Here is a 60,948-nt window from a genome sequence, read left to right on the forward strand (position 1 = left end):
CATTTCGTTCGTGAAGTGATTGAATCTGGAGATGTTCAAGTTCTAAAGATAAACACCAATGACAATCCGGCTGATATGTGTACTAAAGTGATAGAAACAAACAAGTTAGAGAAATGAAAAGAACTGGTTAATATAACCAGCTGTAGGCTGCCTTAAAACAAGAGGCAAGAGGAGGTACCTTCATGGATAACTTGGTTGCAAACAAGGTGGAAAATTGTGGAATGTCAGAAATACAAGGCAGCTATCCAAATGGACAGTTGGTGAATCAGTTAAGGCAGCTAACAAGTGGTTGGTTGGATAAGGATGAGTAGTTGAACAAATCAGTACTTGCCTTTGATCCCAGCTTATGGTCATGAAGTGGAATCCCTCGTGTGCGGGCAGACATAAATAGAAAGAGTCAAGTGGAAGGGATGAATGCAAGAAAGAGTTCTGAGATCATCTGTGAGAAGTGAAGAAGAGCAACAAGTCTTCTCCTCTGAAAATTTGAAAGCTTTTCTTTGTAATCCATAAAAGAGAAAAAAGTGAATTTAGAGACTACATTGCATTGTAAATTGTTCATTTTACGCTCATTCAATATAGTGAAAGCACCTTCCGTGGATGTAGATCGTTTTCTTGATCGAACAACGTAAATCTCGTGTGTTGAGTTTTCGTTTGTTTTTGTTGATTTTGCATTCAATTGTTCTCAAGTTCTGTACGCATCGAATAATCTAACTGGAAGCGGGAAACATGACTCAAGTTGATAAACCTTACAAGAATTATATTTACTAAATTGTCCTAATTATATTTGTAATTTTTTAAAAATATCAATTTATGATATGAACATGACCATATATTTATTAATTTATATAAGGGTCTTTCGAAAAGTTGTACCTTATTAATTTATAAATTATTAATTTAGAAAATTGGCTGAAGTCAATATTGGAAAAATATATTATTTTATAAAGATTATTAATTTATACAGATTTACATTAGTGTTTTAATTTTTAAATAATAAGTGGATAGAATTATTTTATATTTCATTTCAATAATAAATGGATGATGTCTTGTATTTTCTAATAGTAGTTAGTTTGAAATTATTTCATTTTGTGTTAAAGTGAAATGCATTATTAGTATTTTTTTTAGAAAAATATTCTTTTTTAGAATTGTCTTTTGGAAATACCGATAAGTTGAATTAAAATAAATATATCGTGTATGAAAATTTTAAAGCATAATGTTGGTTAAGCGTGTATAAGTGAGAGTAATATTGATATGAGTGATCTCTTGGGAAGTTCTCAAACGTCAAGCTGATGACGTTGCGTCCTTTAATCTGGTTGACTAAGTTGTCGTGAAGCCATATTTTAACGGGTAATAATGTTTTTTCTGGGGACATGATCGACAGTGGGGAAATGGTAAGACTAATATTTAAGAGATATGAGGCAATACTAACAAATAGACACGCACATCATCGGACTCATGGACCCATTAGCATCCAAGTATGTGTACTATGCGCTAACATAAGTATATGAAAATAAAGTTTCATCTTGACTAACAACTATAACTTTTGTCCTAGTGAGAAGCGCTTGATCCTAATAATTGATATCTAAGCAAGGCCACGAGTTCAAATCTCCCAATAAGCATATTTCTATACTTTTTGGGTGGAATGGAGGATGTTGATTAAACATGCATGAGTCAGAGTAGTACTGAGATGAGTGACCTTATGAAAAGTTTTCGTACGTCAAGTTGTTGACGTTGCGCCGCTTGATCTGGTTGGTTAGGTGGTCGTAAAAGAGTGACGTCAGATCTTAACGGGTAATACAGTCTCTACCGGGAACAGGACCGACGGTAGAGAAATTGTAAGACTGATCTCTACAGTATATGAGACGGTAGAGAAATGGTAAGACTGATATCTAAAGTATATGAGGTAGCACCAGTAAATAGATACGTACCTCTCCTGACTCATGGGCCTAATTGCCCGGCCTATTAACACCCAAGTAGGTGCATTCTGTGCTGCCATAAGTATAAGAAAATAAAGTTCTGCATTGACTAACAATTATAACTTTTGGTATAATGGCAAATGCTTAATCTTAACAAATAATATTTTTATCAGGTAGGTATATTTTATCTTACGTTTACCGTATGTTCCTAGAAAACATAAGACAACGTTATAATTTTTCAAACAATTTATTCTTATTTCCCCAAAATATTAATTACAGCTTAAAGTTTGTGGTGATAGTTTAATTAAAATCTTTTAAATCTCATCATAGCTTAAACATTATGTTTTAACTGCTCTTCTAGCCAAAAAAATTATTTATTGCCAACAATTATCTTCCAAATAATTAAACTACTTGTAATCCATGATGATCAAACACGTAATCTTGGCTTTGATAATAATTATTAGATCGAACGTTTGTCATTTTACCAAAATCTATAACTGATAGTAATGATTTACAACTCCAATCTTTTCAACCCGAAAACCAGTCCAAACACAAAGCTTGGTTAAAAAATATGCTTGTACTACACTTGCACATTTTCACATCCTGACACACACTACGAGAACATTTCTAACACGATCTTTAAATAATTCTCTTTCACTAGAAGTCTAAAACAATATCAAACAAACATCTTACCCACCAATTACATATATAGTCTCCAAAATATTTCTCCAAGCTTTTTCCAACACCAAAAATGAATCCACAGTGCATTGAAAAAGCACCAACGTTATAAGTACACAACCTGTACATATCAACCACAATTAAAATCACTATATGTAGGATCCGGTGAAGTATTTAGAATGGATTTGATAAACACTTAATACAATTTTACTTTTTTTGGTTAATTTAGCGGGTTGACAACTAAATATTATATATTCACGAGTGTCGATGTCAGTTGACCAAAAAATAAGTGCGGAAAAAGACCAAATTGACAGATTAGAACGAATCATAAAAGAAGTTGTCTAAATAAATTGAAAGTGAAAAATACACATGTATGTTTCTGGATGTTCAGAGATTCAAGCTCCTACGTCACCCTTTCTTCCATTTGGAAGGCTCACACTAGAAGACTTTGGATTATACAAGCAATTTGCAAGATCCTATTTTAGTTTGGACTTAAACACCGCCAAACTGAAACTCTTAGCATATCTCAGCTAATAATAGAGAGTATGCAAACTGCAATTCATATGTAATGAATTAGAATACTATCTTAGTACTTAATGATCCTTAAATAATCAGATACAGTATTTTTGAACGTGTGCTAGACTGATTAATTTTTGTTAAGATCAAAGCTTGATTATTCGATCTTTCTCAGTAGTTGCAAAACTTATATGTGTTCACCTAAATTTCTTCTCTATATATAGTTCCTAAAATAAGATCTTTTCTAAAGAAAAATGTCTGTTGGTTCATGTCTGTTGGCTTGTTTGTTAGTCCATGTCAACTGTTTCTGACAGTCGTACACTGTTACGATCAGCTTTGTATCGTACATTGTTGCGATCAGTTTTTTCTACTGGTGCAAATTGATTCTAGTAAACTGAAATGTAGAAAACTGATACGAAATATTCAATTGGGACTGTATTGGTTTTGTTCAACTGGACCAGTTCAGCTTAATTATTTCTTAACACCAAAACATAAAAAATTTTTATCCAACAATTTCTCTCTTTTTGGTGTTTGAGAAAATAAAGATAATCTTCCAGTGTAGGCTATTGAAACTGATGAGAAAATACATAAAATGATAAAAGCTCTAAATAGTAATTTTTCGAAACTGATAAGCGAGATCTGATAAACTGCTATCTATTTTCTTCATTCTGGAATTCAGTTTTCTTTGTTTTTCTAACAAAATAAAGATAATCGTCCATTGTAGGCTATTGAAACTGACGAGATACATACACTTATAAAGTGATAAGAACAATTTTCTGAAACCGATAAACTAGATCTGATAAGCTGCTATCTCCTGTCTTCATTCTGAGTTATGTTTCCTTTGCTTTTTCTTCTCTTTTTTTGTCAACACCAAGAACAACTACATATCGTTTGAGAATATGCAAAACCGAGACCATCTGAGCTGAAATAGTGTCAATCCTAGAAGAAAGCCGAATGTGAACTGAGTCAATCTTTGAGGTGAGAATGTCGTGAACTGTCCATTTTCTGAGAAAAAGCACCACGAGAACTGGATAGTTGGGACGTTGAAACTCAGTATTTTCTCACGGAGTCTATTTGAATAAACATGGAGTGAACATCTTTGGATACATTTTTTATATCCTTGACAACTTTGTCTTTGAGATCCTCAATATCAGTGTCAGTTAATTTTTGACATGTCCTTGTGAGTCCCGAGGCCAAAGAGGGCATGAGGTGATCACTGGTGCCATGAGGTTGCACGAACAATGAGCGGCTCCTGACAGTCTTCTAGGCAAAGGGAACATGAATGAACTGATCTCGCATCAGAATGAGAGAGATTCCAAAACTGTTCAGGTATGAGACTGTGCAGTTGAGGAAAGCTTAAAAGATTTGATATGTACTACTCATATCAAGAAGGTGCATCTTCTTTTCGGGAGCTTATCACATAAGAACTCTAAAGTTAAGCGTGCTTGCTTGGGGAAATTCTGGGATAGGTGAACCCCTGAAAAGTTTCCTAGGATACGTGCGAGTGAGGACATAAGCACACTAGAAAGACTCGTCTTGATACAGTGGGGACAGTCGTCGAATATAGGGCTTACAGTCCTGACCTGAGATAGAAGAGCGTTGATTCCAGTCAGATTGGAAAGGATGTTGTCCATTGGATAATCATCTCATATCTCCAGTTCCTGGTAATTCAGCAGTGACATGAGCTTTTGGACAAGAGAATATGATACATTGGTTACTTGGCTCAATAATGTCACCTGGTTCATCCACCGGAGCAGCTTCATTGTCAGTCGCTTGAGATTATATCTAGTCTGCTGTGGAAAATGAGTATTCAATGATTAAATAAGTCGGGCAAGATGACTTTTTAGAGTTTCAGTGATGAAGAATGTTTCTGTAATTATAACATCAGTAATTTGAGCTGATTTTTCTAGTGCCAAGTCTTCATTTTTCATCACAGTAGCATAAGATCTTCCAATGTTTGTGAAGCTGTCAACCATTGTATTCACAATTTGATCAACATCAATTAGTGGAGATCCCATGTTGTTGATCTTGAGTAAGCTCAGTCGAATTTTTGGATAATTTCTTACTCTTTGTATCAATTGAAATGAACAGCTGTTGGTCATTCTTCCAGAACTTCACTTGTATTTGCAGTGAGCTCAAATCTACATCCAATTGTGTGAATGTAACTCTATTATCGTTGGCAGTGGGAAATGTTGATCATAATTCTTTTTCAGCTCATCATAGATCAGAGTTTGTTTCTAAATATGAATTGAGATTGAAGAAGTATTCCCTCCTTTCTAATGCATGAGTTACTGACACAACTTTTACAGATTTCATTACCATGTTCTCAAGAGAAATAAACTTCAGTTTCCTTGCAAGGGTGACTATCTGAAATGGATACCATTAATTATATAATTCAACCTTGGTCTCAGCATATTCATTTACTTCGTCCATCAGGTAGATCTGGAAGCACATATGTTAATAAAAAATGCACTTACGAAATAAAAGTTTTTTATAAAAAAAGAACTTTGGAAAAAGAAGAATAAGATTAGGGGTAGCCAAATAAAAGAATGAAATACTATTCTTAGGCTAAAAAGTGATTGCATGGAGTAAAAGAATATCATATGCAAAATCTGATAGAGCATAATTTAATGTGATCAACGTACTTCTTTCTTGCACAAACATGTCGATTGAGTTATCTTGAAATTTTTAAGAATGAGTTTAATTGAAATGCATGCTATTATGAACAACATAGTACACACAGTTCAATGCAAAATATAGTGTGTAAAACTTAAAGGGATGTGCGATAATTTATATTGTGCTTTGATAGATGGGAAATATGTCAGAGATTCGCTGAGTTATGAATGAAATTAATGAAATCACCATTGAACTAGCTTATTTTTCGTTGTATCTTGTAACTTATTTTGCTCAAGGGCAAGCAAAATCCAATAATCTATTCAATAATAATGAAAGACATGAAATTTGTCATTTGTAGAATTTCTACCTAAATTTGTGAGACAATTTAAAACACCATCATATATAGTTCAAAAAGGGAGAAATACATTTTTGTCCTATGATTAATTTTTTAAATTTTTACTTTTGATCATGTTAAAAATAGATTTGCATTTAGTCTTGTAATTCTGATTTTTTTTTTAATTTTTGGTCTTGCTACGATGAATTTTCATTTTTATTCTTGTAACTTATACGTTATCTTCCTTTTTTTGTCATTTTTTAATCAGAATCTATCGTTATCTTCCTTTTTTTGTCATTTTTTAATCAGAATCTATCGTGTGAGGCGGTAAAAAAAAAATGGACACTTCATTGACTGACTACTCACAAAAGATATGAACTTCAAATGAAATCCGATTACCAAAGTTGCACGGCTTCTGCTACGTTCATTTAGTATGGACTATGAATCGCTCCAGCATCGAATCATGTGAGCCCCCTCATATTTTACAAGAAAGCCACACCTTATTTAAGAAACGAATGATTATGGACTTCGTTTTGACGAACTAATTTATATTATTTTGCCACAATGTATATAGTGGGAGAGCTGCGAACTGAATTCTGAAAATGTGGCTCAGCTAATAAAAGTTCCATTTATGGACTAATCCCAGATGCAATTTACCAGAATCTACTGATAGGTCTATATACAGCGTCAATGTACGTATTCTACAACCAATAATTTTGACAAAAGATATTGTTTCCGACAACACAAATGAGACAGAAATTTGAAATTTGCAAACGCACCTAGATTAACGTCACACATATGCTTAATAAGTTTCTGTCAAACTCTTCTTGCTTTGAACGATCACCTAAAATAAATATACTTGTAGCTAATAAAAAAAAAACAGCACATATGGCAACGGCTTGTTATTATATGTCCATTGCAGGACTTGATTCAAAATCGCCCCACCGGTTTTTTTGTCTTACTGTCTCTTCCTAGTTCCTGCTACACAAGGCTAGGGAAAAACTGTAACTGTACACATGAATTGCGGGTTGAAGAAGAGAGAGAAGTATCTCACATTTCATCTTCTTGATCTACATTTGTAACACTTCTTTGACATATGTTTCGGGAGCCTTGGCTCGGTTTACTCCAATATTCAACCTTGAAACTGACGTCTTACATTGGAAAGTGAGACAAAAGCACGACCAACATGCAGAAAGCCTACTGCCAAAACTCAGTACAAGGATTCCATAATAAATCTTTGGAGAATGTTGAGCCCGCAATGGAGAGATCTCACATAATCTCAATTTCCTAATCAAGTTCTAGAATTTATTACTTGTGAGTTCCACGGGTTAGACAATGCAGAGTACATATTTTTTGTCTATTAGTTGGACCAAAACCTCAATGCCACTGCGCCCAGTAGAGTATCCAGAAGGACATGCTTGCTTTCATCCACAAACCTGCACAATCCAGCGCATCGCAAAACTTCATCACCGACTGTATATGTAATAGTAAAGCAAGCGTTGGTGTCCTAACATATGATTTGTTCAAGTACATAATACACATAACCTTTTGCATCACTTACCCTTCATGTAAGACAAATTAACATACAAGTGTATGTGCAGATCGAACTGTTCTGCAATCCATCCGCAGTATCCCTCCAATGCCTTTTTCTATTCAGATCTGGGACAAACTGTAGGGAGAGACCTATTCATTGGGTGATTTTCGTGCTTAGGGATCTCATTTCATTCCTCGATACTACTTGAATGTTACCCATTTAAAAGCTCGTGAGTTAAGGAGTTGCTAAACCAATCAACCCAACCATCCTTGCCAGAGGAAGGGGTGGAGTAATCATTCGACAAATGTAAATGATTGTTGAAGGTCCGGTAAAGTGGGTAGCAGGCGTTTTCTTTGAATAAAGCTCTCAAAAACATCCACTCAGCCACTCAGGACCCACCTGCCATAAAAATAAACATCATCCTCAATGCTAAGAAATTTCTTGACCAGTGTGATGTGAAAAATAGAACATGTAAATGGGACCTCTTATACTGTGATCATAGAATCACAGGAATGCTAGTAGAACATACAACTGAAAGATGTGGCGCTGGTTGATTACAAATTTAATAAAACGAGAAAGAGACCTCAAAATAACTTGGAAAACAGTGAAAACAAGTATCCTTCTCCATAACAAAATTAGCATCTACTTCTTACTAAGACCACTAAAAGAGTGGTACGATTATCAGGTCAGCCCTTTTCCACAATTCTATTTCCATGCAATCGCAGTACAAAAATTTATACAACAAGAAAGTATTTCCTATATATATTCACTATACTGGCTCCTAAAAGAATAGCATAGACAGCTGCTTCAACAAAAAAGAGAGGTTATTTCTATAGCTTATCACTGAGTCTCACGATAAGAAATAAAATTCTTTAATGGATATTAAGAAACAAACTAACATTACTGTCAACAATAACGAGTAAATTGGCACTGATAGTATCGTGGAGAGTTTCATGGAGGGATATGAATAAGCTCACGTATCAATAACAACCACCTTGTTATAAAACACAATTACTCGTGATTTCTTTTGGATCAAACATTAATCTTGAAAATACACAGAAGTATCATATGTGTATTTCCCTTGGAGTGTAACTTAAAATATCATACCACCTAAAATGATCATTTTCAGCTCAACTGCGAATAACTTACCCATATTTTGGAAGGCTGTACGTCAGTACATTGATTTTCCAATCATGTTACATCATTTTTCCGGTGATCTCAGTTAATTCAAACCCTCTATTGACCATCTCTTCCATCCATATCCTTGCCTCTGCAGTCCGGCCAACTTTGGCTAAACCATGCACGATTATATCATAACTCCATTTATTTGGCTCATATCCTTTGTCAAATAATTTATCAAAAAATTTACAAGCATAATTCATTCCTTTCATGCTTAATCTTCTCAACAGCATATTGTTAGTATATATGTCAATAGGGAAACATTGCTCAATCAGTTTTTCCACATCTTCAAAATCATATCTTTCTTCAACACAACCAGAAAAAACACCAATCACATGCCCCAACATCCAACTCACAGGTGGTAAATTTTGTTTATGACTTGTGTAAGACCACGCGTCGTATAATTTCCTACCTTTCAATGCATGTAACAGAAAAACGTTGCCAATAAAGGATGATATTGGGCGACCAATTCGAATCATGTAATTTACTGTATCTACAGCTTTATCATAATTTCCTATTTCACAATATAACTTTACAAGTTCCTCGTAACATTCAATGGTTGGTCTTGACTTGTTTGCCATCATCTTGTCCAATATTTGTGATGCATGCTCAGGTCTTTTGGCTTTGCAAAGACCAATAATCATGGTGTGCCACAGTTTTCTCTTTTTCCTTCTCATGGACAAACCATGGAATAAATGGAAAGCGTGAGCAATGTTTCCGTTCCTTAGATAACTATTTAACAGCAGGATCTCAGACTTGAAGTCTGGTTTGAGACCAGTTCTAACCATCAATTCATATACTTGCATAGCAAATTCAGGCTTCTTGGCTTGCCCTGCTCCATAAATGAAGAAGTTGTAAATTCTAGAGCTGGATGATTCTCGATGAACCAAAAGCATCTCAAGTAGTCGGAAAAATTGCTTCTCTGGGTCATCCATTCGGCACAAGCAGCAAATGACATCTCTAACCAATTTTCTAGTTGGGCTATAACCTTTTTCTTGCATTTCAATAAGTAATCTAGCCGCAACATCTCCTCTACTTGAATTACTAAAGCCATTAATCAGGCTCTCGTAAGCACTCCTTTGAGATGGTTTATTTAATCTATTGAGCAGGCTGTGTATCAGGTATCCTTCTTCAACCCTCCTCACACTACAAAGAGCCGATATGAACTTGCCCACAAAATTATTGGGCATAATATCCTGGTCTAGTGCGAAAAGAACCAACTCCTTCATCTTATCAAGCTTCCCTTCTCTGCAAAGAGCATCACCAATAATGGATAAGGTCTTTAGCCCTGGAAAATAACCCTGTTCTACAGAATTTCTCAAAACAGGATAGGCTTCGTCAACACTTCCATCATCCAAGAGAGTATTGATAAGATAATTATACGTCATACAATTAACAGAGAGGCCAAACTCCTCCCTCGAATTGTACAAGCCCATCGCTATGTCCATCCTTCCCACCTTGCATAAAAAACACATGATAGCATTCATAGTGATATTATCTGGTGCAAATTCACTTTCTTTCATCTCCTCCAACAAATCATATATTTCCTCTAGCCTATTCTCCCTCAAAAGCCTACAAATGAGTATGTTATAACGAAAAACATCAGGAACATACCCCTCAACCGCATGTTTATCTTTCAAAAATTCTAGTGCGCCATCCAACTTCCCCACCCTGATAAGATTTACTACCCATGTGTCATTAGCTTGCTCCATCGATACGAAACCCATCCTCCGAAACTCCTCAACTATCAAAGCAGCCCTCTCAAATTGATGATCCTTGCACAAGGCATCTACATAGGTACTCACAGCATCCCCATTCAATTCTGCTCTATTATCTGCGGCAAGACAACGCAAATAAGCCTCGCCCTTCTCTAACTCATTCTGCTTACAGTAACTCTTAATCACGATAGAATGAGTGAACTCATTCTGATATCCTCGGGTTCTAATCTGGTTTGCCATCGTCTCCACAACATCAAAATAACCCTCCTCGACAAGCGAATTCATCAGCACATGGTACGCAAACCCATCCAAATCATAGCCTTGGAACCGCATTCTGCCAAACAACTGGAGGGCAGTCTCAGGTTTACCAGCTAAAGCATAACCAATCACCAACACATTAGCATACCTAACTTTATAAATGTATCTCTGTTTCATATAATTCTGTAAGAAGTCCAACAATACTGACATAAGCTTGGCCTTGGACAAAATCCGAAAGATAGCATTGAAAGTGGCTCTCGTATGGTGGAACCCCGGCTGCCGACCCGCCCAATCGAACAGTTTCAAGCAAGATAGAATGTCGTTCTTCTGGTAACTCAGCAAATCAAGAATCAGTTCCTCGGAAAGGCTTAAATTCAATCGAGAGAGGGCTGCATCAGTGGAGGTATCATCGTGGGTGCGGAGGATTTGGAATACACGATCGAAAGTGGGGTTCCTTCGGGACATGAACCAGTCACGGAACTGAGAGATGATGTCTTTGGGATGTATACTCAATGGGAATCCATCAGAACTGATGGGATTAGAAAGGTTGACGAGATATGATGCAGATGGTTGATTGGACTGCATTTGCGCCGCAGATAGGAGAGCTGCGGGGGTCCTCTTGAAGGAGTCGGGCGAAGGATAGTGGAGGAAGGCTCTGCGATGCAGGATGAGCATCGCCATAGCCGGCTTTTTTCTTTTGCTCAGCATGGCTTGCAGAGGGAAATGGGAACTGAGAGCTGGAGTGGGCTCTCAATTGGATCCGATTCCGTTCCGAACCGGGTCCAAGATTTGGGCCCAAAAAATTAAAACCCATCTTGTTAGGACGGGGTTCCGGCCTTTTTAAGTCCAAAAAAGCCTGTTGAGAATCCAATAAATTAAATCAAATTCACGAACATTGGTAAGACGAAGTTATGCCAAGATCAAATATCGTGTAGCGATAGGGGGAGGAACTTCTCGAAAGAAACCGAACAAAAGAGATGAGAGCATATTCCAATAATTGAGTAGGTCTCTTGTGAGACGGTCTCACGAATCTTTATCTGTGAGACGGGTCAATCCTAACGATATTCACAATAAAAAATAATACCATTAGCATAAAAAGTAATATTTTTTTATGGATGACCTAAATAAGAGCTCCGTCCCACAAAATATGATACGTGAGGTCGTCTCACTCAAATTTTTATCCCAATAATTTTAGTTCACTAGGGCTAGGTTATTTCCAATTAAATAGTTTAGTATTTCTTAGACTTAATCTAATTGTAAAAATGCATAATAACAGAATTTATCGTTTATGATTTTCTTTTCCTCGGTTTTCTTTATATTCTTAAATCTATTTTCTAGTTTTTCGACCATATCATCACATTTTGGCACATTTCAATGTTGGGCACGCTCGCATAAGATTTATTTTCAAACAAAATATAATTTTCTATTAAATGACTTTTGTACACATATATTTAAACAAATTTTTGTTCCATTTGGTTTTTTGTATGAGATTTTTTCTTACTTTTTCAAAATAAAAATAGCCAAACTCATTCTTGCACTTATTGTTATTATTATTATTATTATTATTAAATACGAGTTTTATAATTTTAGTTCGCAAAATATATGAAACTTCTTTAATCTTCTTAAATTACCCCTCTCAGAGATAAATTTATTTTTATGGAAAAAAAAATCAATTAATAAAAAAAAACTTCAAATATGACAAATATTGAGAGGAAAATCAATCTTATATAATTAAATTTTTATGGAAAAAAGTGATATATTTAACAGTTACTAGAAAAGTGCACGTGTGTTGCACGTGAACAACGAAACTGCTGAAAATATATGAATGAAATTTTGATAATATTTAAATGAATTAAAATATGGCTAGTAGCATTTATCAATTGAAACAAATCAAACCTAAAAAAAAAAATCATGACCATAGACGGTATATGAATCGAAAAAGTTATCTTATCCACATGACACATTTTTTAATATGCTTCTTGGTTGGTTTTGATAACTCAACAACTCTTGTCGAACTTTTTATAATATGCGTATAACCATTTTAATATACTCAACAAGTATATGATCATCTTTAATACTTATTATCTTATTTAGAATCCTCATCTGGGATCTGACATGCTTGTAGTTTGCTTTCCTATCACGAAATTTTTTCGATTTTCTACATTGTTTTTATCCGGTAATCATATATTTCGACTATTTGTTTTTTTTTTTTTTGTTGAATGATTTTTCAGTTTATGACAATCATCAACTGTAACTCCTAAGAAAAAATTCTTTTTGTCGTGATAGGTTTTACTTGTGAGTAAAAGTATGTATAACCTATATATCATTCTACAACATAACCAATGAATGATATAATTTTTCAAACATCGTGATATTTGTAATATCAATTTTATATATTCAATATCAATATTATTAACATATAGTGTAGGACTGAGTGCTTACCGCTTTACCAAAATTTATAGATGATGGTAATGATGCAACTCAAATCTTTTAAACCGCACAGCAGCTCAAGCACCATGGTTCGATCACTCTACTAAGCAAGGACAATTATTGCACTCAACAATCTCCCTCCCAATAATTGCACTCCTTACAATCAATGGGAATCGAACCAGTGACCTTGGCTCTGATACCAATTGTAGGACCGAGCGCTTGCCGCTTTACCAAGAGCTATAGCTGCTGGTAATTGTGCAACTCAAATCTTTTACACCGCACAGCAGCACAAGCAACATGGTTCGATCGCTCTACTAAGCAAGGACAATTATTGCACTCAACAATCTCCCTCCCAATAATTACACTCCTTGAAATCAATGGGAATCGAACCCGTGACCTTGGCTCTGATACCAATTGTAGGACCGAGTGCTTACCGCTTTACCAAAAACTATAGTTGGTGGTAATGGTGCAACTCAAATCTTTTAAACCGCACAACAGCGCAAGCACCATGGTTCGATCGCTCTACTAAACAAGGACAATTATTGCACCCAACATATAGCTATAAGGTTAATAAATTTTTAACAATTGTTTCTCAATCACTGTGAGAAATAATACTTGAAAATATGTTCAAATTACTATATATTATAACTGTGTCCTCGTTTAATTTGACGCAATTCAGGAAAGTCATCTCGTTAGTCATTTTTTTAGAAGCTTTGGAACAATGATTGTGTTCATCATATCATAAGAATAATATAATTTCAATCTCATTTGTTGTGTCTAGAACATAATATTATATTATTCATTGAAACAAAACTAATTTTCTTTTATCGAATTTATATTTTGTTTATAATATTTTATATCTTGTGGAACGATATACAAAATTAATTATTGCATTTTAAAAGTTTTGAGAAGAGACACGAATAATGTAATTAAGATATGCATATGAGATATCAAGATGATATTGGAGGAAATAAAGTGCAAATGGCTCAATGTTTCAATTTACTAAAAATTCACAAAATTGATCTATTGTGTCTACAAAACTTTAAAATTTTCTCATACCATTATAAATAGAATTAGAATTGTGTATACTTTGTTTTTCATGTATTTCTTTTTCTGGATGAACAATTCTTTCCTTTTAAAAAACGATTTTATTCTTTGAGAAATATTGATATTTTATATGACATCCATACAACATAATCAACACAAATGACATATAACAATAAAACATGTTAACGCTAGGGTAAAAAACTCATCTCATTGCAAGAACACTAAATGATCAAATGAAGCATATTATTTAGTAATATTTATTTAGCAGCATATATAAAAAATTGACCAAATAACTTAAAAACAGTGTTTGAAATCAGTTACATACAAACATTTTTCTCAATCACGTATCTCAGTTGACACAAAGAGTCTGAAAATATCTCTATTCTAAATGGGAGAAAGAAGTTTTATATGAACTTAATATTTATTAATAATTTATTTTTATTTCATCCGTCTCATCTTCCTTTGTCGTCCTATTATTATCTATCATTAATATGATAGAGATTTTCATGAATTTGACTGCAATGTATAAATTTAAGTAATTAAAATTAAATTAAAATAATAAGTAGTTTGATTGAGTTAAGTACACTATTAATGACCTTTTTAAACTAACATAAAAAATGACTTAAATAACATCATGAATATGACGAATTGGAAAAAAAAAAGTAAAATAGTAAGATCACAAATGAAAGTCATATATTTAATAGATATTATTAATAGATAATATATTATTTAAGGATATTTTTTTAGCATCATATATCGAAATTGACTAAATACTTAAATATTTGCATTGGAATCACTTACATATAAACATTTTCTCTCAATCATATATCTATGTTGATACATAGATAGTCTAAAAATCTATATTTTAAATGAGAAAAAGATGTTTTATATGATCTTAATATTTATTAATAATTTAATTTTATTCAACATCACTCATCCATATATTTAATAGATTTTAATTGATTATATATTAAGTAGGGATATTTTTTTAGCACCATATATCGAAATTGACTAAATGCTTAAATATTTGCATTGAAATCACTTATATACAAACATTTTCTCTCAATCATGTATCTATGTTGATACATAAGTAGTCTAAAAATATCTCTATTTTAAATGTAAAAAAAGATGTTTTATATGATCTTAATATTTATTAATAATTTAATTTTTTTCAATCTCACTCATCTTCATTGATATTCCCAATATTACCTTAATATTCGAAATATTAACAATTTTTTAATTTATAACATTATTATAATAATTTTCTATGAATTTGATGTCAATGTTTAAATAACGTAGAAAATAATTTAAAGAACCTCGTGAATATTACAAATTATAAAACAAACAAAATGATAAAATAGTAAGTTTATAAATGAAAATCATATATTTATAATAGTAAATAAATAAATATTAGTAATATTAGCTATTTTTTTAAATATATAATATTAAACTAAATGAAATTCAAAAGTAAAATTAAATTAATAATTATCTTGATGGTGAAATTCAAAAGTAAAATCAAATTAATAATTATTTTGATGGAATTAAGTATACTATTAATGATCATATTAAATTAACTTAGAAAATGACTTAAAGAACCTCATGAACATAACAAATTGTAAATAAATGAAAGGGTAAAATAATAAGCTTACAATTCAAACTCATATATTTATAATAATATTAGATTAGATTAGATATTAGATGCTTTACATGAGTATACACGTATCTTTAACTTTAAAAAATATGAGATTTAGATCCCAACACAACACCAAGTGTTACGCATGTTACGCACTTTTTATACAAGATGATGATCATCTCGTTTAATCTGACAATTTTTTAAATTTATCTCATATGATGTGATGTCCATAAAATGATCATGTGATCATCTTATGTAAAAAATGCACATCATCAAGTGAGGATCCAAATCCAAAATATGATATACATTTGACAATTTCGAAAATCTCTCTAATTTCCTCTATTTGTGAAGAAGAGCAAATCATGAAAACATGTTTTGAAACTTCGAAAACTTCAAAAATAACATCAACCTCAATTTAGAATATAAGGATATAAAAGCATAATTTCGAACATTATTCCTACACAAACTTTATCAATCCAAATATATTTAGTGACAAAGTAAGATGTGGTTTTCTGTTGCAAAAATTATAACAGAAAGCCATGCAAATTTCATACTGGAGGTTCCTTGGTGATATTACGTCGGTGCTCTTCAAGAATCTGAACTCCTGGCTTTTCTTTGTCGTTGCCAGATACGGCTATCTTGTGGATTCGTTCTTGGATCTTCGTCATGCCTTCATGCACAGGTTCGATGGCCTGATTTATGGTCAACACTACATCCTCGACAACCTGCGGTTCATAAATTATTCGCGAGAAAGTTTTAAGTAAACATCATTTTCTGTGTAAGTGTGAGCAGTAGAAGAGCCAGAAATTCAAGTCCAGGTGAAAATCATAGTTTTATATGTATGTGTACACAAAATCATTTGAATCAACTGGAAATCTAGGAGACAGTGTACGTGTTCCTCGTATTTTAGCAATTGAAGGGTGATGGGGTATCTGACCTTTTGCCCTCCTTCGACAACGATGTCCTGAACGCTCTCTTTCACACTTGTTCCTGGGGCCTTAACCTCGATTTCTTTCTTCTCAACAAGTGCTGGCTTTTCCTCGTCTCCTTTTACCTTAAGAACAGTTTTTGTTTCTTGTGTGGTAACCTTTCCATAGTTGGATGGATGCACGATATGATATGGTTTTGCGGAGAAGACAAAGATGTGAGCAATAGCTGCGATAGCCATCTGACCCCAGGACAAATAATGTTTTAGTCATGCCGAACAAATGTATAAAATAGCTAATATGTATTCACTTGAATGTTAAATTAAATAGACATATAATGTTGTCTTAATTTCCATAGCTAGTACCTCTATGCATATTAGAAAATCTTGCATTCCGGTTTTGAATTTTCCCTCGTTGGGCAAAAGTCTGAAATTGCATAGCAAGACAATGCCCACACCTTGCCACCATGTTGCAAATACAATAGCCTTGAAGCTAATGAACTTCGCAAGTGGTCGGATCGGCTCTAGTTTTTCATGCGCTACGTTATAAAATTGAACAAGGCAATACAAAGCCCACATCTGACTGAAATTCAATACGACTGTTATATATGGATACCTGCAAGAATGGGGAAGCGTTTAGTCCTGTAAACAAGGCAAAAATAACAAAAAGTTTTTTTTTTAAAAAAAAGGAGAAAAGAAGTGCCCCCACAATTCCTCACAAACGAGCTAAAAACATCAAACGGCAAGATGTTAACATACCCATAGTACCACTTAAATTGTCCATCACCATACACTCCACATAGCTCGAGAACAATAGTCAAGAATGCACACACAGTCTTCAAAATCATCTGTACAAGTTCGGAAAAATACATAATTTTGTCATCAACAAGGGGAAAAAATGAGAGTATGGATTGAGAGTATGGTAGGACGTTTACATATTGTACAAGACCAAATTTTATGATTGTGAATAGGTCTTTCCCAAGCACATGTGGATGGCAGACAAAGTTGCAATAAGTTCTCTGTTGTAGTCGAGCACCCTTTTTTCCCTCCAGCAACGGCCTGCTGATTTGTTTCTTTGCTTCATCCTCAAGAAAATCAAGGACCCTCAGTTCACCACCTGTTGCATGTATTTTTATGGTGAACAATTAAAATATAAAGCTTTTCAAAGCACAGCTCAACAGAGATTGATACATTATAGCATAACTGAACATAATTTTAGAAATTCATTTAAATTCACAAGGTTATGCGGGTAAGTTATTTGCTAAATTCAAAGAAACATAAAACACTAGCGTCAAAGTCATAGAAATCCAAGAATTTATGGCTAGAATAAAATCGCGGAAATCTATCAACTGCGAAAAAGGTAAGTATATTATTCCTCATTTTTGCAGAACTGAAAACCGGTAGAACTATGCCATACTTACCAAGGCATTCAATCAAGTAGCTTCCAAAAGCATAAAGGGCAAATGCTTCATAGCAGCTCCTCAATATGTCACAAGCAAGAGATAACTTTGGATTCCACAATGATAACATCTAGAAAATACAGGTTATAGACTGCATAACATAATTAATCAACAAAATATGTGATTAAGCTGATAAATGCGCAAAAAATAGAAGAATTCAGCTAAACAGAAATTCCATTCAAATTGTGGAATTTGGCCCCAGGTTTCCATTTTTATTTGTAGTTACTTTTGGATTGATTTTTTTTTTTTGGGATTAAAATTTAATAGATCAGACTAAAAATAGGAACATGACAAGGTTTGGCCAATTGGGTTTCCAATCTGTATCATTCCTAGTTCAATAAATATGACAAGTTTCTGATATTTGTATAATTAAGAGTTGGCTAAGACATTGCTTTTCAAAGGTAAAAATAGAAAATGAATACATTGATCATTTATGTAAACATGAGGTAAGCCTGACTTGAGAAGATTTGGTAACTATTGACACAATCTCACTATGAGACAATCCTACATTACAAGTTGCATGAATATTTTGTTTAATTAATTTTATTTATGGAGTATAAAGAATATTTTATACTAAAAATTCGAAATCTCGTACTAGATGAGCATTTTCTGATTGTTAAATTTTGCATATTAATGATTCTGAAATTATTTTCTTCTAACATTTAATTTTTTAGGGATAATTGCATTAGCCACCCCTGAGGTTTGTCATATTTATGGAAAAATACGATTATATTTAAATATTATATATGCCTCATTGAGTTTGGCGAAAAATAACAAACAAATCCAATAATTTCTAAAATTACGAACATCCTCATTAGATTTGTATTCATATTACATTTTACACTCTTAGGTTTGTATTCATGTAAGATAAATGCAAACCAGATGGGGTGTACATAATGTTGAGAAATATATGGATTTATTTGATACTTTTCATAAATAACAATGTAAATGTAATATTTAAAAATAGTTGGATTTTTTTTGTTAATATGACTAATTTTTAATAGAGCTTAAAATCAGAGTTCAATTTTGAGACCTCAAATTAGTTTTACCGATGTTTTTACACCTCAAAAGTAGTGACAACTGTATTTCATACATTTGATTAGGGAGTTATACTTCATTATCTTTTTGGTCAAAGTTGAGATTGACCATAGTTTGACATGCTTGGTAGGATGGAATGATATGGGAATGGAATGGACATTCTCAATCTCATTTCATTATTTTGCTTGGTATAGCTTTTGGAATGGGAACACCCATTCCAATGAGAATGCTTATTCCCATGAACATGAGAATAGGCATTCCTATCATGTTGGTTGGGTTTACCCATTACTATTTTCTCGACTTTATATATAAATTTTTGTTTTTTGAAATATTTTGATAATAAATATTTATAACAATAATAAATAAATCAATAAAAAATTTATAATTTTAGTTATAAATAAATATTAAAAATAGTAATTAATTAATATTAATAATAACAAATTTAATTTTAAAATTACAATAAATATAATATTATATTTAATAGTTATAAATAATAATATATAAATAAATAAAATAAAAATAATAAATATCATTTAATAATAACAATAATAATGGTAAAACAACTACAATAATAAATTAAATATGATTAATAATTAATTCCACAATAATAAAAATAAATATTAATATTAAATCATACATAAATATATATATATATATATAATAATGATGATGATAGTAATAATACAATATTAATAGTAATAATTAATATTTAATAATAAAAATAATAAAACTATGATAATGATATATCAAATAAAATATTAATAAAAATTATAATTATAATAAAAATAAATAATGATGATGATAGTATATGAAATAATTATAGAATAATTATTACTTAAATATTTTACCATCCATTCCATTTTTTCCTGTGTCAATCAGGAATTGAATAGATATACCATTTCATCTTATCTTCATTCCATTCCAAAATTCATTTCATTCCTATCTTATTGCATTCGATCATACCAAGCATGACCTTAATTAAATAAAAACAGAAAAACTCACTGATTCGGTTGCATATGCTGGGACCATAAAAATAACAGCAACGATCCATTTTTGCTCCTGAAGCAAAAAGCAATATCAGACAATGAAAATTTTACGTAAAAATTATCATTTAGACAAACAAGAAGGTGAAGAACTAACACCGGGGTAGTTATAAGATCTAAGGTGTCTGAACGTCAAGAAAAGAGAAAGTGACAATGCTATAAAAACAAAGAACCCAGCAACAATGAGGGCCGGCACGTGAAGATGTCTATACGGATGTTCATATGGAAACAAGTAAGCTGATTCCATGCCACATGCATCTTCTGCGGCAGTCTCCTTATGCTTGTGATTTCAAGGTTACCATTACCTGGAAAAACCAATAATATTTAAGTTTTGACCAATAAAGAAAAAAGAACCAGAACTTCTATTCAGAGATCATTGCGAACACAGAATTGTTTCTAACGAATGAGCAGCTAGAACCATATTTACAAGACATGAAACCATGGGCAGTAGTCGGGATGGGTGGAAAAAATCATCACATCAAAACAAAAAATTCTCCATAATATATATTTCTCAAAAAAGTTGTGTATAAGAGAAAAACGACATCCCTCGCCAAAATTAAATTCTAGATCCACAATGGATTGAAAATTCCTCTTGTAATTTTATAAATCGGTTTTTCCTCCCGCACGTAATACCATATAAAACAACTTCTGCTTAGAAATACATCCTTCGATCGGCAATTAAAAGGTGCATTCCAGAAGCCAGGTCCATTCTGTAAGCCAGGCAACTTTAGATTTTAGACCTTACAGTGTTCATAAGAAATTTGGGATCGGTACTTGAAGCTGATAAATTATTTTATTCTCATCGAGGGTGGGAGCTCATGTCGGTCCGAATCCTAAATTTTGTGCTGTCATTCAGTATAGAAGCGAAAGAAATGAACTGATAAATCATTAGTATCTTGAGATGGCAAGTGCTCACATCATTATTGAAGGATCAAGTTCTGTTTACTAACAATTAACAACTGCGAGTGAAGAAATTGAAAGGTAGACAGCAAATTGATATAGTCGGCCAAAAAATTTAAACTTTCTTTGTAATCCATCATGAAATCAAATTTAATCCCCAACAAACTTTAGATGGAAGTCATAATCACAGTTATTATTTAAGTTATAGACTAAATTTACCATATACATTTACACTTCAAAATCCTGTTCAATCATTCAACCGAAATTTCATCTTAATGTAGTTCAACACTATACATTCGCTAAATGACCAAAATTTCTAACAGGAACAATCGACAAGTAAATAAGCCACTGATTCAGAGTGAATAACAGCAAGCAAATTAAAGACGGTAAATCATTCAATGGACTGCTAAATGCCAATTTACGAAAGCGGAAAACACAAATCTGCCAACATAAATGAACATATACATACTGTCCCGAATTCAGCCAGTGAAATCCCAACAGTGTTCGCTCCAGAAATTTGAAATCCCTAGATTGCGAAATATAAGAAATTTGCAGACGAAACAAATATTTGTGTGGATTTGATCGTTGGGATGCGCTTGCATGAATAATCGACACGTTTTCGCAGATGGGACACGTTGACGTCGAGCTCCAAATTTCAAAAATGGTGGGGACCAAGCCTGTAATCGGGTCGAAATGTTCTACACAAATCCGTGACCCGGCCGGATGGGTTGAAGACCCGAATATGACCAAAACCAGACGGAAATGTTTCTAATACTACCTACCACTTAGCTTTAAGCGTGGGGATTTGATAGGGATTCGGCAGGATATGCATTTGTGAATAATCTAAAGAAACGGATTTTGAAGGGATTTACCAAGTCTTTTCGTATTTGAAAAGATTCGGTAGAATTTGGATTTTAATAAAATAAAATTCATTCAAATATTTATTTATCTTCTTTTAAGATACGGAGAGCACGTGGTTAACAAAAACATAAAATGAAATTTTTTATTTAAGATACAAAATCATTCTTTAAATTAAAAGAATATTATCATTGTGGTTAAAGTCGTCAATTTGGTTTGGTACGTCGGATCGACCCTTCCACCAGGCCACCAGCACAATTTAAATGGGTTGTTTCAACCCATTTAAAGGCGAGCCTAGATGGGCCAACCCATGCAGGTCATACGGATATGGGCTTGGGTTGGCCCTCGCGTGTCTGAGAAGGAAAAAAAATTTGCATTATGGATTACGGTGATATATGTATTTTTTTAATGAAATATGTGAATTTTTTTGTATTAGTTACTTTGTATAAAATGTAGATGTGTGAAGTCAATAATTAAAAATTTTATTGTTATTTTTTGATAAATATTAATTTATGAAATGAAATTTTAATTAATTATAATTATTTTTTATTTTTTTTTGTTGGACGCCCCGCCTAACCCGCAACTCACCTTGATTTGGATTGGATTGGGGATTTCTAGGCCGTCGGTACGGCTGGCCCACCCTGCCAAATGGCAACTTTTTGGCTGCCCGCCTCGCTCCACCATGGATTGACCGGTTCTTCTTCGGATGCAAAATCATACTCGTCAAGTTCTCTTATTCTAGATCCAAAACGAAGTTGAAGTTTGGTGTATTAAGACAAATCAACAAACTGTATTTTTGTTGGACTTTGATTTAAAGCATATAAAAAAATCACCTTTCATTTTTTTTTAAAAAAATTATACTTTTAATTAAAATTAAAATACCAAAAAAATAATAATTAAAAAGACAAAATAAAAACTCTAACCGCCTAGAACCAACTAGCATTTTCTCTGGGCGGTCGGCCGGCGCCTAGGGTGATTTTTTGAACAATTGTTAAATACTTAAATCTACAAGGATATCATGCATGGATTTTCATACCTTGTACAATTCATGAACCTCTAATCCCGTAAATTGTGTCAATAGTTTATAAAATTATACGATCTTATTTTAAGATGTTAGATGAAATAAAATAATTGATCTTAAAGATGTTTGATATTATAATTTTTGTTATTTATTTTTTTGTTAACAAAATACCAAAAAATATGTATTGTGAAAATAATATACAATAGTTTTTTATGGAAATTTTTTCATGCATAAAATTAGTGTTAATTTATTGTCATAAATACAAAAACTAGTTTACATTTTTAAACAAATTAATGGATGACTTTCATAATAAATAAAGAGAAAACAGCAGTGCATAGTTATTTATTTAGTCTGTCATCTTATATGTGTGTATAAACATACATGTATACTTGTACTAAACATTTCGCAAGATCAAGATCGGACTGAATTATATTATGGTGTCTATGGGGGCACAATAATAATTCCATGGATATTTTGGGTTTTTAAAAATTAAAATAATCTTAAAAAATAAATTATAGTTATCTTGTTTCAAGACAAACTACAGAAATATCAGTATCCCACGAACTAATTAGAAAAAATTGACGAAACTAAAAAAAAAACGTATGTAATCAAACATAGCATTAAAATCTAAAGGTAAATGATATAGTTAAGACAAGAAATCTAATTTTGGTGTCATTGCTTGACAAAATTATCCTCATTCATATAATGTTATAGAAAATCAAATTGAGGATTTAAAAATCAAAAGTGGATGAATTCGACTGATACGAGTATATTAACCAAATTTTATCTTTTTTAAATGGAAAATTTATATTTTAGAAAATTGAATAAAAAAATTTTTATGATAAAGAACTCGCAGCTGCTATCATTCGATGTGAACCAGGTAAATTTATATGTTAATGTTGTAGTATGCAAACTACGATAGTCAGGTAAACAATATATGACAAACTATATGCGACATATTCGTTTGAAAAAGCGTTGATATAAAGTATTTAGTTCTTGACCATTGGTTAAACTCCACCAACTAGTACCATAATTGAAACATGCTATAGTGGACACAATTTGCAATCTGAAATAATAGTAATATTTAGCTGCTAAATTCTTCAAAACGTGGAATCAATAGATTCTTGTTCAATCATTCATCTCTCAAAATGGGAAAAGAAAGCGGGGTTCACCTGTACATGGATGTCTCCTTTTCTAATCAAGAAAACCATTACCATTTTCTTGCCAAAATCCTCTCCTTTAATTTGCACTCTAAATCTGTTAGAGTAGATGTCCTGCAAGTCAACTGGTTAGCTAGGAAATTTATTGACTCAACTGAAATAAACAATCTTTATTTTAATATAATTTAACTTTTTATGATCTTGTTATACTTTATCTGTATACCCATGCAAACAGCATAGATAAAGTCCTTGATTATGCTTTAATACAAATGAGTCGTAATTCGATGTTGAAACTCATTTGTAAAGACTGCATATCCTAAATTCGTTCCTAGTCGATTCAGCCGCCTAAAACAGGGAATAAATGCCGCTTGAGCTCGAGACTAGCATCTGTGATGTTGTGTACTGCGTTTCTTGGTAAGGGCATAGGGATGTCCAAAACATGCAGATGGGTAGTCATATGATAATTATACCGAACAACCCTCACTCGGACTTTCCAAGTGGTTATCATTCATCGAGAGGATAAGTCCGTGGTTATGATTGTATACCATTAGTCCTTACGACCCGGGACAACACTGAGGCTTATATGCTAGGGCTGTGCTTTGACTCGTTTACCAGCTCCAGGAGAGTCATTAGGTGGCGAGGTTGGGTACAGTTGCGACACATATAGGAGCCAGTGCATTTTAGTCGGGGATTCATCTCTCACCTACGGGTGTGGATATCCTGTGTGATCTGATGAAATAATAGTGCATGGAATCTCTGGCCAGAGTATGAGATGTACGTTGGAGAAGGAGTTCTCTAACTAGTACACGCGATGCCACTATTATAGTTATCACATAGTTATCGAATTAATATGCAACCCTCGATGAACCAATGGTTGCAGATTCGATCGGGATATATGAGATGAAGAGACCTTACTGTACGTTAATCATAATCGACTGGTTCTTGCAGGCACTATCAGTATACCTGGGGGATCATGGGGCGATGCTACTAGACGCTCTTACCATGATCCGATGGGTGCAATCAGAAATGAGTTCTGACATTCTTGATCAAGGAGTTGATGAAAAGAATGGGGTTAACTAGGGTAAGCCCGAATAAATGATTATGTCCTGAATCACAAAGAGTTGTGAACCCACGGCTAGCTGTATCCATAAACCATTGAGGGTCACACAAGCACTGGTTTACTTGTTCCCGTTGAGATAATAAATTCAAGGAGTTGAATTTATAGAAAATGTTGAGATAATAAATTCAATGAGTTGAATTTATAATAAATAAGTTTGATATGATCAATCGATAAGCTTATAAATAAAGTTTATAAAAGCTTATAGAAATTTGAGAGCATGACTGTTAAGACAGTCAAAAGGAGTACACCTGCTTTATTTAGACATTGATGATCTCGATATTAAAGTGTGCATCATAATAGCAAATAAGTTGAATTTGTCACATCGATGATATTGGATCGTCGATCGGGATTATGATGAGATTAATGTAATGTGAGCATGGATCATGGGGTTGTAAGAGTATAAGCCCATCGTGCAAATTTATTAAAGTTCAAATGGGCTTTAATAATTTAATTATATTTTAATTGAGTTAAAATATAGCCTATTAAGTTTTTATTAAATATGGTATTGATTTATGAAAATATTCATGATACCATAATTTTAAAAACTTGCACACAAAGCAATATAATATTAATGCATGATATTCTCAAAATATATAGATATGCATTAAAATCGAGATTGGCTTTTGATATGGCATGCAATTAAAATCTATAGTTAACTTAATTAATTGTATTAATTAAGTAAATGATGGATTAAAGAAATAATAAGGATTTTATTATTCTTATTTGCACATACATGCATTTCGAAAGTTTGGTCAATGATTTGAAAAGGAAAAGGACTTTGAGTTGGCATGCAATTTTAGAATATTTAATTATCTTAATTAATGAGATTAATTAAGTAAATATAAGATTAGAAAATATAAGATTTTTTGAATCTTATTTTACGTGTACAGGCATCCAAAAAGATTTTTGATAGATATCAATTTAGAATCTTTCGGCTCCTCTCAATTCATTGATGCCGCTCTCAAAGAGAAAAAAATTCTCTCGGCCATTAAAATAGCTCTCAAATGGGTTTTGAACCATTTTTGAGTTTTTGATCTCAAACGCAAATATCTTCTATGCTTTCTAGTGCAAGTTAGAAGAGGAACATGTATTCTAGTCATGGACCGGATTAGGAGATCGAAGAATGTTCGTAGGGATTTACAACAAGAGCTACGTCCGCTAATACCAGTGTAGTTGGAGCCAAGTGAATTATTCACTAAAGTATAATTCTTTAATTTCCTATGAATGTTTGATTATAAAATCATACGAGCGCCCAAAGCAAAATATATTTTGATTGTCAAAATAAATAAAAATTTTAAACTTTCGCTGCGTTTAGGCGTGTAGAAAACCGAGATCCAACAGTGGTATCAGAGCCAAGGTTTTTCTAGATCGTATGGTTTTGAATGGTAGCCTCTTCACATCCCCTCCATGAACATGGTGGTAATGGCATTGAATGGTAGCCTCTTCATCTCTCCTCCATGAACCTATAAATACCCCCCAAGAGCTAAAGGAAACCACACCAAAACAACATCAAAAGTTCTCTCCAAAAGTTACAATTTTCGAAGTACCAAATATTCTACATAATTTCAGAAGGTTTTGTTCATAGTTTTTCACGTCAAAATCCGATCTCCACCGTTCAGAATACACCTACACATGTTTTGAGCAACTTATCCAAAATTCAGATCGATCCAACGGTTCAATTAGGCGCAAACATTTTTGCAAAGTGACTGGTCGGTGTCAAATTACAACTTGTTCATTCCAAGATTTTGGAACAATCTTTCAAGTAAGTGAGTTTTTGCTATACTCTTATGTACACTTGCATTTCATAAGTGTACTACTTGATATGTATATCGACATGCTTTTTCTTTGTAAGTATGTCCACATTTGCTTAAAAATACGTTATGTATATTTCTTGAAATTCGATCGGCATGATATATTCGTTCCTATTTGTTATGCACATTTTTAACAATTTGTTGTGGGATATTAGTTATAATATTTGAAAGCATGTTTGAAATATTTGAAATGCACTGTAATGATTCGAATTAGAAATGGCAAGAAAATTCCGATATTTGATATGTTTTGTTTAAGGCCCTGATGCGGTGCGATATAATAATCGTTCTTTTGGCCTCGCCCCTTAGAGGAGTAACATATAGGGGACCGATCAGTAAACCATAAAAATGAGATGATTTTCAGTGCTATGTTTGTACTTTATTTATATTCGACTCAACATGATTACTATTGAAATTATGATTCCATTGAAATTATGATAATATATTCGTATAATTATCACCTTGATATTCGTTATGCCTAATCGACCCCCATTTACTGAGTATTTTCCAAGTACTCACCCCTTACATTCCCACCCCAGATAAGAACGAGGAACAAATCGAAGATAAAGAACACGAATACTTTTGGGGATGGTGATCCGATTCAAGACCAGTCTCGTTATTCTATCTTTTAGTTAGATTATCGTATTTTACGCTTCCGCATTTCGTTTCAGTCGCATTGCAAAAACGATTATTGATTATGTAATAGACTGGCTTTTGGTTATTTGATGTACTACATGGCTTGTTGTTATACGATTTTAATTGTTCAACAACGCCGATGGCACGTCTCGGTTTCGGGACGTGACATTTAAGTGGTATCAGAGCCGCCAGGTTCATAATCCTGCTGGAGATTTCGAAAGACAAAGTTTGACGAAGTTATATTTTGGCAAAAACTTAGTCATTCATTTCCACCCCAATCTTAGATTTGAAAATTGTGACTTCCCTTAGGAAACTCAAGAATTCGATTCCATTAATTATTCTTAATTGATCTCGACGTATAATCTTCAAACCATACGTCAATTCTCGAATTTTCCATCTTTGAACCCTTTTTGAATCAAATCTCGAATGAGATGACTATGAAATTTACCGTTTGATGTTTATTCACGACCTTATCATTTTGTAAGCCTTTCCATTTCTTTTTTACTTCAGGAAATGACTTCAAATTCTTCTATCATCGCACTCGAACCACGGGTCGCATGAGTGTTATACCCGTCCCTGACAATGATACCATCATTAAGGACCTCCGAGCATCTCTAGCACTAGAACAGAAAGACAACGGGAAATTGATGGCAACTTTACATGCTCTGCAAGAAGAAAAACATGAGCTAGAGGAACAGAAAGCTCATCTCAATGCTCTCTTGAAGCAGACCTCGTTTATAGCAGTCCAACGACATCAGCAAGATGCAGTGATCATTCAAGAACTGCAAGATTCTGTGCAGCATCTGACTCTGCATAATGAACTCTTACAGAATCAGGTTCAACAACTTCAGGATGTCCTTATCGAATTGAAATCTGAAATAGAACCAATAGAGGAGCCGATGGAAGACGAAGCAGTAGGAGATGGCGAGATTTTAGATGATTGAGGATTTAGTGTCACGACTAGTTGTAATAAGGATTTATAATCCATTTGCTTTCTTATGAATCTTCTCTCCTTTTGTGCTTCCTAAAACTTGGATTTGTATTGCTTCCCTTTTCGTTTGAATCAATAAAAGTTTATTTGGTTTTATCAATGGTCGATTTCAGTTCATGATTAACTCATATATATGTTGGCAAACAAATATCTTAGAAACTTGTACACTTGTAGGATATGGACGGAAGACCGGTACGAAACAACCGCAACCCGCGCTACGAAAATCGTAACAACAATCGGAATAACGCCGAAAATGAAGGGAATCTACCTCCGCCACCACCACCAGGATTGGGCCTAAGTCAAGTTGACTTAATGGCCATAGCAACTATTGTGACCAATACCATCCAAGGGTTGGGTAACACAAACGCCAATGGCAATCCGCCACCACCAGGTAGGGCTGTAAACGAATCGAACCGAATCGAATTTTAAGAAATTTTTGGTATTCGAGCTCGAGCTCGAATTCGAATAAACATATTCGAAGCTCGATTCGAAACTCGAACTTTTATTATTTTCGATTCGAACTGAGGCTCGAGTTCGAATTCGATTCGAACTCGAATAATATTATATATATTGTAATATTATATATAATATATATTATATATATGTACTTAATAATATTATATATATATATATATAATTAAGAATATTTTATTTATTTTTTAAATATAATGCTAAAGTTCGCGAACAGTTCGCGAACAATCGAACAATATAATTTTAGCTCGAATTCGATTCGAAAAATATTCGAACATGTTCGAGTTCGGTTCGAATTCGAACCAAATATTATTCGAACCGGCTCGAAAAGTTCGTGAACGTGTTCGGTTCGTTTACACCCCTACCACCAGGACCTCCAGCACATGGGGTTAAGTACCACTATGAGTCTCTACGAAAGAATCGCACTCAAACATTCAAAGAAGACCCGGACCCCGAAGTTGCCCAAAGTTGGCTAAAAAATATTGAGACCCAACTCCGCTTACTCGAGATTCCCAACGAGTTCAAGGTGGATGTGGTAACACCATTTTTAGAAGAAAGCGCAACCAAATGGTGGGAGACAGTCTCACCAGCTTTGACAGCAAATGGACCAATCACATGGCAACAGTTTCGAGAGGCATTCTTGAAACAGTACTACCCGGCTAAAGTGAGATTACAGAAGTTGAGTGAATTTGAAAATTTCACTCAAACTTTGGATATGTCTGTGGTGGAGTATACTCCAAAGTTCAACTCTCTTGGAACCTATGCCCCCACGATTATGGCTGATGATACCTTGAAAATGCATCGGTTCAGGCGTGGTCTGAATAGCCGTATCCAGTCAGCTTTAGCAGTTTACCAACCCACGAGCTTTGCTGATCTAGTGGGCGCAGCAATAAGAGCCGAGACAGACATCAAGCACCGGGAGGATTAGAACAAGAATAAGTGACCTCCTTCTGGACAATCTTTTCAAGGGAAACAACCATTCAAAAGACCAAATCAGTCCAGTGGGTCATTCAAAGGTGCTTCGTCCAGTCCAACCTACCAAGAGGCCAAGATGTGCCCCATTTGCAATAACCGCCGTTCTGGGGAATGCCGAAGGAAGACTGGTGCATGCTTCAATTGTGGTAAGTTGGGACATCGAATTGCTGATTGTCTCGAGCCTAAGAAAGGAGCATGGGCAAATACTGATACTACCCCCAGCAAGCCAAAGGAAAATAAGCCTAACGCTCGTGTGTTTGCAATGACTCAGGAAGAGGCAGATGACTCAAACGATGTCAAGGGCAGGTACCATTCTAATCAATGAAATGTCAGCATATGTATTGTTTTATTGTGGTTCCACTCATTCGTTCATATCTAAGAGGTTCACTAAGAAATTAATGCTGATACCTGAAATACTTGTCGAACCCTTTAGAGTAGCAACTCGAACTAGTAAAACAATTGAAACACATAGGGTGCATAGAGATTGTGATATTTGTATCAATGATAACCTATTTCAAGCCGAATTGATTCAACTAAACATGTTGGAGTTCGACGCCATTCTGGGAATGAGTTGGCTATCAAAGAATCACGCAATTGTAGACTGCCGCTTGAAGAACGTCAAACTAAGGGCTCCGAACCAAGAAGAAATCGTTTACTATGGCAAAGTCAAGAAACATGAATCATTACTATCTGCTTCCCAGACTTGGAAAGCAATGAAAAGTGGAGAAGAAGTTTATCTGGCTATGTTAAGCGAGGTAAAGGAAGGAACCACACTTTCACTAGAAGAGATTCCGGTAGTACAAGAGTTTTCGGATGTCTTTCCTGAAGAACTCCCTGGTACAATCCCCGACCGCGAAGTGGAATTTGAGATTAATTTAGTACCCAATGCTACACCAATCTCAAAAGCACCGTACCGAATGTCTCCAGCAGAATTGAAAGAACTCAAAGAATAACTTCAAGAATTGTTGGATAAGAAGCAAATCCGACCAAGCGCATCCCCATGGGGAGCTCCTGTCTTATTTGTTAAGAAAAAAGACGGAAGTATGAGATTGTGTATTGATTACAGGGAACTGAATAAGATCACAATCAAGAATAAGTACCTGTTTCTAAGGATATATGACCTGTTTGACCAACTCAAAGGAGCTACAGTCTTTTCCAAACTTGACTTAAGGTCAGGCTACCACACAATAAAGGTCAAAACAGACGATATTTTGAAGACATCCTTCAGAACAAGGTATGGACACTATGAGTTCATGGTAATGCCGTTCGGATTAACAAACGCTCCTGGTAGCATTCATGGATCTCATGAACAGGGTGTTCAAACCATTTCTTGACAAGTTTGTTGTAGTATTCATCGACGATATTCTCATATATTCATCAAATGAGGAAGACCACAAAGAACATCTTCGTCTCACCCTCCAGACGCTGAGAGAAAAGAAACTGTATGCCAATTTCAAGAAATGCGAATTCTGGCTAGAAAACGTCACATTCTTAGGACACATAATATCAGCAGCAGGAGTATCTGTGGATCCTAAGAAGGTAGAAGCAATCATGGATTGGTCGAGACCAAAGAATGTGACAGAAATTCAAAGCTTCTTGGGATTAGCGGGCTATTATAGAAAATTTGTTGAAGGATTCTCTTCAATAGCCATACCCCTCTCTAAACTCACGCAAAAGAACTATAAGTTTCAATGGAGTGAAGAATGTGAACAAAGTTTCGAGATCCTTGAAAAAGAAACTTGCCTCTACTCCGGTATTGGTATTGCCAATTGAAGGACAAGACTTCACCATCTACAGTGATGCTTCAAAAGGAGGTTTAGGATGTATGCTCATGCAAGATAGAAGGGTGATCGCCTACGCTTCAAGGCAACTAAAACCATATGAGCAAAACTATCCGACGCATGACCTCGAACTAGCTGCAGTGGTGTTCGCACTAAAAATATGGAGACATTATCTCTATGGAGCCAAGTGTGAGATTTTCACTGATCACCAAAGTCTCAAATATTTGTTCACGCAAAAAGAACTAAATATGCGGCAGAGACGATGGATTGAACTCCTGAAGGATTACGACTTGACGATAAGCTATCATCCGGGCAAGGCAAACAAGGTAGCTGATGCTTTGAGTTGGAAGAATATGAGCAAAGTAATCCTAGCATCACTTTCAGCACAACCATGCCTCCGGGAAACGATCAAGATAAGTCAAGATCGAGACCCCACTTTGGTGAAACTGAAACAATAAGGTTATGAAGGAAAATCATCGGATCTTCAGACAGATGACAAAGGAGTTGTGTGTATGAAAGGGAGATTGTGTGTACCTGACATTGAAAATCTTCGACAGGAAGTAATGTCTGAAGCACACAAGTCAAAATTTTCAGTCCACTCCGGCAGTACCAAAATGTATAAAGATTTGAAGAAAAACTTCTGGTGGAGTGGAATGAAAAAGGGCGTTGCAATGTTTGTCTCCAAGTGTCACGTGTGCCAACAAGTCAAGGCAGAACACCAGAGACCTGGTGGACTTCTTAACCTTTGAAAATCCCGGAATGGAATGGGAACATATTTCCATGGACTTTGTACGTCGGTTTACCAAAGTCTAGACAAAACCATAATGGTATATGGGTAATCGTAGATAGACTCACAAAATCTACGCATTTCTTACCTGTCTGCATGAACTATAATCTGGATAAACTGGCCACCTTATACATGAATAATATCGTCCGGTTACACGGAGTTCCAGTTATCATAGTATCAGACAGAGATCCGAGATTTGCATCCCGTTTTTGGAAGAGCTTTCAAAAAGCTATGGGGACAAAAGTTACTTTTAGTACGGCATATCACCCTCAAACTGATGGCCAAACTGAGAGGACAATACAAACTCTTGAGGACATGCTGAGAGCATGTGCTCTAGACTTCAGTGGTAATTGGAGTGAACATTTGCCCTTAATCGAGTTCGCATATAATAACAGTTACCACAGCAGTATTGGGATGGCACCGTTTGAAGCTCTGTATGGACGAAAGTGTAGATCGCCACTATATTGGGATGAAGTAGGGGAAAAAACCATGGTTGGACCCGAACTGATCCAAGAAACAGTGGATAAAGTTGCTATGATCAAAGAGAGACTGAAAACTGCACAAGATCGATAGAAAAGCTGAGCTGACATGAAAAGAAGACCCGTGGAATTTGGAGTCGGCGAAAATGCCTATGTGAAAGTGTCACCCATGAAGGGTGTGATGCGGTTCAATAAAACTGAGAAATTGAATCCTAGATACGTCGGACCTTTTGAAATCCTAGAGAAAGTAGGAACACTTGCTTATAGAATAGCACTTCCACCTGATATGTCAAGAATCCACAATGTTTTCTACTTTTCGCAGCTAAGGAAATATATTTCCGATCCAAGTCATATTCTTGAGGCTGGACCACTTCAGGTTGAGGGCAACCTAAACGGGAACTAAAATACGAGGAAGTTCCAATCCGAATTGTGGATAAGAAAGATCAAGTACTGAGGCGACGAACTATTCCATATGTCAAAGTACAATGGTCCAATCACACCGAAAAAGAAGCTACTTTGGATTTGGAAGAAAAGTTACGAGAACAATATCCTTATCTCTTTGAAGATCGGGTATAGCCGAGTTTCGAGGACGAAACTCCTCATAAGGAGGGAAGGATGTGAGGACCCAAGAATTAGCTATACAAAGGCATGAATTAAAACTCATTCAAGAATTCAAAGAGGAATTTGAAGGGACATAACAAAATTTTAATGGTGTTCAAAGCCATAAGGAGGCCATAAACATGGTGGTAACAGGATTGAATGGTAGCCTCTTCACCTCCCCTCCATGAACATGGTGGTAATGGCATTGAATGGTAGCCTCTTCACCTCCCCTCCATGAACCTATAAATACCCCCCAAGAGCTAAAGAAAACCACACCAAAACAACATCAAAAGTTCTCTCCAAAAGTTGCAATTTTCGAGTACCAAATATTCTGCATAATTTCAGAAGGTTTTGTTCATAGTTTTACACGTTAAAATCCGATCTCCACCGTTCAGAATACACCTACACATGTTTTGAGCAACATATCCAAAATTTAGATCGATCCAACGGTTCAATTAGGCGCAAACATTTTTGCAAAGTGACTGGTCGGTGTCAAATTACAACTTGTTCATTCCAAGATTTTGGAACAATCTTTCAAGTAAGTGGGTTTTTGTTATACTCTTATGTACACTTGCATTTCATAAGTGTACTACTTGATATGTATATCGACATGCTTGTTCTTTGTAAGTATGTCCACATTTGCTTAAAAATACGTTATGTATATTTCTTGAAATTCAATCGGCATGATATATTCGTTCCTATTTGTTATGCAAATTCTTGAACAATTTGTTGTGGGATATTAGTTATAATATTTGAAAGCATGTTTGAAATATTTGAAATGCACTGTAATGATTCGAATTAGAAACGACAAGGAAATTCCGATATTTGATATGTTTTGTTTAAGGCCCTGATGCAGTGGGATATAATAACCATTCTTTTGGCCTCGCCCCTTAGAGGAGTAACATATAGGGGACTGATCAGTAAACCATGAAAATGAGATGATTTTCAGTGCTATGTTTGTACTTTGTTTATATTCGACTCAACATGCTTACTATTGAAATTATGATTCCATTGAAATTATGATAATATATTCGTTTAATTATCACCTTGATATTCCTTATGCCCTATCGGCCCCCATTTACTGAGTATTTCCCAAGTACTCACCCCTTACGTTCCCACCCCAGATAAGAACGAGGAACAAATCGAAGATAAAGAACAAGAATACTTTTGGGGATGGTGATCCGATTCAAGACCAGTCTCGTTATTCTATCTTTTAGTTAGATTATCGTATTTTACGCTTCCGCATTTTGTTTCATTCGCAGTGTAAAGACGATTATTGATTTATGTAATAGACTGGCTTTTGGTTATTTGATGTACTACATGGCTTGTTGTTATACAATTTTAATTGTTCAATAACGCCGGTGGCACGTCTCGGTTTCGGGGCATTTTTTCTTTTATAATATTACACATTAAAGTTTCTAGAAGTAGAATTTTGGCTTTCTAGATTAATGGTGTTTAAAAGAGTCTAGGTATGATTTTCTATGTTTAAAAGAGTTTATTTCCTAATAGAACTCTATTTTATTATGTTTTGTAGTTATTTATTCAAGAAATCTTCTCTAGATCAATATCACTATATATATATATATAAGAATAGATGCGGCGAGGGGATGCGAGAGAGAGAGAGAAAGGAAGAATAAAAAAGATTGTGCGTTGTCATGAAGAAATCAAATGGTCAAGTCTCGTCGTGTTGCTGTGTTACTGTGGAGAAGTGTTGCGATAAAGTTGTTCTTTGAACCGAATTTCTGTTTCACAGAATTTAAATCCATTGTTGTTTAGTTATTTTTTATCGATAGAAATTTAGGATGCACTTTAATCATTCACTATGTTAAGGGAGTTATTTTTGTGTTATTCGCTAGTATTCCTTTTTGCATGTAAAAATATATATTTTCTAGTGAATCTTTTGCCCAGAGGCGCCCACCGCACAAGTGTACGCACTTGTGCATAATTATTAATGTCTAAATTTATTCAGTAAAATAATTGAGTGATATATCATTTATTATGTTGTATGTTGTTTTAAATGTTAGAATACCACACACAACAGCTCTGTCGAAGTATATACATTACACCAAATATTTAATATTTTTATGTTAAACAATTTCTGTACGTCAAGAAAAAGATAATGTATGACTAGAGGTGGTTGGTACGTTATACCGTACCGAAATTTCGGATACCGTATACTGTACCGAAAATACCGGTATGAGAAAAATTGATACTGTTACCGTATCGACTTTTTGATATACTGAAAATTTGGTATGCTGAAGTTTCGTTGCAGTATCAGTAAAATACCGTCATACCGAGAGTATGTATAAAAAAATTCATTCTCTTGTAATTTCAAGGCCAGTGATCATCTATACTAAACAAATCCCTCAAGACAATCAAAGAGACCAGAAAAGATATACACAAAATAAATCTATCAAGACAATAAACACCATCCGCAAAATTTTTCTGGAGATCCAAGACATCAATAAACACCAATAAACTTCAATCGCGCAACATGTGCGACTTCTTCATCCGCTATCTTTGCAACAATGTCTGAGGTCATGTGATTTCTAAAGCCTGTCAGATTTTTAACAAGTCGAGGCCCATCATCCAGTTTTTTAACTAACTGTAAGGTTAGACAACAAAGATAAGACTTCTCAACAATTTAAATTCTCAACTATGAGTCTAGTTACTTAACTGATCTTTGATTTGGACTATTCCAACGTGATGAGTCCAAACGAATGTTAAATTCTTTATTTTGGTACGGTATCGATATATATCATTTTATACCAAAAAGATATCTTATATTTTTAAAAAATTTAACTTTATAATTTAAAAATATTATATGTTTTTAAATTTATATATATTATTTTGATATTTCAATATATATCGAAAATTTCAAATTTCATACCGTTATCATAGTGAAAATTTCGGTATCGATACCATACCGTACCAAAAATTTCATTATACAAAAAATTTCGATAAATTCGATTTTCTGTATCCTTCGGTATACGGATACCGAAAATTTCGGTATACCAAAAATTTTGATAAATTCAGTATTTTTCGGTACGGTAACCTCGATATGCCGCAAATTCGATATTTTTTTCCCGCCTATAGCCCTATGAATGACTGTAACTTACCATGTAGCAGAAAGAGTAAACTGACTTTGAGCACGTACTCCAAACCAGCAGCTTCTCTTCTTTCCTGAAATGGTAAGCCAGCTGTGGCAAGATGTTACGATGCCTTGTCCGTTCATATCTCTCAGTCTCTTTACGACTACAGTCGCTTCAACTCCAAGATGTGCTTTATATGCCGATCCTATGCCACCACTCCCAAGTACATCAGCAGCAGCCCCTCTTTCTTCGTTAAGCATCACAAGATCGCAATTGGATTTCCCTTGGTTCGAACCCCTCCTTGAGGAATGGCTTCTCGAATTGTAACTCCCTTTCCTAATCTAGTTAAGGTTCCTTCTGTTGCTTCTAGGTATGTGCACCTGAACCAGCTCATCCATATTTTCTTTTCCTAGTACACTGAAGTTTTCTTCTATTTTCTTGGCCTTGAAAAGTATAGCCTTTTAGAAATTTTCTCAAAAATCATGTTTTTTACGTATACATGAACATGAAAAATATATGCGGAAGCGGATCGAGAATTACCTCCGGCCATTGAAAATTTGTTGAAGCTTTCTGATTTCTTTTCGATTGAAGCCTTCTAAACACTTCAACACTCCTTTAGATGGTGTATTTTCTGTATGAGATTGTGTGTTTAGGGACCTCAATGCCTTCGATATTTATAGGCACACCCATACCATCACCGAGTGTTTTAAGAGCTCTAGATTCAAACCAAATTTGTATACGCATCTCAATTTTCAAAATTTGAGGCTGCCGTGTACAAATTTTTTCAACAATTGTTGGCAATGACCGTCGTCATTTTCAACACGTTTATTTTACGGGTCACAATTTTCTTACATTCTCCCACTTGACCCGTATATCTCATTTATCATAGGAGAAATTAAAATACATGAACCATGGCGATAGGTCATCTAAAAACGATTGTTATCTTCCATGTATCACAATGTATTATATCTCTCAAATAACTTAATGAATAAACCCTATGTTTATTCGAGGTCCAACTTTATTGATATTTTTCATGATAACTGAATATGTACATAACTGAATATGAAAAATATCATAACTTAATGAGTTTCATTAATTTTGTTTTTACAACAAAATTACATAAATGAACCAAGTCCCATTCTTTCTGTATGATCCTTGAATTTCAATGGTGGCATGCCTTTAGTCAAAGGATCTGCAATCATCAATTCAGTGCTAATGTGCTCGATAACCATGGTTTTATCTTTAACACGTTCTCGTATGGCTAAATACTTAATGTCGATGTGCTTGCTTCGACTACCACTTTTGGTATTTTTAGCCATAAAAACAGCAGCTGAATTGTCACAATATATTCTTAATGGCTTAAATATAGAATCCATAATTTTAAGCCCTGAAATGAAACTCTTCAACCATACACCATGTGAGGTTGCCTCAAAACAAGATACGAACTCAGCTTCCATAGTGGAAGTAGCAATCAATGTCTGCTTTGCACTTCTCCAAGATACAGCTCCACCAGCTAGCATAAAAATATATCTTGAAGTGGATTTTCTTGAATCAATGCAGCCAGCATAGTCTGAATCAGAGTAGCCAATTACTTCCAAATTTTCAGTTCGTCTGAACATAAGCATATAATCTTTGGTCCCTTGAAGGTACCTCATGACTTTCTTTGCAGCTTTCCAGTGATCTAAACCTGGATTACTCTGATATCTTCCCAACATCCCAACAATAAATGCAATGTCAGGTCTAGTGCAAACCTGAGCATACATTAAGCTTCCAACAGCAGAAGCATAAGGAATGCTTTTCATTTGTTCCCGCTCTAGATCATTCTTTGGGCATTGGCTCAAATTGAATTTATCGCCTTTCACAATGGGAGCTATACTTGGTGAACAATCTTTCATCCGATATCTCTCTAAAACTTTATTTATATAGGTTTCTTGAGACAGACCTAGAATACCTCGAATTCTGTCTCTATGTATCTTAATGCCAATGACATAAGATGCATCGCCCATATCCTTCATATCAAAGTTCTTAAAGAGGAATTGTTTCACCTCATATAACAAACATTTATCATTGGTTGCAAGTAATATATCATCCACATATAGAATAAGGAAACAAATCTTGCTCTCACTGACCTTCTGGTATATACATTGATCCATGAGGTTCTCAACGAATCCAAATGAAGAGATAACATCATGAAATTTAAATATCATTGATGGGAAGCTTGTTTCAATCCATATATAGATTTCTTAAGCTTACATACCAATTGCTCACCATTACTAGAGAAGAATCCTTCAGGTTGTTTCATATAAACCTCTTCCTCTAGTTCTCCATTAAGAAAAGCTGTTTTCATATCCACTTGTTGTAAATCGAAGTCAAAATGTGCAACTAATGCTAGAATGATACGGAGAGAATCTTTCTTAGATACAGGAGAAAAAGTCTCCTTATAATCGATTCCTTCCTGTTGAGTGAATCCTTTAGCAACAAGTCTTGCTTTATACCTTTCAATGTTGCCTAATGAGTCTTTCTTTGTTTTGAAGACCCATTTACATCCAATGGCTTTTACACCATCAGGCAACTGAATAAGATCCCAGACTCCATTAACTACCATAGAATTCATCTCTTCTTTCATAGCATTAAACCATAGTTTTGACTCATTACAACTCATGGCTTGTGAAAACGTTTCAGGATCATTTTCGGCTCCGATGTTAAAGTCCGATTCTTGTAAATACACAATATAATCACTATATATTGCTGATCTTCTTATTCTAGTAGATCTTCTAAGGTTGTTTGGTTGATCAACAATTTCTTGTTGTTCTTCATTAACAACTTGATCTACTGGATTTTCATCAGCGATTTGTGGAACTTCAGTAATCGGTTGCCTAATACCCATTTGGTCTTGAGGGGTGGGAATAACGACCAATCTATCATTTGAATAAGAGGGTTGTGCATTAATGTGATCATTCTCCAAAACTATGTCATGATCACTCCCACTAATCAAGTCATTTTCAAGAAATTTTGCATTTCTTGATTCCACAATTCTAGTGTTGTGAGATGGACAATAGAATCTGTACCCTTTGGATTTTTCAGCATACCCAATGAAATATCCACTTATAGTTCTTGGGTCCAGTTTCTTTTCATGTGGGTTGTAAACTCTTATTTCAGAAGGACAACCCCAAATGCGTATATGTTGCAAACTCGGTTTCCAACCTTTAAATAACTCAAATGACGTCTTTGGAACAGCCTTAGTTGGAATTCGGTTTAATATATACACAGCTGTCTTAAGAGCTTCAGTCCACAAAGATTTAGGAAGTTTTGAGCTACTAAACATACTCCTCACCATGTCCAATAATGTTCAGTTTCTCCTCTCAGCTACGCCATTCTGGTCAGTAGAACCAGGCATAGTATATTGGGCAACAATCCTATGTTCTTGGAGAAACTTCGCAAACGGACCAGGTGCTTGTCCATTCTCAGTGTATCTACCGTAATATTCTCCACCTCTATCAGTTCTCACAATCTTAATATGTTTTCCACATTGCTTCTCCACTTCAGCCTTAAAAACCTTAAAGGCTTCTAGTGCTTCGTTTTTGTTATGAAGCATGTAGATATACATGTATCGTGTGTAATCATCAATGAAAGAGATGAAGTATTTCAGACTTTGCATGTCCATATCTGGACAACAAATATCTGAATGTATGATTTCTAATATTTCCGTACTCCTCTTGGCACCCTTTTTAGACTTATTGGTCTGCTTTCCCTTAATGCAGTCCGCACAAGTCTCAAAATAGTAAAATCTAAAGTACTAAGTACTCCATCATTCACTAATCTTTTAATCCTCTCTATGGAGATATGTCCCAACCTCCTGTGCCACAATATAGAGGAATCTTCATTTATAACACATCTTTTGATACCTCCTTGAACATGCATAGTGGTGTTATTATTTTGTAAAGAAATAGAGAAAAGACCTATCAACCATTGTACCATTTCCAATAAGATTTGATTTATAAAACAAATTTATTGATTTATCCAAAAACTGAAATGAATAACTAAGGGGTACAAGTTTTGAAACTGAAATTAAATTCCTAGAAAAACTAGGAACATAAAATGTCTTTTCTAATTTTAAAATATAACCACTATTCAATACTAGGCAGCAAGTCTCAATAGCCTCCACATGCGAAGACATCTTGTTTCCTGAATAGATGCTCCGCTCATTTTCTATTGGTTTCCTTAGGTTTTGCATACCCTCCAAGGTATTTGTAACATGGATTGTAGAACCAGAATCAATCCACCATGTGTTATAAATCATATCAACCATATTAGATTCATAACAGACAAATGAAGTAGGAATACCTTTCTTTTCAAGCCAGTCCTTAAATTTATTGCAATCCTTCTTAATGTGTCCCGTCTTTTTACAGAAGAAACACTTGGATTCTTTCTTGATGTCAGGTTGGGGTGGAATTATTCCTTTCCCTTTTCCCTTGACTTTGGCTTGCTTCTTATACTTTCCTTGTGTAGTCATAAATACATTATCACTCGTTTCCATCAACAACCTTCGTTCCTCTTGAACACACATGGTCATTAATTCACTAATCGACCATTTATCCTTATGTGTATTGTAGGAAATTTTGAAGGGTCCATATTGCTGTGGAAGAGTGCATAAAATGTAGTGCACAAGAAAAGTCTCAGACATTTCCACTTCAAGTGTCTTGAGCCGAGCCGCTATGTCCCGCATCTTCATTATGTGCTCTCGCACACCTCTCACACTGGTGAGCCTTAATGAAGAGAATTCCATAATTAGGGTGCTAGCAAGTGCCTTATCTGAAGACCGAAACTGTTCATCAATAGCCTTTAGTAATTCTTTGACATTATTATGCTGGTCGACAGAACCACGCATACCAGCAGAGATTTTGGTCTTTATGAACATTACGCAGAGTCGATTAGATCGCTCCTATTTTTCATAAAGATCAACATCATCCGGAATGATGTTTTCAGTAATAGCAGATGGTTCGTCTTTCCGTATAGTGTTGCGTGTTTTCACTACCGCAAGTGTACGGTGTCAAGTTTTAGTACTAGTTAGAGTACATATATCGATCCCACGAGGAGTGTATATATAAATGTATATCAGTGCTTGTAATTAAATAGTCCAAAATTTATCTAGACAATTCGATAGAATGGTTGATTTACTTAAACAAATAGATTGAAAACAAATAATTAATCTAATACCAGATAGAAGAAAATATCAAGGAGAAAAAGTATCTAGAGAAATGATTTCACTAAGTTTCTACAATAATTCTTCCTGGTTGTATTTAAATTCCTGAATTCTTATTATTTAATGGCCAAAAACACTTACGTATTCTCTTCACCCTTTCCCAAGTGACGAATAAACTGTACCAATTAAACTTCGATTCAATTATTCCTAATAAAATCTACGTTTAATTGATAAATGCAAACAATGTTCTTACCTAAGCCTCGCTAAAGTTATACGTCTTCCGAACGATATAAACATTCAACGATGTGTCTTTAATGATCTATAATCCCAGTCCCTCTCCCGAGTTGTAGAACTAATCAGACAACATACAATTTATGGCCAGTAAATTGCAGTCAACTCAATACAAAGAAACACAATTAAACAGAAAGGAATTCAATCATATAAATAACCGAGTCAAATTATCGTTTCCACAAAGCTACGTCATTCTCTAGACTAGAAAGTTAGTTCATGACGAAATTAAAATAAAAACAACGCATGTTCAAAGTTTTAGACATTGAAATACGAGAAATGATAAACACGAAAGACAGATAACAAATCCGAAGTGTCGTCTCTGTCCCCAGATTCGTCGCTCTTCGTCTTTGTAATTGATCTTCGCGTGTCTTGCCTTCGTCTTGCCTTCGCTTCGAGTTTCTCCCTGTATTTTCGTCCAAAAACGGCGTCCTCCTTCTCTGAACCCTCGTTTCTCTTTTTATATCCCTCTTCCGGGCCGTAAGTCGAAGCCCATTTAGTCTTGTTTCGCCGCAATTAGCGCCGCGGCGCTGAGTAAGTGGTGCCTAGGCGCCCGTCGTTCGTGAGCATTAGCGCCGTGGCGCTTGTTCCTTAGCGCCTAGGCGCTTGTTCTTCGGCATAGAGGCGCCGCGGCGCTGCTTTTGTAGCGCTGCAGCGCTAGTCTTTCGCAAATTGTGGCGCTGCAGCGCTTGTTGTGGCGCTGCGGCTTTGATTCTTTCGCTGTTTTACGCTCAAAAACATCCCTGATTGCTCTCCAACATCCCAAAATTGTATATTCCCTGCACTACACAAAAACAACAAAAACCAAGCATAAATATGCTCGAAACCAGCATAGATCAAATGGATTAACAGTAAAATTAAGTGCAATTCTTGCACTTATCAAACCTCTCAAACTTGAACTTTTGCTAGTCCCGAGCAAAATAAAAGTAAAAATAGGAATGCAGACTCAAGCAAGAAATAAACGCTAACAACTATAGTCATAGATATGCAAAAAGTGACAGTGGCCTCAGATTCATTTATTTTCATGTGATTCGTATTTACTCGAGAGTCATGTGCGTGTGTGGTATGTCAATGTTTATTTACCTAATCGACTGCGCAAATAGATTCACAATGCCAAATCGCCTCATAAACTTAAGAGTTCCTCAGTTCGGTGCAACTTACACTTCATTAAAATACACATTTACTTACACAGATCACAAAGGACTTTATTGGTGATTGTTTGGCTCAAAAGATATTCATCACAAGTATACCAAAGCTGAAGTCACACAATGAGATGCTTGCATGCAAATGATTAAAGTCTATACTCGTTAACCATGTTTATCAGGTATCCATAGGCTTGATTTGAACAACTTTTCTCCACTAGTATATTGGATAAATGTGACAAGATTAATAGGTCTTGTAGGCTTGTAACGTTAGGCTACGGCTCATGGCTACAATAAAGGCATGGAAATCAAAATTTGAGAGAAATATTTGAACTTCATCAATTTCACTCATTTTCATTTTCTTTTCACTCACCACCCACTTATTGTTTTCTTTTTCATTCATATCCTTCATTTCCCAAATGCTTTCTTTCTCACAACTTTTGGTTCATTCTTTTCCATGTGATTCGTATTTACTCGAGAGTCACGTGCGTGTGTGGTATGTCAATGTTTATTTACCTAATCGACTGCGCAAATAGATTCACAATGCCAAATCGCCTCATAAACTTAAGAGGTCCTCAGTTCGGTGCAAATTACACTTCATTAAAATACACATTTACTTACACAGATCACAAAGGACTTTATTGGTGATTGTTTGGCTCAAAAGATATTCATCACAAGTATACTAAAGCTTAAGTCACACAATGAGATGCTTGCATGCAAATGATTAAAGTCTATACTCGTTAACCATGTTTATCAGGTATCCATAGGCTTGATTTGAACAACTTTTCTCCACTAGTATATTGGATAAATGTGTCAAGGTTAATAGGTCTTGTAGGCTTGTAACGTTAGGCTACGGCTCATGGCTACAATAAAGGCATGGAAATCAAAATTTGAGAGAAATATTTGAACTTCATCAATTTCACTCATTTTCATTTTCTTTTCACTCACCACCCACTTATTGTTTTCTTTTTCATTCATATCCTTCATTTCCCAAATGCTTTCTTTCTCACCACTTTTGGTTCATTCTTTTCATTGTTTTTCTTCTTTTTGAACTCCTTTCTGTACATTCATTTTTTTTTTCTTTTTCTTTTCAATGAGTGTTTGAATCATTCCAACACCAATGAACTTATTTCTCTCAAAATTTAGGTAGGACAATAAGTGTATAAGCTTCATTAGGGAGTTGTTTTGGGATGTAGAATAAATACAAGTGGGGGCTAATTGTGTGTCATTGACACACACCACTTGATTTTTAGTAAGCTCAAAATGGGACACTAGGGATATTTCATGTTCGTTAGGTAGGCTCGAAGGCTTGAACGGTTCCAAAGATCGCCTAAATCATTCATATGTCACATATTATCCGTATTTCGCCTCGAAAAGTGTCCAAACAAGTTCTAGATTCCGTCAATCCATTAGTCAACTCATACAAACCAGTCACATGCAATTTTCAATCAAAATGATATATGGGATAGGCACACAAAGAACAGTCAAGCATCTCAATCTACTCGAGGCTCAATGGGCTAACAATTGATAATGAGCAAAGAAGATAGGCCCAAAGATATTGCGAAAGAATGCCTAGATCATTTCTGTGTTCGCAAAAGTGTCAGTTAATGTCATGCAAGGGTTACTAAAAATCAGACTTCTCTCGTTTAATTAGCATCACAAGCACGCAAATCGTCTCTGAGCACCGATAATATCAACAAACATGACAGTGCGATAAAAAGTGACTCCCAAGTACTCACGAATACGTTCATGCTTCAGACTCACGATGTTATTTTCATCGTCGGCCTCACGATAGCTTATCCATGACTAGTCCTAACAATTCTAACATGCAATGAAAATAAATAAACGATTTTTTTTTTATTTTTTTTAAAAAAATGCAGGGAATAACTGATCAAGACCTAAAAATAAGAACTGAGAACTGAAATCCACAAATAACACAGAGTAAAGCATAGTAAGGGTGCAGAGCAACGACAGTAAATGACAAGTCAGAGTAAAATAGAGTGACCGGGCAGAGAATGACAAGTAATGACAATGACAAGTAATGACAAACGACCCCCCCAAACTTAAATACGTGCATTGTCCCCAATGTACAGTAATAAAGCATGAAAAACATGGGACCACATACCTCACACAATGAGCGTCAGGACTCGCTGTCCTCGCCTGATTGCTCAGGCTCCTCTTCCTCATCATCAGGTTCATGTCCGAATGTAGGATGTGGTGGGTATGGCTCACCAGATGGATTGGTAGGAGGGTAATGCTGCGAAAACACGCAATGATAATCATAAACGTACGCCTGGTGCTCGCGCGTCATCCTCAACAATGTATCTAGCTTTCGATCAACTTCATCCATACGGGGGTCGCTGGTCTGTGCATGTGACGGCTGTGGGGCGGGTTGTGTCGGTGCACCACTGCCCAAGGCTTCTGCTGAATCATGAATAACCCTTTGGCTTCTCCTATCCCTCGGGAGGGCTCCAGATAGTGATATATCGCCTTTTGTATGTAGTAACGTCTCACTGTCATCCCAAGTAACACCCACTACACGACAGAGGTCGGTGATAGTCGATGAGTGGGGCATGCTGACAGTGGATGTACCCCTAGCAGCCTGTAGAATAGATGTCATAATAACTCGGCCTGCGTCCACAGTCCTGCCGGTGAGGATGCAAAAGACCAATGCCGTCTTCTTCTTCGTCACATCTGACACGTGCCCAGATGGCATCAACCGCAAGGCCACGAAATGATACCAGTTGTAGGCCTCCCTTCTCAGTGACGTCGCTGGGAATGTGACCGGGGCTCGTTGATTGTTGAGTTTCCAAACTGTACCCGGTACACAAAGTGTGTTGATGACAGTGTCATAGGGATACGGGTCTCTCATAAACAATGTGTACCCGTCTGTCTCATAATCTGGCATCCCATACAGTGAATTGATAGTCGTGCTGTCGAAGGCAACCATCCGCCCTCGAATCCTCACGTGAAACTGCTCATGCTTTACCTTCAGATTTGCATAAAACTCCCTCACAAGGGACATCACAGCATCAGCCGGGGGCTTAACAAATTCACCCCAATTCAATTCTCTAGCTCGAACCAACGTAATAATATCTTGGTGGCACTGCTCCATACCCCTCTCTCTCTGCATGCTTTTCTCTAACAACTTCATATAATTCTCGGTGGCCTTTGCATCCCAAAATCGTCGTCTATCAAAAGTGACAGCGGACGACGACTCGTCCTCGCCAGATTCACCACGCTTGCTCTTTTTCTTTGGTGCCATATTTCAATTCAATATCAACTCACTTTACAACAGTAGTCAACAATTCAATACCCCCAATATCAACACAAACAATCAATTAACGATTCCGTCCAACAAGCAATTCTCCGAATCAAACAATTCCTAACAACAAACTCACTGAGACAATTGATCGAACACCTTACGTGTACCAACCCAAGAACTCAATTCCACTAATCCCAAACATGAAAATCAAGCATTATGATACCAATAGCAAGTACCTTGTTGTAAAGGGCTGAAATTTTGTTCTACTTCGTCGTGGGTTGATTTTTTTTGTCCAAGAACTTTCGTTGAAATCTTGAGCCAACTGGTGTTAGGAGTGAGCAACTTTAGTTGGATTTGGAGTGAGGATGATATGAGTGGTGTATTGTAGTGTTTAGAGGTTGAATTTGTGGGAGATTTAAGGTGGAAGTCGATTCTTCGGTGGTGGAGAGGAATAAGGGCCGCAGCGCTAAATTCTTAGGTTTCTGAAGAATGAAATCTCGCCCCCTTTTTTTTTTTTTATAATTCGCGAACTAGCGCCGCGGCGCTGAATAAGTGGTGCCGCAGCGCTAGACCCACGACCCTTTAGCGCTGCTGTGCTGTCTGTCTAGCGCCTAGGCGCTAATAAATTCGAAAGTCTGGTGCCGCGGCGCTGTTATCCCTAGCGCCTAGGCGCTTGCTCTTCGGATGCCTTACCGCTACGACGCTATTCTTGTGGCGCTGCGGCGCGGACTTTTTCGGATTTTTGTCCAATTAAGCTCCTTTCCATGCCCAGCTTAACTTTTTACCTGCAAAAGAGAACAAATATCAATGTCTAATCTTCACATGTCAAATTAAATAAAATAAAATAAGAAAACGTAAAAACAATAATACTACTGAAATAAATTAAAATAAAATAGAGAAAACGAAAGCAATAAGTGATACTAGTTGGGTTGCCTCCCAACTAGCGCTTGGTTTAACGTCGTCAGCCCGACTGTCACTAGTCTGTTCATGGTGGGTCGTATGATTTCTTGGATGCCTTTATTTCCACCAGCTGACCTTCAACTTCCATGGTCATCTTTCCTCGTTTCACGTCAATGGTAGCTCCAACAGCAGCCAATAATGGTCGTCCTAGAATAACGTGAACGTTCTGACTATTCCCCATGTCGAGTACCACGAACTCCGCTAGAACCTTCAATTTGTCGATCCGAAGTTCAACATCTTCTACAATACCCAACGGTGTCCTGATAGATTTATCTGCCATCTGTAAGCTCATGCCTGTGGATCTCATTCTGCTCAACCCAAGTTTCTCGTAGAGAGAACTTGGCATTATATTTATGCTTGCTCCTGAGTCACAGATAGCTTTTTCCACCAATTGACTCCCTATTTCACATGGCATAATAAATTCATCGGGATCTAGTAACTTCTGAGAAAGATTTCTCCGTGTTCTTTCAGTAGATTCACCTTCCACCTGATCTGCAAACTCATTATTAATGTGTGGGTTCTTGAGATCTTCAAGACCTTTTTTCTTTTGAAATTCAGCTTGTAATTGTAAAAATCTCTGGGGGTATGGAAGTAAGGAAAGATCAATGAATTGATTTAAATCATACCTCTCAGATTTCTTACCTCGGGCTCTTTTGGTTGGAATTAGCTTTTCATCCCGAACAGGTGTGGGTTCAACCTCCTTCTCTTCTCTGACTACCACACCAAACTCTTTGTGCTGTATAAAAATGGCATTCACTTCTCTCAGATTTGGGTCTGCAGTCTTTTGGAGTGCGCCTGAAGGTTGAGACGTGAGTTGCTTCGTTATCTGCCCCACTTGCGACTCAAGGATTTTCAAAGTAGCACCAATACTCGCCATATGTGTCTCAAGGTTGTCAAGTCTAGACTCAGTTCTAGACATCCTCTTACCAGATTCAACAACAAATGTCCCCACTAAATCCTCAAATGATGGCTTTCCTTCCCCATTTGATGTATTGAACCTCGGTGGAGGATTCAACACATTCTTATTGTTTGCATAAGAAATATTTTCATGATTTCTTAACCCAGGATGATAGGTATTAGGGGGAGGGTTACCTCTATATCCCCCATAGCCTCCAAAGTTCTTGTTGGTGACGTACTGCACCTCTTCAGGAACTTGCAATTCTTCAACAACAAACGATTGTCCCTCAGTGTTTGATGTACTCACCTTATTCATGGTTGCTAACTATGTAGTTAATGCTGATACTTGCGCAGTGAGTGATGTGATAGGATCCACGGCATAAACTCCAGTAGTCCTTTTTACTCCTGACCTCTCAGACGGCCATTGGTAGCTATTAATAGTCATCTGCTCAAGCAAGTCATAGGCTTGAGCAGGGGACTTGGCAAAGATTGTGCCACCTGCCGCTGCATCTACTGTTGTCCGTGTCTGACCATTCAATCCATTATAAAACAACTCAATCTGCACCCAGTCTTCGAAACCATGATTCGGGCACCTTCGCAACAACTCTTTATACCTTTCCCAAGCTTCATACAACTGCTCGAAGTCTGTCTGTCTAAAAGTGCTGATCTCAATCTTTAATTGTGCAGACTTCGCAGGTGGAAAATATTTAGAAAGGAACTTCGTCGCCAGCTCCTGCCATGTCGTGATGCTTCCTAATGGTAGTGATTGGAGCCATCCTCTTGCTTGATCCCTGAGAGAAAAAGGAAAACAAACGCAATCTAATAATGTCGTCAGGAACATTATTAATTTTTACTGTATCTGTGATTTCCAAGAAAGTTCTCAGGTGAACGTGAGGATCTGAAGTAGCAGTTCCAGCGAACTGGTTTTGTTGAACCATATTGATCAGGGCAGGCTTCATCTCAAAATTGTTGGCATTTATGGTCCCCCGAGCAATACCAGAGTAATGATTGTTGATCACTGGTCTGAAGTGATCTCTGATGGGTATAGCCTCTGGCGGGATGTGTCTGTCATTTTCTCTGTGTTCAGCCATTGCTTGGATATCTTCTCTTCTTGCTTTTCTTAATCTTCTCGCAGTTCTTTTGATCTCCGGATAAAAAATAAGCAAGTCAGGGCTTTGCGATCTTAGCATGCACTGTCAAACAGAAAAAAATGAAAAACTCAATCAATATAAACTCAAATAAAAATAAAAGCTCTAAATTAAAATCTAGACTAATTGGTAACAATACTGATATAAATTCAAATTTTACATTCCCCGGCAACGGCGCCAAAAACTTGTTGCGTGTTTTCACTACCGCAAGTGTACGGTGTCAAGTTTTAGTACTGGTTAGAGTACAGATATCGATCCCACGAGGAGTGTATATATAAATGTATATCAGTGCTTGTAATTAAAATAGTCCAAACTTTATCTAGACAATTCGATAGAATGGTTGATTTACTTAAACAAATAGATTGAAAACAAATAATTAATCTAATACCAGATAGAAGAAAATATCAAGGAGAAAAAGTATCTAGAGAAATGATTTCACTAAGTTTCTACAATAATTCTTCCTGGTTGTATTTAAATTCCTGAATTCTTATTATTTAATGGCCAAAAACACTTACGTATTCTATTCACCCTTTCCCAAGTGACGAATAAATTGTACCAATTAAACTTCGATTCAATTATTCCTAATAAAATCTACGTTTAATTGGTAAATGCAAACAATGTTCTTACCTAAGCCTCGCTAAAGTTATACGCCTTCCGAACGATATAAACATTCAACGATGTGTCTCTAATGATCTATAATCCCAGTCCCTCTCCCGAGTTGTAGAACTAATCAGACAGCATACAATTTATGGCCAGTAAATTGCAGTCAACTCAATACAAAGAAACACAATTAAACAGAAAGGAATTCAATCATATAAATAACCGAGTCAAATTATCGTTTCCACAAAGCTACGTCATTCTCTAGACAAGAAAGTTAGTTCATGACCAAATTAAAATAAAAACAACGCATGTTCAAAGTTTTAGACATTGAAATACGAGAAATGATAAACACGAAAGATAGATAACAAATCCGAAGTGTCGTCTCTGTCCCCAGATTCGTCGCTCTTCGTCTTTGTAATTGATCTTCGCGTGTCTTGCCTTCGTCTCGCCTTCGCTTCGAGTTTCTCCCTGTATTTTCGTCCAAAAACGGCGTCCTCCTTCTCTGAACCCTCGTTTCTCTTTTTATATCCCTCTTCCGGGCCGTAAGTCGAAGCCCATTTAGTCTTGTTTCGCCGCCATTAGCGCCGCGGCGCTGAGTAAGTTGCGCCTAGGCGCCCGTCGTTCGTGAGCGTTAGCGCCGCGGCGCTTGTTCCTTAGCGCCTAGGCGCTTGTTCTTCTGCATTGAGGCGCCGCGACGCTGCTTTTGTAGCGCTGCAGCGCTAGTCTTTCGCAAATTGTGGCGCTGCAGCGCTTGTTGTGGCGCTGCGGCTCTGATTCTTTCGCTGTTTTACGCTCAAAAACATCCCTGATTGCTCTCCAACATCCCAAAATTGTATATTCCCTGCACTACACAAAAACAACAAAAACCAAGCATAAATATGCTCGAAACCATCATAGATCAAATGGATTAACTGTAAAATTAAGTGCAATTCTTGCACTTATCATATAGCATAATCAATATCCATCCACCCTAATTGAATAAGAATTCTTTCTTTCCAAATTTTATAATTATCGCCCTTTAGATCGGGAATGTCACATTTCATATCAGAAAAACTCGCAGGTTGCATAACTGCACAAAATATCATATGCTTAAAATTTTGAGACAATATCATGTTTTACCAATGTAATTCATGTTTTAAAAATCTAGTGACATAAAATTTGCCCGTGGGCTAAAATTTTAATTCAATAAGATTTTTCTGTAACTTTATGATAAAACTATCAAAATGTATTTTCCTTAACTCTTCTGGGTAAATTAATAAAAATATAATTTGATATTTTAACATAATTAGTTATATAAATATAATAAAAATCCCCGTGGAGTAAATTTTATTATGTTTATATAATTAATTACAATTGATGTCCATTATGTGATCCAAATCCACTTAATGCATAATTTTTCATAATTAAGGATGATGTGGCTATTCCTCAATTATTTAAAATTATACGGTTCACTGGACAAAATTTTGGCTTTACTTAATGCTTTATATAATAATTATTTCGCAATCAACACTTTCCAAGAGTGCTGCCCAGGAAAGATAGGTAGTGCTAAGGCCCTTTAAATACCCAAGTCCTAGACAGAGCAACGTTCCTCAGGGAAACCAGTGGCTAGTCAAGGTAATTTAAACCGATCTATGAAGAACTCTCTCAGATCATGTTTTCTTACGTCACCTTATAATTATTATTCAACTTAATTATTCACATTTATGTGAATCTTTATAAGCCAAAATTTTTCATTAAATAACTTTTATATTCACATTTTTACTTAATATGAACAAATACTTTCCTCATCGGTTTTTCTCTTCAATCAGAGTAGTGATAAAGTGAGGATCAGATGTATGTAAAATGTGAGCTCCTCATCAGTTTTTCTCTTTTATTAGAGTAGTGATAAAGTGATGATTATTTGTTCATTTGTTAACATCTGAAATATTATATTCACATCTTACTTGATATGTTCATTTTAAATTATAAACAACTCAATATAATTTAATATAAACATTATGTGAATATTGATTTACCAAAATATTTTTTAATACAATTTGCATTTAAAAAACTTAAAAATAAATGCAAACATAATATTAAATTTGCATGTATACATCAAACATTTATCCATATTATTTGATATTTTATCTAACATGCAAAAATAATTTCTAAACATGTATTAAAAATTATATCTAATTTGAAATTATTTTTAATGTGTACAAATTATTTAACCAAATGCTATATGTATACCAAATTATACATATAACTTAATTACACAATAATCACTATTTATTTATTATTATTATTTTAAAAACAATAATAATAATAATAATAACCGAAATTGATATCAAATTTCAAATTATTGTGGGTCCCGCGTAGTTAATAATTGTGGGTCCCACATTAAATAATTTTTTTCTAATTTAAAAAAAAAATTAAAAACAACCGACACTTTGGATTGGTATCGAAAAAACATGTAGGCTCCTTTATTTAATTCAATACATTGCATTTGCATGTGATCTGTATGATTGATTAATTCTCATTCAATTGCATCATTCTTCTTCCATCTTTCTTCATGCATGCGACTGAGAATTCATATTACAATTTTTCAGAAACTTTTCATCGAGAACTTCAAAGTACAATAGAGATGAAAATTCTCCGAAAATTCTTTCAGGTAAATCTCTTAATATTATTATGTTCATCCTCAAATTTCAAGTTTTTTATGCAAAAAACTCCAGAAAGAAATTTTTACGATATCATATTTTCTATAACGAAAACAAATTTTCAAGGCAGAGGTATCACTGCTCTGATACCAAATTTTAGAGATTTTCTCAAAAATCATGTTTTTTACGTATACATGAACATGAAAAAATATATGCGGAAGCAGATCGAGAATTACCTCCGGCCATTGAAAATTTGTTGAAGCTTTCTGATTTCTTTTCGATTGAAGCCTTCTAAACACTTCAACACTCTTTTAGATGATGTATTTCCGTATGAGATTGTGTGTTTAGGGAACTCAATGCCTTCGATATTTATAGGCACACTCATACCATCACCGAGTGTTTTGGAAGCTCGAGATTCAAACCAAATTTGTATACCCATCTCAATTTTCAAAATTTGAGGCTGCCGTGTACAAATTTTTTCAACAATTGTTGGCAATGACCGTCGTCATTTTCAACACGTTTATTTTACGGATCACAATTTTCTTACATAGCCACCAACAAGAGGGTAACCACTATGCCCAATAACACCCAAGTCGTGCTCGAGTTCGACCCTTTTGACACGGTCGGCTGATTTGGGCTCGTGCATTGCTTGGAGATGATTGCTCCACAAAGGTCGAGATTACCCTCGAAAGGTGCGGTTTTGAATCTTGCCATGATTAAAGGGAATCCTCCTTGCAGCTTATTGTGCGACAAGTCTACTTGTATCAAAGAATCCCGAGCAAATGGAGGGATAGATCCTGAAAACTCGTTGTTTTGCAGCTTAAGATCCATGAGATGTTTGAGTTTTGTCAAGGATTCTGGAATTCAACCGGAAAACTTGTTTCTAACCTTTCTTGAGCAACCCCTATTGTCAAAGAATCCCGAGAAACTATTGTTCTCCAAGCTAATGGCCCCAAGCGACTCGAGATTTCCCAACGAATCGATATCTATATCTCCAGCATCACCCTCCAGAACAAGATTCAACATAAATACGCCTGGCACGGTTTTATAGCCTGTTTCACTACAATCTACTCTCTACACCTACCCATCTCTTCGAACTGTCACATGGGTTCGTGCCTTTGATCCATGTCGAATTTAGGGACGGTGAAACTTTCATTTTCTCTTTGAATTCAATAAGAGGAGCATCTTATCCTGTTGAAAGAGACCACGTATTTAAAGAGAGAATGAGGAGGGAAATGAGGAGAAAATGAACGCCAAACATGTTCGTGTAATGATATATCGGAGAAACATTCCGGTCTAGACCTCCCCCGTCTGATGAGGCTTCGGCTGCTGTTCGAAGTGTTGATAGTTTCTTCTTAAACCAAAATCATGTTTCTACACCTGAATAAACAAGATAAATAAATATTTGGAAGTGGATAGAGCGTTACTTCCGGATCGAAAAATTTGTAAGTATTTTGTTATCCTTCGGTTGAAACCAAAATCATGTTTCTACACCTGAATAAACAAGATAAATAAATATTTGGAAGTGGATCGAGCGTTACTTTCGGATCGAAAAATTTGTAAGTATTTTGTTATCCTCCGGTTGAAGTTTTCTAAACACTTCAACTCTTTCCGTAGAATGTGTAATTTTGTTCTTATAAGGCGTAAGCGTAGGAACATAAAAAAAATCTTTTACAATTTTAAAATAAAACCACTATTCAACACTAGACAGCAAGTCTCAATAGCCTCCACATATAAAGACATCTTGTTTACTGAATAAATGTTCCGCTCATTTATTAGATGTTTCCTTAGGTTTTGCATACCCTGTAAGGTATTTGTAACATGTATTGTAGAACCAGAATCAATCCACCATGTGTTATAACCATATCAATCATATTTGATTCATAACATACAAATGAAATAGGATTACATTTCTTTTCAGACATATTTTTAAATTTAATTCAATCATTTTTCATGTGTCACGTCTTTTTACAGAAAGAACAGTTGTATTCTTACTTGATGTCAAGTTTGGGTGGAATTATTCCTTTTCTTTTTCCTTTGAATTTGTCTTACTTCTTATTTTTTCTTTGTGCAGTAATAAAAACATTCTCACTTGTTTCCATCAACAACATTCATTCTTCTTGAATACACATGGTCATTAACTCGTTGAATGACAACTTATTATTATGTGTGTTGCAGGGAATTCTGAATGGTTCATGTTGATGTGGAATAAAGCATAAAATGTAGTGCACAAGAAAAGTTTCAGATATTTCTACTTCAAGTGTCTTGAGTTGAGCTGCTATATCATGTATTTTCATGATGTTTTCTCGCACACCTCTTACACTGATGAGCTTTAAAAAAGAGAATTTAATAATTGGGGTGTTCACAATGTGCATAAATGCCGGTGAGTTTTCTGGTGATTGTCCGGCGAGAGACTACCTCTAGACCACTAGCGACTTGTTTAAGCTCTAACCTTGGCGTATTCGAGTCCGAAAATTTCAACTCTGGTTCGAATTGTAACCTGCCAAATTTTGGATTTTTAGTGGCTCCGATAAAATTCGTTTTGGCGATTATATTGAGTTATATTAACGTATATATCGGGTTTACGTTGTAGGATCGAACAGTTGGAACGTGTTTGAGGTATAATATTCTGTCCGAGAAATTAGTATCAAATTAATTGTGTGAGACTATAGTGAGAGTTATCGTTAAAACATTGATGATTGAGGTTATTTTGATAATTTCGTAATAAGCATTAGCCAAATAATTGGTTTATTGGTAAAGTAGGAAATTAACTGACTTGTTGAATGATTGAGGGATTTTAGTTGAATATTAAATTCAGTAAGTAATTTTGGGTGTTATTGAAATTAAATGCGTATGGTGAATTATTGAGAATATTGAGACGAAGTTTTGATAATTAAATCATTAAAGTTGGTTTTTAGTAAATAAATTCAAGTTTAGTAAATTTGGGAATCTTTTGGATTACTTTAACTTTATTGGTGAATTTAAGAATTATTCGACTTCTTTTCTTAATTGTTAGACCGATGAGATAAAGTTGAGCTTGTGATTCGTTCAATAGTCGATTAAGGTATATTACAGTTCAGTAACATATGATGATAACATATAAGTTATGTTTTAAACATATTCATGTATCGTTATGGATGTTAATGTGATTATATAGTTTGTATGATTTTCTTAAATTTCTCGTGGATTATTTTTTATATATATTAAAGTGACATATTCTGACATTTAGTTTAGAGCATGATATTATGACATACACATTGAGCCCTATAGTTCTTGTTAACCGTTATCTTGTTGTATTATATTCTTGACACGCGTGGTTGATATTTCGAATTCGGCGAGTGGCTTTCGGGCCTAGGTCTCCCTGAGACTGAAGTTATGATTGCCTATTTTATGATGTATTTTCTGTGTGATATGCACTTGAAATATTGTCATCTTACGTTTTTGTAATTGTGCCCTCATGTTGTATTGTTATCAGCTGTATGGAGGTCGAGTCATGGGTGTTTATTGGACACAGCACGACATATGTATTTGTTGTTTAAATGTTTCATACCAGAATCATAATCTCAATATTTTATACTGGGGGACTATGGTGGTTGTTGTTGGGCACAGGATAGGTCACCTGAGTAATTTTGCAGCACCAGGCAGAAAGTCTGTCAGTGGAGCTCGTGAGTGATAGGATTGCTTAGTTGTCGTAGTTGAAATCTCTCAGTTAGTCCATTTATATTTATATTGGAGTCTTCTCAGTTTTATAACAGAGTCTATTTACCGAGAAGATGCCTCGTCCCATGTATTTGTATGGTTATTTGGAGTTGTTATGGTGAGTTTGTATTTAGTTTATGTTGTTGTGAGCCTTGTCGGTTATATTTAAACTGCTGCATGTGAATTATTGACTTGTGCTTGGTTGGCACTTGAGTGTGATTGTTTATGAATACAACAGTGTCTTCCTTGAGTCATTTTTCTTTTATAGGCATTTTAAATATTTGGTATATCCTATTTACGAGTAGGTCATGTCAAAAAATTTTCAGGCTCTAAAGTCTATTTTTAAGTATTTTAAACCATCCCGATTGAAGGAGATGAATTTCGGGCCCATGCGACCTATGTCGTGTACTCGGGCTTGACAGTAAAGTAAGTATGTGGAGTCCATGCAAGTGTTTGCCATGCTCAAGTAACAGAGAATACATTATGCCTGAAAATTATTTTCTTTCTTGTCAGATATATGAATCGATATGTTTCCAATATTTAAAATTTACATAAAATTCATCATTCAGAATATATCTTGTTCTATACCAACTGAACAACCTCCTTTTCACTCCAGTGGCTTCAAGAAGTGGAGTATTGTCGTCCTATTGCATTCTAAAAGCCTGGAAACAGAAGCAATATTGCATCAAACACAACAATTTGGAAAGGCCCTATACCAGTTCAAGTTGAACTGACATGTATAATATAAGCTCGTAAACCATCGAATTCGTACCGAAAAAATGTTGCAATGACCAGGATCTGCAATGTGTGCCGCCAAGTTCTCCAAGGGGCCTTGCCCAGTATATACAGCCTGAAAACAGAAGCCGACAAAAGCCAGCATTGCCAGTCTCCCATTCTTGATCTCTTTAGTCCTCAATACCATCACTGGCTCTGGCGACCCTCTTCCCCACATAAGCGGATCAAACCACAATCCACCAGGGTATCCAACGTCAGGCTTCGGCTTAGTCTTATGTGGCAACGTCGGTTCAATGTCGACACATCCAGGGTTCAAAATATCAGCCCATCTCCGCCCCTCGACCCACCCCATCAAGACCAACTGGACAAACAATAAGGTTTTCGGATCCGCGAAGTATTCTTGAGCACCAGCATCGTACCACGAGAAGTTCTCTATGAATCCGAGACTTTCCAGCCACTCGGGGATGAGGATTCCAGCAACTGCAAGCATCGCCCACCTACCGTGCATCAGCTCGGCTTGTGCAAACCATTTGAGCAGCTCAGGATCAGATCCTATACGTTAAAATGATCGGTCATCCGCTTAGCAATTAATGAGTAATCTAGAATATTTCAAAAACATATTCCTAATCAATGTGAATGAATTCCATACCTAATCCAAGCGGATCAAAGCCAAAATCTCCTGGAAGACTACAAAAAAGATTATTCATCACATTGATATAGTCCGACGTTGCGAAATCTAATACTCATGATATCCAACCAATGCGTAGAAAATAACTTGAAATGCATACCTTCCATCAAGCCACTCAGGGGGTGAACTTCCAGGGAACCACAATGGCCTATCGGGAGGAAGCGGTTCGCAGATGCTGGACACACCTTTGGTAGCATTTAAACGGCTTCGATTCGGCTGCAACCACATTGTAATCTTTTCTGGGAAAGATCTTCTATGTACTTCCCTGATACATGTATGTTGTTGTGCAGGGATTAAGTTACATAACTTTACCAAACCCAAAGTCCGAAATGCAATGCAAGAAATAAATGTAGTAAAAACAAGCAATAAAAGTTCACGATTTGGTGACCTTATTTGGAATGATCGAAAACAAAGTTGAAGCAATGGATAGAGCCATGAATGAATTCCAAAACTGATTATTTTGCAAGGCGCGTGGATAAAAGCAGCCTCATCTATTCTACACGATGGTGTGCAAGTGCTAAAAGTACATAACTTGATGGTCAAACAACAATCTATCCAAGAAAATTTTTTTCCCGACAAGATAAAAAGAAATTAAATCTCACGTATTCCTAAAGACAAAAACATTCTATTACATATTAATGATATTATTTAAACTCATTCATTCTTGATAAATAAATAAATAATTACATGCACATAAAATGTAAGAGGCAAAGGTCAGTATGATCATTAATATGATTATGATATGGTAATTTGTTGGTACAAACAGGTTTAACAGCTACAATAGCTCGAATAATTCATACTTTCCATCTAGCCACTCGGGGGTCGATGAACTTCCACTTAGCCACAGCGGCCTATGCGGTTCGCAGACGCTGGAAACGCCTTTCGTAGCGCTCAAACGGATCTGTTTCGGCTGCAACCATTTTCCTATCTTCTCTGGGAGAGGTTTTCTCCACACTTCCCTGATATATATATATTGCGCAGAGATTAAGTTACATGAATAAATCAAGGCCAGAAATGCAATATTGCAAGAAAATGTAGTATACAGTTCGAAATTTAGTGACCTTTTTGGAAAGCTTGAGAATGAAGAAGAAGCAACTGACAGAGCCATGAAGGAATGAAGTTTAAAACTGGTAATTTTGTGAGGATAACATCCTTATCTGAAAAGGGTGCAAGTGCAAACAAGACATAATTTAAGGGTCAAACGGCAATTTTTCCAATAAAATCATTTGCTCGAATAATGGGTGGAATTTATGCGATGAAATTCTTTTTTGACATAAGAAGGTATGAAATCTCACCCTTATACCAGATTTTTGAATGTATATGTGTGTTTTTTTATCTTTCTTTTAATTAAGCACATGATGATGATTTTTTTTAAACGAGACGACTGTTTTTTCGTTTCTATTGTTTGGATTTGAAATTATTTTGGATCGTATTTAGATGGATGAATTTCAAATTCTTTGATTTTTCTTTGATAGACATAATTCAAGCTGATTTTAAATCTACTTCATATCAAGTTACGTAATACCAATTGTATATGGTAGATTTCAAATACACAAAAAATTAGTGTCATTTGAACATTATCACTCAAATCCTTCCCTTAGTCAATCACTCAATCCAAATCAAATATATTAAAATCAAAGCACAATTTCTGTTTGCAGTATGTCTGATACATCCTATTGCTCATAAAATTTAGACGCTTTTTTTTCCTTTTTAGTTAATATTTAGACGCTTTTGATCCTACACAATTTATATTAAAAGTTAATGGAAAAGGATATGTACATTTAATTTCTTCCAAAATTGGGAACATTTTGTGTTTCCATTATTTAAGATCAAAACTATGAGTTTTCACAATCGAATCAAACTGGACCAAATTGCAAAACCAAACCAAACCACATTGCGCGGTTTGGATCGGCTTTCAGTCAGTCATAGTTTATGCTGATTTTAAAATCAACTGTGGTTCAAGTTTTGGAACCAAATCGATTACATTAATATAAAACAAATTGATAAATTTTGTTTTAGTGTTATTTCTTTTAGATATAGATTTATTTTATTTGATTTTTAATTTGCAATATATTATTTTATAAATTGTATAACTATATTGATAATTTATTTATTGACAATTTTAGCTCAATTAAACAAAACTAATCCTAAAATTTTAGTTTTGTACAAGTGGCAAACTCATGTAACCGCATAAGTATTATAATTATTTTATTTTACTTATAGTTATTCTATTCCACAATCAAATGAAATATTCAATCAAATTCTATCAAGTGTCAATTAATACTTTTTTCAAAATTAAAATATCTAAAATCAATAATTCAAACAAGACCAAACCGAAATTCATGGTTTAGTTTTGTTTGGTTATAAATACTTAAACAGTGTGGATTGGTTTGGAATTTTGTAAAACCGACAAAAATATGATTTAGTTTGAATTTTTAACTAAACTCGAACTAAACCGTAGTTAATACCCTAATCAAAATTGTTTTTGTTTCCATGACCAAGGACTAAAATTGTTTTTGTCTTTTTGTAACTTTATTATACAATTAAAACATTGGAAACTCAAAATATGTAAAATTCATTAATAGGTGGATTATTTTGGTATATATGTTGCAAATAAAAGAGCCAACAAAATTTGGCCCCAAATAATAAAAATACTGATTAATTATTAAATTATATGTTCAAT

General features: G+C 35.2%; 4 protein-coding genes and 1 pseudogene across 8 annotated transcripts; 1 reads left to right on the plus strand and 4 right to left on the minus strand.

The window, feature by feature from the left end:
• Positions 1-6,944: 6,944 nt before the first annotated feature.
• Positions 6,945-11,465, minus strand: LOC142505322 (pentatricopeptide repeat-containing protein At1g71210, mitochondrial-like). Of its 3 annotated transcripts, none has more exons than XR_012804404.1 (3): positions 8,737-11,465; positions 7,619-7,978; positions 6,945-7,493 (listed from the first exon to the last, which is right to left on the minus strand). XR_012804404.1 is itself a non-coding variant. In XM_075618262.1 (2 exons), the coding sequence occupies exon 1, from the start codon at positions 11,452-11,454 to the stop codon at positions 8,788-8,790; it is 2,667 nt and encodes an 888-aa protein (XP_075474377.1). In that variant the 5' UTR covers positions 11,455-11,465; the 3' UTR covers positions 6,945-7,990; positions 8,741-8,787. The 3 variants fall into 3 exon arrangements, 1 of the variants encoding a protein (XP_075474377.1); XR_012804405.1 differs by having other exon boundaries at positions 6,945-7,530; XM_075618262.1 differs by having other exon boundaries at positions 6,945-7,990; positions 8,741-11,465.
• Positions 11,466-16,247: 4,782 nt separating this feature from the next.
• On the minus strand, positions 16,248-21,973 carry LOC142506139 (protein LAZ1 homolog 2). Its single transcript, XM_075619295.1, has 9 exons — positions 21,692-21,973; positions 20,420-20,627; positions 20,282-20,338; positions 18,203-18,311; positions 17,717-17,898; positions 17,541-17,629; positions 17,148-17,397; positions 16,794-17,024; positions 16,248-16,581 (listed from the first exon to the last, which is right to left on the minus strand). The coding sequence occupies exons 2-9, from the start codon at positions 20,567-20,569 to the stop codon at positions 16,405-16,407; spliced, it is 1,245 nt and encodes a 414-aa protein (XP_075475410.1). The 5' UTR covers positions 20,570-20,627; positions 21,692-21,973; the 3' UTR covers positions 16,248-16,404.
• A 6,732-nt stretch (positions 21,974-28,705) lies between these two features.
• On the plus strand, positions 28,706-30,215 carry LOC142504898 (uncharacterized). The gene is made up of 2 exons (XM_075617741.1): positions 28,706-29,207; positions 29,659-30,215. The coding sequence occupies exons 1-2, from the start codon at positions 28,994-28,996 to the stop codon at positions 30,213-30,215; spliced, it is 771 nt and encodes a 256-aa protein (XP_075473856.1). The 5' UTR covers positions 28,706-28,993.
• A 3,809-nt stretch (positions 30,216-34,024) lies between these two features.
• On the minus strand, positions 34,025-54,404 carry LOC142504899 (pollen receptor-like kinase 3; annotated as a pseudogene).
• A 2,882-nt stretch (positions 54,405-57,286) lies between these two features.
• Positions 57,287-59,455, minus strand: LOC142505902 (photosystem I chlorophyll a/b-binding protein 6, chloroplastic-like). 3 transcript variants are annotated; one of them, XM_075619046.1, is made up of 7 exons: positions 59,327-59,455; positions 59,066-59,224; positions 58,366-58,530; positions 58,227-58,264; positions 57,615-58,129; positions 57,440-57,504; positions 57,287-57,343 (listed from the first exon to the last, which is right to left on the minus strand). In XM_075619046.1, the coding sequence occupies exons 1-6, from the start codon at positions 59,371-59,373 to the stop codon at positions 57,487-57,489; spliced, it is 942 nt and encodes a 313-aa protein (XP_075475161.1). In that variant the 5' UTR covers positions 59,374-59,455; the 3' UTR covers positions 57,287-57,343; positions 57,440-57,486. The 3 variants fall into 3 exon arrangements, with proteins under 3 accessions (XP_075475161.1, XP_075475160.1, XP_075475162.1); XM_075619045.1 differs by lacking the exon at positions 57,287-57,343 and having other exon boundaries at positions 57,359-57,504; XM_075619047.1 differs by lacking the exons at positions 57,287-57,343; positions 59,066-59,224 and having other exon boundaries at positions 57,359-57,504; positions 59,327-59,433.
• Between the last annotated feature and the right edge of the window lie 1,493 nt (positions 59,456-60,948).

This window comes from Primulina tabacum, chromosome 10, assembly GCF_025594145.1.
Source record: "Primulina tabacum isolate GXHZ01 chromosome 10, ASM2559414v2, whole genome shotgun sequence".
NCBI classification, from domain to species: domain Eukaryota; kingdom Viridiplantae; phylum Streptophyta; class Magnoliopsida; order Lamiales; family Gesneriaceae; genus Primulina; species Primulina tabacum.

Coding starts and splice junctions, on each gene's coding strand:
- LOC142505322 (XM_075618262.1), bottom strand. CDS start 11,454: ATGCTGAGCAAAAGAAAAAAGCCGGCTATGGCGATGCTCATCCTGCAT.
- LOC142506139 (XM_075619295.1), bottom strand. CDS start 20,569: ATGGAATCAGCTTACTTGTTTCCATATGAACATCCGTATAGACATCTT. Junction 17,899..18,202: donor CTACTTGATTGAATGCCTTG/GTAAGTATGGCA, acceptor TACATGCAACAG/GTGGTGAACTGAGGGTCCTT. Junction 16,582..16,793: donor TTGTCGAAGGAGGGCAAAAG/GTCAGATACCCC, acceptor TATGAACCGCAG/GTTGTCGAGGATGTAGTGTT.
- LOC142504898 (XM_075617741.1), top strand. CDS start 28,994: ATGGACGGAAGACCGGTACGAAACAACCGCAACCCGCGCTACGAAAAT. Junction 29,208..29,658: donor TGGCAATCCGCCACCACCAG/GTAGGGCTGTAA, acceptor CCCTACCACCAG/GACCTCCAGCACATGGGGTT.
- LOC142505902 (XM_075619046.1), bottom strand. CDS start 59,373: ATGGCTCTGTCAGTTGCTTCTTCTTCATTCTCAAGCTTTCCAAAAAG. Junction 59,225..59,326: donor TTCTCAAGCTTTCCAAAAAG/GTCACTAAATTT, acceptor TATATATATCAG/GGAAGTGTGGAGAAAACCTC. Junction 58,265..58,365: donor CCTGAGTGGCTTGATGGAAG/GTATGCATTTCA, acceptor TCTTTTTTGTAG/TCTTCCAGGAGATTTTGGCT.